The sequence below is a fragment of the Lepidochelys olivacea genome (genome assembly GCF_965140295.1).
Source record: "Lepidochelys olivacea isolate rLepOli2 genome assembly, chromosome: 24".
In the NCBI taxonomy this organism is placed as follows: Eukaryota; Metazoa; Chordata; order Testudines; family Cheloniidae; genus Lepidochelys; species Lepidochelys olivacea.
In genome coordinates this window covers 16,675,156-16,742,922 of record NC_140434.1, presented here as the reverse complement: position 1 = coordinate 16,742,922, position 67,767 = coordinate 16,675,156, and the positions used below count along the sequence as shown (strand labels likewise).

Below are 67,767 nucleotides of genomic sequence, written 5' to 3'. Positions count from 1 at the left end.
GGGGCTGAGCCCTGCACTGTGTGTGCATGCGCGTATCCCAGAGCCTGCAGCTCCACGCGACCCTGTGTCCGGCTGGCGTGTGATTGTGCGTCTGAGACAGCCTGTGTCTCCGGGCGTGTAGTTCTGCGTCCGGCGGCTCGGGGATGCACCGGCTCACACAGAGCGGGGACACCCGCCCCTCTGGCCAGCCCAGGCCCCCACAGATCGTTGTGCGGAAGGATACGGAATCGGGACAATTTACTGCACTGAATTAAAGAGAGAGTTTGCAAATCGTTGGCTGTGCATCGCCCCGGGTGGAATCACATCGGCACCACGAGGCCCTGACGGGTTCCCTGGGGGGCAACCTGGAACTGGGGTCCCGCTGTGCCCTCTGTCCCACCAGCCTGGGCTCCCTCTCGCACTGTGGTGCTGTGACAAGCTACAAACCTCTGGCAGGTCCTGCCCTGACACAGCCATCCCCAGGCAGGGACACACCCAGCTGAGACTCCCAGCCCCTCATGAACCAACAACAGAGGCTCCTGCCAATCCCCCCAGCTCTCCACCTCGGACCCCAGGGCTGTACCATCCTGCCCTGGTCCGAAGCCCGGGTACTGTAGGTCTATTGCCCAGTCCGCCCCTCCCTCAATGTGCAGAGGACAAGCAGCAGCTCTAGTTCCTGAGTGGATTTCCCAGGCATTTCAACCACACCGCAGTGTTTTAGGTAAAACATAAACCAGGTTTACTGACTACAGAGAGATGGAGTTTAAGGGATTATACGTGTTGGGCATAAAGGGGAGAGATGGTGACCAAAGAAAATAAAATAAACGCCCAATCTGAGCTCTCTAAATTAAACACGATTTGAATCAAGCCGTATCTCGCACGGATAGACAATAGGAGCAGGTCGCAGCTCTTCCACACACCGGCTGGGACTCCCCTTTACCTAGGGCCCCCTCCCCAGTTCAGTCTTTGTCCTCCAGACATGTCTCCAGGCGTTGGATTGTGGGGGGAGTGAGGCCAAGTGCTGACGTCACTTCCCCTCCTTTTCGTTTCCTCCAGCTTGCTGAAACCAACTTTTGCTATGACCTGAGTCAAGCAGCCTCCATTGTCTACGTGCGCCCTCGGAGAAGTCTCCATTGTCTACGGTCCCCGGGATAGTGCCTGGGAGTGTGGATTCCTTTAATGGGCCATCAGCCCGTCTGCCTGCTCCCTTGTTGTACCTGAAAGGCCGGTTGTGGGGGTTCCCGACCTAGTTCAGTGACACACACATAGCAAAACGCCACAGCTCCCCACGCAATGACAGCGCATCCAATCCAGCAGGGTATTAATGGTCAACAGATCAAGCCTTTTAAACGGATACCTCACAAGGCAGACTTTGTACACAACACGTCATCATTATAGGACAGTGGAGAAGATGGGGGCTTCAGGGGGCTGCTTTGAGGCACAGAGTGTCACAGCTGGACAGCGGAGAGAGAGAGGGGTGTCTATGGGGCTAGATAGATAGAGAGATAGATGTGTATGGGGGTGGATGGATGGATACAGAGATGGATGTGGATGGATACAGACACAGATTTGTATTTATGGGATGGATGGACGGACGGACAAGGCGCGGGAGGAGATATCTTTTACTGGACCAACTTCTTTGGTGAGCGACCCAAGCTGTCGGACCTCACAGAGCGTCCCAGCTGAGAACACGGGGGGACAGATTGTTCAGCATAAGGGTTAACATGTATTTCAAGAGATCATTCAAGGAGAAGTGACCTATTAACAGCTGTCCAGGCTACCGCCCTCTGCAGCCCAGCGCCCCCCTGCGTTATGGGGGCCAGCCCTGCCTGCCAGGGGAGAGCCCCCACCCCACCCCGGCCCCTGCAGCCCAGCGCCCCCTAGTGCCGCACTGGGTTATCAGGGCAGCCCTGCCTGCCAGAGGAGAGCACCTGGCCTGCTCCCAGAAGATGGCAGGTCACTAATATAGAGGGATCTGGGTCACTTGGTGGCCTGGGCACAAGCGAAAAACGTGTTTCTATATAGCCAAGTGTCCCTGTAGACAAAGCCCATCGGCCAGACTTCCAGGGTGGGGAGAGGAAATCTCTCCTGGGGGCGGGGACTGCAGAAGATCTGGGGGGCATGGAGGACAATCAGCTGATCACAAGCGCCCCAAGAAAACAGCTAAGGCCGTCCGGGGAGGCATCCAAAGGGGAATCTCCAGTGGAAGCAGGACTGTCCCCCTGGATTTGGCCCTGGTGCTGCTGGGATCCCTGTGCCCAGCTGCGGCAGGGCCTGTTCCAGAAGGACGGCGAGCCATCGGCAAGGATTGGAAAACCTGCCGCACGTCGACACCACAGCAGCCCTGCCTGTCCTGCCCCAGCGGGGATGCTTCCTGCAGCCGGGCTGGCTTCTCCCACGATGACGTTAATCCACCTCCCCAGAGAGTCGGTACCTAGAGCCCTTCCCTTGACTCAGCCGTGGCTACGCTGGGGACCCGGCGCCCTCACTCCGGGGATCAGGGCACGAAATTCTTTCACAATTTGGGGTGATCTCATTTTTGGACGAGGCCTTTCCAGGCTAGTTAGTTCATCTGATTGCCCATGTACCACTGTGCACGCCTGGGGAACGTACACACTGTTTCGTACACAACCAATGTACGCAAAATAGACGGAGCTTGTAGGATCCTAGATGTCCGGGACGGGCAAATGTTCCGGAGCGATGAGCTCTGGGGGCGTCAGGACTGGCCGGGAGTCTCCAGGACCGACAGATTCTGTCGTGTGATGAAACCTCCAGGAATACGTCCCACCGACCCTGGCCACCCTCTGTGTGAACTGGTAGATCCATAGAGCAGTGGTTTTCAAACTGTGGGTCACCACCCAGTACTGGGTCTCGGCATGTAAGGCGCTGGGTGGCACCGGTCAGCGCCGCCGACCGGGACGTTGGAAGTCCTGTCGGCAGTGCTGCCCGGCTAAGGCAGGCTGGTGCCGACCTGTTCCGACACCGGCCGATAGGAGCTGGGGGGGGGGCGGTGCCTCTGGGCGAGAGCTGCACGGACCCCCTTGTGCGTCTCCCCCTAGGAGCCAGACCGGCTGCTGGCTGCTTCTGGGGCGCAGCGTGATCCTCAGTGCCAGGACAGGCAGGAAGCCTGCCTTGCACACCGGCTGCGCTGCTGACTGGGAGCCACCCGAGGTAACCCCACACCCAACCCTGCACCCCAATCCCCTGCCCCAGCCCTGAGCCCCTCCCAAACCCAGAGCCCCCTCCTGCACGCCAACCCCCTCATCCAGAGCCTCCACCCCCAGCCCTCCTTGACCCCCTCCCATACCCCAACCCTGAGTCCTCCAAACCCAGAGCTCCCTCCTGCACCCTAAACCCTCCATGCATCTGAAGAAGTGGGGTTTTTTACTGTGACGAAGTGGGACTGTTCTTAAAGTTTCCTCTGAATAGTGTGGGGGTGCCTCAGTTTCCCCTGTGCAGTTCTTAAGTATCTAGATGGTGGGATAGGGGTGTATGATCGTTGCAGAGCCCTAGAGCCCAGGGCAGGTATGTGCAGGGGTCTGGACACAGAGAATGGGCGACACCCTGTTTCCTGGCACCTGATGGCCTGGGCCCTCCCCCGCAAGGTGAGAGCTAAAGGGTTGGAGAACAAAGGAATCCGGTGACCTCCTGGCCTGGGAAAGGGACAAATCCCAGGGGGGGTGGGGGGGCTGGAGGGAGTTTCAGTTTCGGGCTGGCTGGGGACATGGAGTGAAGGGCAGATGGGGTTGTCTGGCTCACTGCCCCCCAAAGTTTAACTCAGCGGGCCCTGGGGTGGTGAACGAGGAAAAGCCCCCCGCCAGCGAGGTCCCCAGCCTGCTGCCGAGGTCCTGCCGAGAGGAGAGGGTCCGGGGACAGGGACTGCGACGGACGGCACTGCATCGGCCCAGCCGCCCGGTGGGAACGTCTTCGCACGCCCGCCTGGCTGCCGGGCCCCTGTGGGGCTAATGAGGGGAAGGGGAACCGCAGCCAGCGGGAACCGTCTCCCCGGGGCTGATCGTCTCGCGTGGGGCCCCTCAAATGTCTTTCAGGATGGCCGGAGGGCGGCAGCGACCGTGAGGACATGGTGCCACGGGGCCCAGCCCCCGCTGTCCGGCCCCGCGTCAGCCCCCGCACGGCCCCCGCGCTGCTCACGGCGACCCCTGCTGGCAGTTCCCCTTCTCAGGCGGGTTTTCAGGGGCTCAGCCCCTCCGGCTGAGCGGCTGGTAGCCCGTGTGTGACCACGCCTGCGGAACGGGATCAGGCTCACCCCCGCGGCGCCTCCTGCTGGCTGCTCCGGGAATTAGCTCAGTCCAGCTCCGGAGCGCCCTCTGCGGGCGGTGTCTTGCCCGTTGTCTGCTCTACTCCGCTGTTTCGGACCTGTGTTGCTCTCCCGCTCGGCGGTGGCCCCTGCAGGATGCTGCCCTCCGGCAGCGCCCACCACTTCTTCCTCACCCCCCTTCCGGGGGTCACGGCCGTCCTGTGGCTTGCACCCGCCGCAGGCGCCAACCACAACCCAAAGTCTAGCCCCTCACGTCAGGGGCAAGTTGCAGTCTGTAAGGGCCACGCTCCTCCGTGGCCAGGCGCGGTACAAGGGGGGGACCCACCCCCTACTCTGGGTCCCGATCCAGGGACCCTCTAGCAGCAGCCTCTCTGCCCTCCTTCTCTCCCCTTGTCTGCCTATGATCCCTGGGCCACTCCCCCTTGGCCCTTGCACCTTCTTGGCCCTTTCTGGCGGGGGCCTGCAGCCTAGCAGGTAACGGGCCAGAGCTCACTCTGCGCTCCCCTGAGCCTGCCCTGTCCCCGGTGCTATCCCTGGGAGCCCGTCCTCCTCCCTCGCTCGTCAGGGAGAGACTCCCCACTGCTCGGCTGGGCTGCTCCTTCCAGCTGGGCTGCCCCCGGTCTGGCTCCTAACAAGCCTCGCCCCAAATAGCTGCAGGTTTCCGACAAGCCTCGCCCCCCCCCCGCCGCTTCCGCCCCACCCCCTGCCGGAGTGGGCGACCTGCCCCACTGCACCCGGAAAGACACCCCTTGCGGGGGGAAAGAGTCCAACAGGGCCTCGTCAGCACCCTGGTGACCACCCCTCCCGGGCTGGCTCTGATCCGGAGCAGCGCCCCCAGGGCTTCGGCCCCAGAGACTCGTGGCCCGGCTGAGTCGCTGTCTGGGGAGGAACAAAGTTCAGCAATTACCGACCCCCTTCCAGGTCTTCAGGCCAGTCTCTGGGCCACTCCGACTGTAGCTGGGGGGTAGAAGGGCCCCGGGCCCACGCACCCCCTACTCCAGGTCCAAACCCCAGCACCTGTCCTGCTCCTCCAGCTCCAGCCAGCGACTGACCAGCGCTGTCCCCTGCTCCTTTTTATATGAGCCTGCCGGTCTCTGATTGGCTGCTTTCCTGCAGCCTCTCTAGGCAGCCTGGAGGACCCACCTCTACTGCTCTTTCCAGGGGTGGGGTGTTGTAGGGCAGCGAGGCCTCCAGCCGGGGGCCTCAGGGCCTGGAATTCCTGGCGGCCCCGGGACCGTCCGGGAGGGTCGGGGACGCTACCCCCGAGGCGATTGCGCGCCGTGGAGCTCGAAACTGCAGCAAGCGGGGGTGTAAGCCAGCCGCGCTAAATTCACTGTAACCGAAACAACAGGCCGCAGAGGGTGTGTCTGCACCGCAAAAAACAACCCCCAAGCCCCCCGGCAGCATGTCTCGGAGCCGGGGCCTGCACCGAAAACTTGGGGCCGTAGGCACCACTTTCCTCTGTTCCCAGGGGGGTGCTCGACCCCCTCTCCACCCCAGGCCCCGCCTCTTCCCCCAAGGACCCATCTCCGCTGCACCCCAGACCCCGCCTCCACCCTGCCCCTGCTCCACCCCAACTCTGCCCCTTCCCCCAAGCCCCCACCCCACCTCTTCCTGCCCCCTGCCGCTCCTCTTCTCACCCCCGCTCCACCCCAGACCCTGCCTCCACTCCACCGCTGCACCCACCCCTGCCCTGCCCCTCCTCCACCCCAACTCCACCGTTTCCCCCTAGCTCCCGCCCCACCTCTTCCCGCCCCTCCCCTGCTTCTTCCCACCCCCTCTCCACCCCTTCCTCCAAGCCCCCACCCCGCCCCACCCCTTCCCCCAAGCCCCCACCCCCTCCCTCCTCTTTCTGCCCACCCCCCGCCCCCGTGCTCCAGCCCTGGAGCATCCACAGAGTCAGCTAGGGTGCTTTGGTTGACCTCCGGACGTGGAGTGGGGGGAAACATCTGGGCCCCTGGGAGACGGAGCCAAGCCAACCAAAGCCCCAACGGGCGAATTCTTCCCCGCGTGTCTGAGAGGTGGGTTTGCTACAGGCGTGGCAGAAGGCCCCGGACGTCCCTGTCCTAAGCGTCCCCTCCAGGGCCCCAGTTCGAGCGGCAACGTGCAGCCCTGCGGACCCCGGGTCTGCCGCCACGGACTCACATAACGGCACTAAAGCCACCCATGCAGCCGCTCCCGTCGGGGTCCCAGAGCCTGACCAGACAGGGCCACACGGCTGGTGTTAGCGAGGCCATGCGAGCCCCTCGCTCCGGCGTCTGGGCTGGGACGGGTGCTGCTGCGGGTTTGGGGCGCGGACGCAGCCCCAGCGAGAGGCGCCCAGCATGATCTGGCGTCACAGAGGGGGAGCCCAGTCGGTAAGAACCGCCAGCGGGAACCCCCACCTCCCGGCGCGTGGCGAAGGTCTGACAAGCTGGGACAGCGGGATGCGGAGTCAGGCCAGTTCGGACGGGAAGCAGGTGCCATTTCTCAGGCTCTGGTTGGAACAGGGGAGCCGGGGCCCCAGGCCGTGCGGCAGGAGGGGGCCGGATGACCCCAGGCCCCCTGTGCTGCGCAGTGGCTGGGTCGGTGCCGGGCGCCCGGGGCTGGCATGGGGGGGGCAGGTTCTACGGCAGTTGGAGGCGGGTGGGGCCCAGCGGGGGCTGCCGGGTCACAGGGAGGCTGCAGGGATCAGGGTTCAGGGCTGATCGGGGTGTAATCCCAGCCCCCCTCCACCCCACAGAGAATCGGGGTCGCCCCCTGCAGCAAGTATATGGCACAGGGATGGGATGGGGGAACCTTGGTTATGGGGGGATAGTGCGGGGCTGGGGGGTGGTTATGGGGGGATCTGGATAGTGGGGGGCTAGGGAGTGGTTATGGGGGGATCTGGATAGTGGGGTGCTGGGGAGTGGTTATGGGGGATCTGGATATTGGGAGGCTGGGGAGTGGTTATGGGGGGATCTGGATAGTGGGGGGCTGGGAAGTGGTTATGGGGGGATCTGGATAGTGGGGTGCTGGGGAGTGGTTATGGGGGATCTGGATATTGGGAGGCTGGGGAGTGGTTATGGGGGGATCTGGATAGTGAGGGAGGGCCAGAGGATGGTTGTGGGAAGATCTGGATAATGGGGCACCAGGGGGTCGTTATGGGTGTTCTTGATAATGGGGGCCAGAGGGTCATTATGGGAGCGCATAACAGGGAAAGGGGTCATTATGGGGAGATCTGGATAACTGAGGGGAGGGGGTCATTGCAGGGATCCAGCTAACGGGGATAGGGGGACATTATGGGGGATCCCTGCCCCCCATTAATGCATATCCGCCCCTCCCCCCAGTGGCTCCTGGGCTGGCTGAGAAGCTGAATTTCAAGCGGCTAACCAAGGTCCTGACCTGCCTGAGCCTCCTGACCGAGCTGCTGGCGCTGGTCTCCCCGTACTGGCTGGAAGTCGGCAGCTCCGGGTTCGAGACCAGCGTGGGGCTGTGGAACATTTGCATCAACTGGTTCTGCAAAACAATCCCTGTGGGGTCAAGTGGTGGACGCGCAGCAGCCCCTGGTATCCCCCAGCATAGACAGCGAGATGGTGCCCCTCACTGCCAACCCGCAGCCCCCCGCTAGCCCAGCCCTGACCCTACCCCCCTGCTCTGCCGGTGCCCCTCACTGCCGACCCGCAGCCCCCCGCTAGCCCAGCCCTGACCCTACCCCCCTGCTCTGCTGGTGCCCCTCACTGCCGACCCGCAGCCCCCCGCTAGCCCAGCCCTGACCCTACCCCCCTGCTCTGCCGGTGCCCCTCACTGCCGACCCGCAGCCCCCCGCTAGCCCAGCCCTGACCCTACCCCCCTGCTCTGCCGGTGCCCCTCACTGCCGACCCGCAGCCCCCCGCTAGCCCAGCCCTGACCCTACCCCCCTGCTCTGCCGGTGCCCCTCACTCCTGACCCACAGCCCCCTGCTAGCCCAGCCCTGGGATCCCCCCACAGCTCTGCTGGGGCCATTGAATCTCAGGCCAGTGGGGTTGGGGTGCTGGGGGGTGCAGGGAGATTCCCCTCATTAACCAGCCTGGCCCTTGATCCCTCAGTGGCATTCGAGGTGACCAAAGCGCTGATGACGCTGTCCACTCTGCTCGGGTTCATCGCTGTCTGCTCTGTCCTCACCTCCTTCCACACCTTCCGGAAATACAGACTGGCCGCTGTCACTAACCTCTTGACAGGTACCGCTCGCCCGGCGCCGGGACGCGGCCCCCTCTGGGGCAGGGCGCGGGGGCTGGTCATACAGGTACCGCTTGCCCGGCGCTGAGATGCAGCCACCTCTGGGGTGGGGCCTGGTTATACAGGGATCCCTCACCTGGTGGCCAGGTCTGGGGTGGGGCAACTGACTAACAGCTGAGTGGCGCTGGAGAAGGGAAGTTGCAGCTTGACCCTCCCCCCCGCCACAGGGCTCGTCCTGCTCATCAACATCCTGCTCTTCGGGTTGTCGTTCTCCAAGATCGCGGCCGCCTTCCACCCCGAGATGGCAGCCCGTCGCGGCTGGTCCTACTACGTGGCCTGCCTGGCCTTCTTCCTTTTCCTCCTGTCTGGTGAGGGACCTGGAGCACTGGCGGGGAGGGGATGGGAATGGATGCAGGGGGCCGGGGAATAGCTAGATACCCTGGTGAGAGGGGCTGTGGAGGTTGGGGGAGGGTCTGTGGGGTGGGGTGCCGGGGAGGGGGTTGGGGGTGTTGGGGCTGTCGGGGAGGAGGTTGTAGGGGGTCGGAGGGATGGGGAGCACAGGGAGCTATGGAGGTTGGGGGAGGGACTGGGGGTTTACCCCATAGAAGGATTGGGACTCCCTCCGAGCTCACCACTCCCCCCCGCTCTCCCACCCCCCCAACAGGGCTGCTGAGTCTCATCACCCACATGAAGTCCAGCGGGACGCCCACCGAGCACCTCAACCAAGTGGCCCCCAAATGGGGCAGGCCCTGGCCTGCTTCCATGGTCCAGATGCACCAGGACCAACCCCGGCAGGAACTGCCCTCGCCAGTGTAAGGGCAGGGACCAGGTCACTCTGTGTGTGTGTGTGTGTGAGTGTGTCCCCCTGCCGCCCCCTGCTGGAGGGGCTGAGCCCTGCGCTGTGTCTGTGTGTCCCCCTGCCGCCCCCTGCTGGAGGGGCTGAGCCCTGCGCTGTGTGTGCATGAGCATATCCCAGAGCCTGCAGCTCCACGCGACCCTGTGTCCGGCTGGCGTGTGATTGTGCGTCGGAGACAGCCTGTGTCTCCGGGCGTGTGGTTCTGCGTCCGGCGGCTCGGGGATACACCGGCTCACACAGAGCGGGGACACCCGCCCCTCTGGCCAGCCCAGGCCCCCAGAGATCCTTGTGCGGAAGGATACGGAAATCGGGCAATTTATTGCACTGAATTAAAGAGAGAGTTTGCCAATTGCTGGCTGTGTATCGCCCCAGGTGAAATCACATCGGCACCACAAGGCCCTGACGCTGGACAGTGGGGAGAGAGAGAGAGAGAGGTATCTGTGGGAATAGATAGATAGATAGATAGACAGAGGGGTGCATATGGGGATAGATAGATAGATACAGGGGAGCTTATGGGGATGGAGAGGTAAATACGAGGGTGCATATGGGGATGGAGAGCTAGATACAGGGGTGCGTATGGAGAGAGATAGATAGATAGATAGAGGGGTGCATATGGGGATAGATGGATAGATAGATAGATAGAAGGGTGCGTATGGGGATGGAGAGGTAAATATGGGGGTGCGTATGGGGATGGAGAGCTAGATACAGGGGTGCATATGGGGATAGATGGATAGATAGATAGATAGAAGGGTGCGTATGGGGATGGAGAGCTAGATACAGGGGTGCGTATGGAGAGAGAGAGAGATAGATAGAGGGGTGCATATGGGGATAGATGGATGGATAGATAGATAGAAGGGTGCGTATGGGGATGGAGAGCTAGATACAGGGGTGCGTATGGAGAGAGAGAGATAGATAGATAGAAGGGTGCATATGGGGATGGAGAGGTAAATATGGGGGTGCGTATGGGGATGGAGAGCTAGATACAGGGGTGCGTATGGAGATAGATAGATAGAGGGGTGCATATGGGGATAGATGGATAGATAGAAGGGTGCGTATGGGGATGGAGAGCTAGATACAGGGGTGCGTATGGAGAGAGAGAGAGAGATAGATAGAGGGGTGCATATGGGGATAGATGGATAGATAGAAGGGTGCGTATGGGGATGGAGAGCTAGATACAGGGGTGCGTATGGAGAGAGAGAGATAGATAGATAGAGGGGTGCATATGGGGATAGATAGATAGAAGGGTGCGTATGGGGATGGAGAGCTGGATACGGGGGTGCGTATGGAGAGAGAGAGCTAGATAGATGGAGGGGTGCATATGGGGATAGATAGATAGAAGGGTGCGTATGGGGATGGAGAGCTGGATACGGGGGTGCGTATGGGGATAGGTCGCTACCTAGTTAGCTAGCTGTCCCAGCACCTGGGCAGGTTACGCACTGACTGTCCCTGCTTTCAGAGACGCTGTGACTCGCGCTGGCTGGGAAAATGCAATTCAGGTCCGTGATAATTTCCCGTGTTTCGGCGGGCGGAAGCGGGGGGGGGATGAAACATCCAAGCTGAAGCAGGAGAAAAGGCCCCAAACACTCAAACACCTCCACAGACCCGAACTCCTGCAACAGATCGTTTCAGAAACACCGAGAAGGGGTGGCTTTTTTGATGGAAATGTTGCCAGGAGGCTCATGGGGTGAGGGGCACCGGCCTGGCCACTTTCACAGCAGAGTTGAAACCGACCAGGCCCTGTACAGTGGGGTCCATTTCACGCTGCTCCCCGGGCGCCCCGGAATCTTGCTAGATGTGAGGAGGCCACGAGACCCCGCCCCTCAGTGGCCCCGCCCATTGCTCCTCCTCTTTGCCCCGAGGCCCCGCCCCCGGCCTGGCTGGAAACCGGAGCCTGGCCATGCTGAGAGCCACCCAGGGAGCCCGGGCTGCAGTGGGGAACCCCGACCCCCCCACCTGCCCTGGGCGGCGCACCCCAAGGGCCAGGGACATGGGCTGGGGGCTGCTCTCAGCCGTCCCGGCCTTGCACCCAGGGCAGGTGGAGGGTCTGGGCTCCCCACAGCGGCCTGGACTCCCTGGGCAGCTCTTGACACGGAGCTGAGCCAGGGGGCAGAGCCTTGGGGGAAGAGAAGGGGCGGGGCCACGGAGAGAGGTGGGGTCTCGTAGCTTTCCCACATCTACCACGATCCCGGCGTTCTGGCCCAGGTTCTGGCAGTGGGTGGTTTAAGGACCCGCAAAGCACGGGGCTGCGTCCCTGCCCGTCTTGGCTAATAGCCATTGACAGGCCTATCCTCCAGGAATTGATCTCATTCTTTTTGAACCTGGGTCACAACATCCCCTGGCTGGAACCGTGCCTATGGGGCTGGAGGGAGGGGAGGTAGATGTGGGGAGGGATGGTGGATGCAGGGGGATGGATGTGTGGGCAGGGCTGGAGGGCGCACGGGGGATAGATGCGGGGGTACGGAGGCTCCCAGGAGTCTCGACTGGGCCCCTCTGGCTCGCGGGACCCCAGACACTCGGTGGGAGGCCGGGGTGGGTCAGGGAGACCCCAGAGAATGATGGGAGATGGGACTCCCCAGGGGCTCATGGGAATCCTGATGTCGGCCCTCTGGGGTGCCCCAGAGGCTCGTGGGAGTCTCGCTCCGGGCCCAGGACGGTGCTGTTAGGTTCCTTTTGCCCAGCGCCGGCTCTGAGCAGGGAGTCACCGAGCCGCAGGGCTGGGGACGTTCCTGCCAATTTGCTCCCGGCTGGGCCGCTCCCTGGGCTCAGCTCCGGCCAAGAGCTGCCTCTCGCTCAGCCTCATGCTGCCCCTAGCCAGGGCAGGAGACTTTACCCCTCTTCTAGCCAGCGTCACCTCCTCCCCTCCCGGAGCTGGGGAGAGAACCCAGCTGTCCTGACTTCCAGCCCCCGCCACTCTAGCCACTAGACCCCACTCCCATCCCAGAAGCACAGAGAGAACCCAGGAGTCCTGACTCCTCCCCCGCCCCCGAAACCACTAGACCCCACTCCCCTCCCAGAGCCGGGGAGAGAACCCAGGAGTCCCAGGGGCTGTGGGGGAAGTGTCTCTGAGGAGGAAGGGGTCACCAGGCTGGAGGATCTGAGAAGAGGCTCATCATTCGCCACAGAACAAGACTGGGATTGTCCACCATCCCTGGCGGATGGGCGTAGTTCTACCTACCCGAGTGAGGGGTCAGGGTCACTCTCGGTTTTCATTTTCTCTTTCCACCTCCCCCCTTCTCTTCCCTTTCCCCCTCGCTCTGTGGGGAGCAGAGGACACTCAGACCTGGCTGAGACACCCCCCCACCCGACACACACACACATCTGTGGATTGATAGGTAGATAGACAGAGGGTGCGTATGGGGCAGGAGGGATGGATGGTTGAACCCCTTCTGCTGGGTAAGCTCCCCGTAGACCAGGACCCACCAACTCAAAGCCCCAAGCCCTAAGCTAACCACTGCAACCAGTGTCTTGGAGACAGGCCCCTGGGGTCCTTGCATTGCTGCCGAATCAAGTCAATGCTAAAGCTAGTTCTGTGGGCCACAGACCCAATTCCCAGCAAGTGACAGTGATGTCAACAGAGTTACTGTCCCCACCGATATTCTGGGGGCCCCCGCGCACCTCCTATTGCCGGGGTTTCTGAAACCGAACCCTGACTGCAGAGGCCCTGGCAGAGGGAGGCTCAGTTCCACACTCAGCCGGGGCGGCATGGCTGCTGAACGGGCTCCTGGCGGATTGAAACCCCGTTGGCGATGCTTCCAGACCCACCCGAATGCTGGTGCTGTCTGCGTCACTGCGGCTTGCTGGGCTCACCACCACCTCTGTGCAACCGGAGCCGAGCCATTTCCCCCCGATGGACCTATGCCAGCGAGGGGCCCCTGCGCGGGTACCAGGAAGTGCCAGCTACCCTGCAGGAGCTGGTTACACCCAGGCAGTAGAAGTCAGGGATGCTTTGTGCCCCACATCCTCGACTTGCCTGGCCCAATGGAAGAGGGGGACTAATGCCCCTACGAATGTGCTTGTGGGCGGGAAGGAGCTAATTATTTTTGGGGGCCAGTGGTTCAGCGCTTGGCAGGGGTGTGGCCTTGATTGCCATGCAGCGTCCTTGTGAATGCCATGATGAATAGTGAATTGAGGGGCAGGGCTGGGTTTCTATATGGCCTTTAGTGACGTGTGAATTGCTGCACCCCCGGGAAGGGTTTTTCCTTAGTAAGGCATAATTGCTCCAGGTTGTGTTTTTAGGTTCATTATCTCAAATCCCGATTCCATCATCTGCAGCAGGGCAGCAATAAACTTCCTTGATGTAAACAGGTCTTAAAACAGTCCAACGGTCGCCCACAAATTCTGCCTAAAGATGCAGCTCGCTGAGGACTATGGAGGAGGTTTTGTCTGGAGGGGACAGAGCCAGGCTGCCTTGAATCACTCTCACCTGCGGGGTTTGATCGTCTGTTGAATGCGTTCTGCGTTCAGTGGGACAGTCGGGGAGAGGACAGGAAGGCGCATTACAAGTCTCACAGACGGCGAATGCTTGTTCGTGGGGTAATGACTCAGATGGGGAAACGAGGAGGAACAAGACAGCCGTAGATAGAAATCTAGCTTCCCCAGAAGCAGGGTGTTAAAAATCCAGGAGACTGAATTGAATGGTGCTATGAAGGGATGGTAGGATAAAAACTACCAAAGGAACGAGGGAAAAACCCTCCACTTCCTAGACGACCCCAAAAGCTCCGTTTACCCCACAGGGCATAGAGACCTTGTAATGATGCGGTTGGTAGCCCTGTGATCCAGTGGTTCCCAACCAGGGGTGCGCAGGGCCGGCCTTAGGAAAAATGCCATTCTGGACCAAGTTGTATGTTAGCGCCCCAGGCCCCCATGCGTGTGGTGCCCCCCCCCCATTGCTCCTGGCCCCTGTGGGCTACCCAGGATCTCCCCCTTAACCCCTAACCCCTGCACCCCCCCATCCTGTGCCCATGTGGGGAAACTGACCTGGCTGTAGATTGCAGCTGGCTTTGCTGCTGGCTTCCCCCCACCATTGAATGCTGCTCCTCTGCCCCCCCCCCCGCCAGGGGGGTGCACCACTCCCCCCCCCATTCTCCTCCACTAGGAGGAAGCAGGGAGAAATCCCCCCCCCCCCGTGGCACTCCGCTACCAGCCAGGAGCAATTCAGGCACCATCGCTACGCCCCTCTCTGCTGCCGCTCGGTGCCCCCTTGACCGTGGTGCCCCGGACGGGCGCCCGCGTGGCCCGCCCCCAAGGCCAGCCCTGGGGATGCGCCACAGCCTTCCAGAGGATGCCACACCTCATCTAGACGGGCCTCGTTCTAGGACAGGCGACGTAAGCGGCTCTCGCGAAGTCAGGACAAACTGCAGTTTCCTACGGACGACGACTCGCTCCGGCCGCCCACCCAAACGCAAGAGCGGTATTTACGTTCCAGTTGGTTCACGCCACAGTGATTAGTAATGACATGATAAGCCTACGGCAAAAAGGAGAAAGGCAGCAAGTTTCCGGTGCGTGGGCGCGTGACGCTTCTGGGGGCTGACGTCTGACTTTGTGAGCAAGTCGTTTTTCAGGGAGGGGGAACGTGGGGGTGCGCACGACAGAGCAGGCTCCTGAAAGGGGGGCAGGCGTCCGGAGCCGCTGCTGTAATCTTGTCACGGGGTCCCTGGGCGATGCTCTGGAACGGCTCCCCACAAAGCCAGGCAGGACTCTGGGGGAGTCTCCTCTCGGGGAGCAGCCTGTCTGCAGGACACACAGCTCACCCGGCTCCACCTTCCTGGGTCTGACCTCGGAGCATTCAGCCTCCTCTGCCCCTCCGTGCACTTCCCCCCAGCGAGTCCGCTCAGGCGGGGTCCTGGGGGGGCCAGAGCATCCTGCCCCCCAACTCCGCAGTCAACGTGACTCTCAGCCAGCCAGTAAAACAGAAGGTTTATTAGACGACAGGAACATGGTCTAAAACAGAGCTTGCAGGTGCAGAGAACGGGACCCCTCAGCTGGGTCCATTTTGGGGGGCAGTGAGTCAGACAACCACGTCTGCCCTTCACTCCATGTCCCAGCCAGGCCCCAAATGAAACTCCCCCCAGCCCCTCCTCCTCTGGGCTTTGTTCCTTTCCCGGGCCAGGAGGTCACCGGATTCCTTTGTTCTCCAACCCTTTAGCTCTCACCTTGCAGTGGGGAAGGGCCCAGGCCATCAGTGGCCAGGAAACAGGGTGTCGCCCATTGTCTGTGTCCAGACTCCTGCACACACCTGCCCTCTAGGGCTCTGCAATGATCATACACCCTTACCCCACCCCCTAGATACTTAAGAACTGCCTAGGGGAAACTGAGGCACCCCCACACTATTCAGAGGAAACATTAAGAACAGTCCCGCTTCGTCACAAATCTGCCAGGCCAAACTTTTCTGCGCCTTTCCCTTGCCATTTCTACGCGCTCTGCAGCAGCAAAAGCCAAGCGGGACCATGAAAGTCACCGAGGCTTTGACAGCAGCTAACAGGTTGCCGAAGGGGACGCGCTTCTGGGCGCTGTGTGCCTGGGGGGAAAGGGGAAGCCGGCAAAGCAAATTGCTTCAAACCAGAATCTGGCAGAATGAGATTAGCAGTCGAGACCCCGTAAAACATCTAATGGGGATGTAAAAATATTTAAATTAAGAGACAAGGCCCAGCATCCTTTTAGACAAGGCAAGGTCTGATGTACATGTACAAGGTAAAGCAAACCCCGCTTATGGGGCCTCTAACCTGTAAGCCAGGGGTCCCCCAAGTGTGGGGCGTGTCCCCCTGGGGGGGGTGGAGGAACGTCTGGAGGGCGCGGCAGAGCCCGGGCCAGCCCCCACGGTGGTGGGGAGGGAGCACCCCACAGCCCCTCCCTGCCCCCAGCTCTGCTCCAGTCCCTCCGCCTGGCCCCATCCCCAGCCTGAGCTGCTGGCCCTGGCTCCATTCCAGGCCCGGGGCCAAGGCTGGGGCCGGGAGCAGAGCCGGCCAGCACCACAGCCTGCCCCTGCCTCGGCCCCGACCCCACTCCCACTCCCAGACCCACCCCCAGCTCCGCCAGCCTGGCCCCCTTAGCCCTGCCTATGTCCCCCACCCCCTCGAGCTGCAGCCCCGCTCCCAGCCCTGGCTCCAGGGGCGGGGCACGGACAGGGGGAGGGGGGTGACCCTGAAAAGTTTGGGGGCCGCTGCTGGAAATGGTGGAGAAGGCAGTAGGAAACCAGCCTTAGGTGAAATTCAAACACAGTGTTTATATGGTTTTTTACATGCATGTCTGTGTTAGCCACATTCTGGCCCTAAAACTACCTGGGTTCACGTTTTCTGCTATGAATGTACATAGTCTTCATTTAACTACTCGGCTGCCGTGCATCATTATTCCAAAACCAGGCCACATGTTAGCTGTGATTCTGGATTTACCCAGCAGGGTAAAGGAAGGCGGCAGGATATAATTTTTCTGCTTTACCCGGGAATTTTTCTTCTACCAAGGTACTGAACCTAACAGCCTTTGCTACCCACAACACAAATCCGGCATAGTCAAGATCCATATTTCTTGGTCAAGGTATAGTCAAGGTCCAGACACCGGGGAAAATAATAAAAGAAAAATAACAAGAATCATGATAAGTAAATTAAAAGATTTTGGGGGTCCTTTCCAAAGCGTCTGGTGGTCCGGATTTGGCCCGCGGTCGCTCATTGACTACCCCTGACATAAATCATGGTTGTTGTTATAGGTCCTAATACATCAAAATACAATGTTCACTTATCTGGTCACTGATCCCTTATCACTTCATAACACAAGAACTAGGGGTCACCAAATGAAATTAACAGGCAGCAGGTTTAAATCAAAGAAAAGGAAGCATTCACACAATGCACAGTCAACCTGTGGAACTCCTTGCCAGAGGATGTTGTGAAGGCCAAGACTATAACAGGGTTAAAAAAAGAACTGGATAAATTCATGGAGGATAGGTTCATCAGTGGCTATTAGCCAGGTGTCCCTCGACAGCTGGGAATGTGCGGCAGGGGATGGATCACCTGATGATTCCCTATTCTGCTCACTCCCCCTGGGGCACCTGGCATTGGCCACTGTCAGAAGACAGGACACTGGGCTAGATGGACCTTTGCTCTGACCAGGTAGAGCCATTCTTATGTTCTTATCTCTTGCAATTTTCCCTTTATATTTCCTTAAAAAACACAGCGTGTGTTAAAAATTTTTCTCTTTAACCCACTTGTGTTTCAATCTAGACTCCAGAGACTCAAGAAAACACCTGACGAAATCCTATCACCTATTTTATAGGCAAACCAAGGTGTAAACCAAGGACAATTGATGATTTCAATCCTGGGGTTTCCTAGACCTGCTCCAAACAAGGTTTAATCTGTTGGTGGTATGGCTTGCTGGTTTGTTGGGATTTCTTGTTTCCTTGTTAATTATCGGTTTTGTGCCCCCTTCGGCCTGTGTGCGGGGCGGGTGGGGCCTCGAGGGGAAGAGGCTGAGCAGGGGCAGAGTCGGGGGGTGGGACCATAGTCCGGGCGCCAGAGCCCACAAACGGTTAATCCGGCCCTGATCCTCGGAGCAGTAGGATCTCGGCCCCAGGTGGCAGTATACCAAATTTGGGGAGGATTAACGAACACACCCGGGGTGCAGTATTAAGTTTATTCCCTGAACGAATGGTGTCAATTTATATCTATATGTCGGAAAAACTATGTACTTGTATTTGACCCATGTACTGGTCAAATTGGTTCCCCCCAGAATTCAGGGGGGCGCTTACAAGGGGTCGCCCCATTCATAGCAATTTCCCCAGGGAGCGGGGAACCTCCCCCATGCGAGAGCATCCTCTGCCATGTCTTTCACTACCCCCGGCATCCACGCGCCACACCTTAGGCTTGGCACCACAGACCTGCTCGTCCAATCGCCACCAAGAAATAAGGACGGGTTTCAGAGTAACAGCCGTGTTAGTCTGTGTTCGCAAAAAGAAAAGGAGGACTTGTGGCACCTTAGAGACTAACCGATTTATTTGAGCATGAGCTTTCGTGAGCTACAGCTCACTTCATCGGATGCATGCCGTGGAAAGTGTAGAAGATCTTTTTATATACACACAAAGCATGAAAAAATACCTCCCCCCACCCCACTCTCCTGCTGGTAATAGCTTATCTAAAGTGATCACTCTCCTTACAATGACAGGTTTCAGAGTAACAGCCGTGTTAGTCTGATGCATCCGATGAAGTGAGCTGTAGCTCACGGAAGCTCATGCTCTAATAAATTGGTTAGTCTCTAAGGTGCCAAAAGTCCTCCTTTTCTTTCTCCTTACAATGTGTATGATAATCAAGGTGGGCCATTTCCAACACAAATCCAGGTTTTCTCACCCCCCCCCCCCACCCCAAACTCACTCTCCTGCTGGTAATAGCTTATCCAAAGTGACCACTCTCCTTACATTGTGTATGATAATCAAGGTGGGCCATTTCCAGCACCAATCCAGGGTTTAACAAGAACGTCTGGGGGGGGGGTAGGAAAAAACAAGAGGAAATAGGCTACCTTGCATAATGACTAAGCCACTCCCAGTCTCTATTCAAGCCTAAGTTAATTGTATCCAATTTGCAAATGAATTCCAATTCAGCAGTTTCTCGCTGGAGTCTGGATTTGAAGTTTTTTTGTTGTAAAATAGCGACTTTCATGTCTGTAATTGCGTGACCAGAGAGATTGAAGTGTTCTCCGACTGGTTTATGAATGTTATAATTCTTGACATCTGATTTGTGTCCATTTATTCTTTTACGTAGAGACTGTCCAGTTTGACCAATGTATATGGCAGAGGGGCATTGCTGGCACAGGATGGCATAGATCACATTGGTGGATGTGCAAGTGAACGAGCCTCTGACAGTGTGGCTGATATTATTAGGCCCTGTGATGGTGTCCCCTGAATAGATATGTGGGCACAGTTGGCAACGGGCTTTGTTGCAAGGGTAGGTTCCTGGGTTAGTGGTTCTGTTGTGTGGTATGTGGTTGCTGGTGAGTATTTGCTTCAGGTTGGGGGGCTGTCTGTAAGCGAGGACTGGCCTGTCTCCCAAGATTTGTGAGAGTGTTGGGTCATCCTTCAGGATAGGTTGTAGATCCTTAATAATGCGTTGGAGGGGTTTTAATTGGGGGCTGAAGGTGATGGCTCGTGGCGTTCTGTTATTTTCTTTGTTGGGCCTGTCCTGTAGTAGGAGACTTCTGGGAACTCTTCTGGCTCTATCAATCTGTTTCTTCACTTCCGCAGGTGGGTATTGTAGTTGTGAGAACGCTTGATAGAGATCTTGTAGGTGTTTGTCTCTGTCTGAGGGGTTGGAGCAAATGCGGTTGTATCGCAGAGCTTGGCTGTAGACGATGGATCGTGTGGTGTGGTCAGGGTGAAAGCTGGAGGCATGTAGGTAGGAATAGCGGTCAGTAGGTTTCCGGTATAGGGTGGCATTTATGTGATCATTGTTTATTAGCACTGTAGTGTCCAGGAAGTGGATCTCTTGTGTGGACTGGACCAGGCTGAGGTTGGTGGTGGGATGGAAATTGTTGAAATCATGGTGGAATTCCTCAAGGGCTTCTTTTCCATGGGTCCAGATGATGAAGATGTCATCAATATAGCGCAAGTAGAGTAGGGGCTTTAGGGGATGAGAGCTGAGGAAGCGTTGTTCTAAATCAGCCATAAAAATGTTGGCATACTGTGGGGCCATGCGGGTACCCATAGCAGTGCCGCTGATCTGAAGGTATACATTGTCCCCAAATGTAAAATAGTTATGGGTAAGGACAAAGTCACCAAGTTCAGCCACCAGGTTTGCCGTGACATTATCGGGGATAGTGTTCCTGACGGCTTGTAGTCCATCTTTGTGCGTGATGTTGGTGTAGAGGGCTTCTACATCCATAGTGGCCAGGATGGTGTTTTCAGGAAGATCACCGATGGATTGTAGTTTCCTCAGGAAGTCAGTGGTGTCTCGAAGGTAGCTGGGAGAGCTGGTAGCATAGGGCCTGAGGAGGATCAGAGGGTAATGGCTTGTAGAAAGTGGTGTTGGAGAGCTGCCGAGCAGCCTCTTGTTCATATTCCAACCTATTCATGATGACGACAGCACCTCCTTTGTCAGCCTTTTTGATTATGATGTCAGAGTTGTTTCTGAGGCTGTGGATGGCATTGTGCTCCACACGGCTGAGGTTATGGGGCAAGTGATGCTGCTTTTCCACAATTTCAGCCCGTGCACATCGGTGGAAGCACTCTATGTAGAAGTCCAGTCTGCTGTTTCGACCTTCAGGAGGAGTCCACCTAGAATCCTTCTTTTTGTAATGTTGGTAGGGAGGCCTCTGTGGATTAGTATGTTGTTCAGAGGTATTTTGGAAATACTCCTTGAGTCGGAGACATCGAAAATAGGATTCTAGGTCACCACAGAACTGTATCGTGTTCGTGGGGGTGGAGGGGCAGAAGGAAAGGCCCCGAGATAGGACAGCTTCTTCTGCTGGGCTGAGAGTATAGTTGGACAGGTTAACAATATTGCTGGGTGGGTTGAGGGAACCATTGCTGTGGCCCCTTGTAGCATGTAGTAGTTTAGAAAGTTTAGTGTCCTTTTTCTTTTGTAGAGAAGCAAAGTGTGCGTTGTAAATGGCTTGTCTAGTTTTAGTAAAGTCCAGACGCGAGGAAGTTTGTGTGGAAGGTTGGTTTTTATGAGAGTATCCAGTTTTGAGAGCTCCTTCTTAATCTTTCCCTGTTTGCTGTAGAGGATGTTGATCAGGTGATTCCGCAGTTTCTTTGAGACCGTGTGACACGAGCTGTCAGCATAGTCTGTGTGGTATGTCGATTGTAATGGATTTTTTACCTTCAGTCCTTTTGGTACGATGTCCATCTGTTTGCATTTGGAAAGGAAGATGATGTCTGTCTGTCTGTATCTGTACGAGTTTTTTCATGCAGTTGATAGATTTCCACTCCATACGGCTAAATGCAGTGCCTTGCATGATGACAGGTTTCAGAGTAACAGCCGTGTTAGTCTGTATTCGCAAAAAGAAAAGGAGGACTTGTGGCACCTTAGAGCAATTATTAACTAACCAAATTATTTTGACTTCAAAAAAACTTCAAATCCAGACTCCAGCAAGAAACTGCTGAATTGGAATTCATTTGCAAATTGGATACAATTAACTTAGGCTTGAATAGAGACTGGGAGTGGCTTAGTCATTATGCAAGGTAGCCTATTTCCCCTTGTTTTTTCCTACCACCACCCCCCTAGGCATTCTTGTTAAACCCTGGATTGGTGCTGGAAATGGCCCACCTTGATTATCATACACAATGTAAGGAGAGTGGTCACTTTGGATAAGCTATTACCAGCAGGAGAGTGGGGTGGGAGGAGATATTTTTTCATGCTTTATGTGTATATAATAAGATCTTCTACACTTTCCACGGTATGCATCCGATGAAGTGAGCTGTAGCTCACAAAAGCTTATGCTCAAATAAATTGGTTAGTCTCTCAGGTGCTACAAGTCCTCCTTTTCTTTTTAAGAAATAAGGACTTCCAGGGGTATCCTACTGGCTCCCCCTACTACACCATGTGGAGAAACCAGCTCCAACCCCTGCCAGTGCACCCTAGTTACCAGTTAGCTTGGTGCCACTACCCCTTGCTCAGCCAGAAAGCTTAAAGTTACAGTGACCCCCCTTCATCGGAGCATTGCGCCCCGTTGTGCTGCCCCATTGAGTTAGACAATAAAGCAACAGTCGGCAACCAAGACCCAGGTGGATTTTAGCCCAAAACAGGCCAAATTGAGCACTCTGGAAAAGTGGGCGTGTCTATGCAAATATAGCCTGACCCTGAGCTGTTTCCCCCCCGCTCGTCAACAGGGGGCAGGAGAGGGCTTCTTCAGGCCAGCAGAGTCACTCTGACTCCCCCGGCTGGTCCAGGGCTAGTGGCCAGGAAGAAAAATGAAGCCACAAGTCGAACAACCCCCCCTCGCTCTCCGGCAGGGCTGTCCCTCAGCAGATCCCTGAGCATGCCACGAGCTTCTAACGGCATGATCATGGCAGGCAGGACAGGGCTATTATCCTCACAGTACATCAGGGGAAACCGAGGCACAGAGTGGCAAAGTGACTTGCCCAAGATCACCCTGGAAGTCAGTGGCAGAGCTGGGAGTACACCCAGGCGCCCACAAGTACTAACCAGCCCAGCAAGAGCACCAGCTATGGGAGAGAGGCCAGAGTCCTGGCTCCCAGCCCCACTCCCCACTCTAACCACTAGACCCCACTCCTCTCCCACAGCCAGAGAGAGAACCCAGGAGTCCTGGCTTCCAGCCCCACCTACTCTAACTGCTAGACCCCACTCCCCTCCCAAAGCCAGGGAGGGAACCCAGGAGTCCGGACCCCCTTTCAAAACATAAGAAAGACGGGAATAAATCACCAGACATGATGCTTTGGGGACGGATTCTTTACTGTTTGTACAAAAAACGTTTGCGGGGCCCCAAGGGATGGGGCAGGGATGTGTGGGGGGGTCACAGCCGGAGCAGTAGAAGTTGGGGGAGGAGGCGCTGCCTGGTTGAGAGAGAGAGAGAGACACACACACACACAGCGCAGGGCTCAGCCCCTCCAGCAGGGGGCAGCAGGGACACACACCCCTGCTCTGGGGTGCTGGGGGACTCTTCCCCACAACACTGCAGGCTCCACCTGGCCCCGGCGGCTCCCGGCGCCGTCCCCAGGGGGCAGCTCAGGCCCCGTGCTCAGATGGAGTTGGATTCCTGGGCCAACAACGTTACCCCACCTGAGGGAAAGATTTGAAAAATGAGCTTACGGCAGCAATGGGATTGACAGGATCAGCATCCACTAGAAACCAGCTGCCCCACCCCAGCGCTGGCTGCATCAGCACCGGGTGAGCTGTCCTTGTGTGGCGTTATGTGCGGCTGTTCCCCAGCTGCCCCGCCCCAGAGGTGGCTGCATCTCAGTGCCGGGCAAGCTGTCGCCAAGCAGCGTTGTGTGTGGCTGTTCTCCAGCTGTCCAGGAACAAGCTGCATAGTACGGGTGCCAAGAGCCATTTACATAAATTCTGTATATGATGGAAACCACCATTAGTTCCAGCACCCCTGCAGCTGCCCCTCCCCAGAGGTGGCTGCATCTCAGCGCCAGGTGAGCCGTCCCTGTGCGACGTTGTCTGCAGCCGTTCCCCAGCTGCCCCGCCCCAGAGGTGGCTGCATCTCACCGCTGGGTGAGCCATCCTCGTGTGTAAACCAGCCTCACCCCAGAGGTGGCTGCATTTTGAATTTCCCTTCCGGCACGCTCACCGGTCAGCAGGAAGAGGGGGATGGAGGCCCAGCCGAGGCCCCAGGACCAGCCAAAGGAGACATGGAGCCAAGTGACCTTCATGACTTCAGCAAACTCGCTGGTGAACACGGTCAGTGCAATCAGGATGCAGAAACCTAGGGCCAAAGGGAACAGAGCACAGACGCCCCTTAGCACCCCCCAGGCAAGTCCCAGGGCCCCTGCCCCACCCCACCACCAGGGAGGGCTGCCAGAGCCCAGAGCAGGGTCTCTGCAGGGGGAGGGGGGAGGTACCCGCGCTGAAGCTGCCCATGGCAGAGACCACGAAGGGGGACACGGTGTCAAAGCTGGAGCCTCTGAGCAAGGCGAGGAGGGAGAAGGCTGAGAGCAGCCCCGCAAGCAGGCCCAGCATCAGGAACATCTTGGTGGCCTCGATGTAATCTGAGGAATCAGAGAGACCGGGGGTAAATGGAGAATAACCCTGCAGTAAACTAAAATAGAACCCAGGAGTCCTACCCGTGCTGTTCTAACCACTAGACCCCACTCCCCTCCCAGAGCCAGAACCCAGGAGTCCTGGCTCTCAGCCCCTCCCCCACCGCTCTAACCAGTAGACCCCATGCCCCTCCCCGAGCTGGGGAGAGAATCCAGGAGCCCTGGCTCCCAGCCCCCGCCCCCCCCCGCGCGCTAACCACTAGACCCCATGTCCCTCCCCAAGCCAGGGATAGAACCCAGGAGTCCTGGCTCCCCACCCCCCTGGAGCTGGCTGGGGGCAGCGGTGGGTTGCCGGTGCCGGCTGCCCTCACCTGGTAGTTTCGAAGGCATGCCGCACACTGAATTCACACAGATCTTCCAGAGCCCGGAGTGGACAAAGACGCCGTTTCGTCTCGCCTCCAGCCAGTGGTCGGAGCTCAGGGCCACCACCAGGAGCAGGAGGCTGAGCAGGGCCAGGGCTGTGCTGGGGACCTGGAGTGGCAGCATTGTGGGGGCAGCGCGGGGGGCCGGGGAGCATCTGGGGCGGGGAAAGGGGGGGGGGAGAGTCAGACGGAAATCCCAGCCCAGAGCGGGATAGACAGACAGATCTGGGGGTGGTGGGTGGAAGGGGGGTGGGTGGAGGGGTTGGGGGGTGGCCCTTACCCAGACACCAGCCTCTCTGGGTCATCAACTGCCATGGAACCTTCCCCCCGGGACCCCAGCGCGGAGCCTGGGGAGACCCCAGCCCAGCCCAGGGCGTGGATGGGGGGAGTGGGGAGGGCGGGGTGGGTGTGTTTGGGGGTGGCTGGACAGGGCTGTGGGGCCAGATGGACCCTTGGGTTCCCTGTGCATGCCGGGCTGTCCGGGGGACTCTGCTGAAATCATAGAATACCAGGGCTGGAAGGGACCTCCGCAGGGATCTAGTTCAACCCCCTGCTCAAAGCAGGACCAATCCCCAATTTTTCCCCCAGATCCCTAAATGGCCCCCTCAAGGGCTGAACTCACAACCCTGGGTTTAGCAGGCCAATGCTCAAACCACTGAGCTATCCCAGCCACTGTGCCCTGGGTTGCCCAAGGTGGCTGTGATGAAGTGGGACTGTTCTTAATGTTTCCTCTGAATAGTGTGGGAGTGCCTCAGTTTCCCCTAGGCAGTTCTTAAGTGTCTAGGGGGTGGGATAAGGGTGTATGATCATTGCAGACCCCTACAGGGCAGGTGGGTGCGGGGGTCTGGACACAGACAATGGCTGACACCCTTTTTCCTGGCCACTGATGGGCCGGGCCCTGCCCCCCCTCCCCCCCTCCCCCCCCTCCCCCGCAAGGTGAGAGCTAAAGGGTTGGAGAACAAAGGAATCAGGTTTCAGAGTAACAGCCGTGTTTATCTGTATTCGCAAAAAGAAAAGGAGGACTTTGTGGCACCTTAGAGACTAACCAATTTATTTGACCATAAGCTTTCGTGAGTTACAGCTCACTTCATCAGATGCATAAAGTGGAAAGTACAGTGAGGAGATTTTATATATACATGAAAAAATATACATTGTAAGGAGAGCGATCACTTAAGATGAGCTATTACCAGCAGGAGAGTGGGGTGGGGGGAGAGAAAACCTTTTTTTTCAGGTGCCCTCCTGGCCCGGGAAAGGGACAAAGCCCGGAGGAGGAGGGGCTGGAGGGAGTTTCAGTTTGGGGCTGGCTGGGACATGGAGTGAAGGGCAGACGGGGTTGTCTGGCTCACTGCCCCCCAAAATGGACCCAGCTGAGGGGTCCTGTTCTCTGCACCTGCAAGCTCTGTTTTAGACCATGTTCCTGTCGTCTAATAAACCTCTGTTTTCCTGGCTGGCTGAGAGTCCCGTCTGACTGCAGAGTTGGGGGACAGGACCCTCTGGCTTCCCCAGGACCCCGCCTGGACGGACTCGCTGTGGGAAGCGCACGGAGGGGCAGAGGAGGCTGAATGCTCCGAGGTCAGACCCAGGAAGGTGGAGCCGGGGGAGCTGTGTGTCCTGCAGACAGGCTGCTCCCCGAGAGGAGACTCCCCCAGAGTCCTGCCTGGCTTTGTGGGGAGCCGTTCCAGAGCATCGCCCAGGGATGCCGTGACAGCAGCCCACATAGGGAAGGCCAAGGGCAGGGCAGGCTGCGAAAAGGGGGAGCAGATTTTCCCCAAACCAGTGGTTACCGTGGTCGTTAGATTCACCAGCCAGCCCCACGCTGTGCTCCTGACCCCCCACCCCACCGGTTACGGAGAAGCCGCTCCACAGCGAATCGAGCCATCCCTTCAACAAAACGCTCGGAAGCCTTTGCCCCCCAACTCCAAGGTCCGCACACCGTTCCTGCCCCGTCTCCAGGCAGGGCACATGATCCGATCGCCTTCAGCCTCTCGGGCTCGACAGGAACGGTCAATCTTTGCAAGACACTTTCTTTAAACTTTCCATAATTGAAAGCGTCGCCGAATGCCCCGCAGTCAGCCGAGAACACTGGCGGGGAACGGGCAGCTTCTCCCCGCCGGCCGTCGATGAATGTCCCCGAGTCTTTCCAACAGGGACAGAAATTCCTCAGTGTCTTCGCTGGCCCTTAAATCGGACACGCCTGTTCTGAGCTTGGCCCTTGAGAGGAGGAGACCTTCCAGGCGGTGGCAGATCTTTCTCCTCTGCTCTCCGGGAGGGCCTCCCAGCCCAGCCCCAACCCTGCTTAGCAAGAGAGCCCAGCGAGAGACAGAACCCAGGAGTCCTGGCTCCCCGCCCCGTTCTGACCACTAGACCCCACTCTCGTCCCAGAGCCAGGGAGAGAACCAGGAGTCTTGGCTCCCCGCCTCCCCAGCGCTAACCACTAGACCCCACTCCCCTGCTCTGCTCAGTCATTTCCCCTCCCTCTTTCCCACCAGCACCTCCTCATGCAGCGACCTGGGACCCACTGAGAGGAGCAAATCGGGAGCCAGGGAGCGGGAGGGTGTGGGTGCAAGGAGCCAGCCAGATGCCCCCTTCCACCAAGCTCTGCATTGAAATCATCCTCACACTGCTCTGCCAGGGTAAGAGAACAATAGCAGAGACAGCTGGGCTGGCAGGACTCCCCTAGAGCGGGGGATAGAACCCAGGAGTCCTGGCTCCCAGCCCCCCCCCCAACCCACTAGACTCCACTCCACTCCCCTCCCAGGGCGGGGGATAGAACCCAGGAGTCCTGGTCCCAGCCCCCCCCCCCCCCCAACCCACTAGACTCCACTCCACTCCCCTCCCAGAGCGGGGGATAGAACCCAGGAGTCCTGGTCCCAGCCCCCCATCCTCTAACCCTCTAGAGCCCACTCCCCTCCCAGTCTCCGAGGGGGAATAAGTCACCAGACAGGCGGCTCTGAGAACAGGCCCTTTAATCTCCAAGGAACAAGTGGGTCTATCAGCGGCTATGGGGAAAGGAAGGGAACAGAAAGGGGGGGACTCTGTCGTGGGGGTAATCACGGGTCTGTGGGAACCCGCAGGGACGCACAGGCACACACAGGGCGGCCGGGGGAATCGGCCCGGCGAGGCTGCAGGCTCCGTCCGGCCCCCGGCTCAGTCCCCCGGGGGGCAGCGCGGGCCCCACACTCAGCGCGATGAGGATCCTTGGGAACAATGTGTCACCACACCTGGGAGGAGAGGAGAAAACCAGACTCAGGGCAGTGATGGGACCCACGGGGACGTCTCAACGCCGGGCGAGCCAGCCCCATGCTGCGTCGCTGTGCGGCTGCTACCCCGCGGCCCCACCCCAGAGGCGGCTGCATCTCAGTGCTGGGTGAGCGGTCCCCATTTAAACGGTCCCCGCGGCCCCACCCCAGAGGCGGCTGCATCTCAGTGCTGGGTGAGGGGGTCCCCGTATAAACGGTCCCCGCGGCCCCACCCCAGAGGCGGCTGCATCTCAGTGCTGGGTGAGGGGTCCCCGTATAAACGGTCCCCGCGGCCCCACCCCAGAGGTGGCTGCATCTCAGTGCTGGGTGAGGGGTCCCCGTATAAACGGTCCCCGCGGCCCCACCCCAGAGACGGCTGCATCTCAGTGCTGGGTGAGGGGTCCCCGTATAAACGGTCTCCACAGCCCCACCCCAGAGGTGGCTGCATTTCAATACCCCTCCCCCCACACACTCGGCTGCACTCACTGGCTAGGAGGGAGAGTGGGCAGGCGGCCCAGCCGACGTAGAAGGACCAGCCGAAGCTGACCTGAGGCGAGGTGATCATTATGGTCTTCGTGCTCTGGGATGTGAACATGGCCATGGCGACGGTGGCACAGAGACCTGGGGCCAAAGGGAACAGCGCGGAGTCAGCCGGTCGCCGCGGCCGGAGCGAGGTCGGGTCCGGAGAGGCTGGCGACGGAGCGTCGGGGCGTGTGGGTGTGAACCCCGCGGGGGCAGCTCCGGCCACTCGGTCACATTGGGCGTTACGTGACCAGAGGAAGGGGGAGAAACCGGGTTTTCTCCCCGGAGGGTGGAAAGGCAGCGACCTCCCGGCCTCCGACACGCTCAAACAAGGCTGCGCCGATTCCGGAGTGACCGGGGCGGCCGCCGGCGGGGAAGGAGCGCGGGGCGTCGAAGCATGAGGTGGGGACGATCGGCACCACGCAAGGGGGTCAGCCGAGAGTCCAAGGGGGCCGAAGTCCCCGGGCACTGGATCTAGCTGAGAAACCTGGTGAGGCAAAGATCTGGGGCGGCAAAGGAAACCAGCCCCTTGGTCATCCGCGGCCGGTCGGGACGGAGAGAAAGCCCACCGCGGCTAGGGTGACCAGACAGCAAGTGTGAAAAATGAGGATGGGGGTGGGGGGTAATAGGAGCCTATGTAAGAAAAAGACCCCCAAATTGGGACTGTCCCTATAAAATCGGGACATCTGGTCACCCTAGCAGCGGCCGGGGAGAGGCAGCTGGCTAAGAAATCTCCCGGGCCCCGAGTGCGTAGCATAAATCTTAGCCACGAGGATGCGAATTTGCCTTTGTACCCGGGCCCCAGAACAGGCTTCAAACCTCCCACCAGCAAGGAGGACCCAAGGCTGCGGGGACCAGGACGTGGGGCCTTGGGCAGGCTGCTGGGGGTGACCCCGGGTGGCATGGCCCAGGGATGCTCGGGGGACACAGCCTTGCCCGCTGGCTGGGGGGGGCCCGGGCTGTGAGCAGAACATCTTAAGGCACCCGGGGTTATAGGGCAGGGGGAAACACTCCCCCCTCTGGGCTGGGGAGAGCCCCCAATGTGACAGCCAGGTCCCTGGTGTGGGAGGGACCACGTATCCCCGAGGGGGTGCTACCGGCGCTGAAGCTGCCCATGGCGGAGACCAGGGTCAGGGACACGGAGCCGAGGTGGGAGCAGAAGAACGAGGCGAGGAGAGCCAAGCAGGAGAGCAACCCGGCGATCACGGCCAGGATCAGGCAAGCCCTGCTGGCATTAATGAGATCTGAGGAGACAAAAGAGACCAGGGCTGAAATGGAGACTAACATGGCCACAAACCACCACAGAACCCAGGAGTCCCGGCTCCCAGCCACCCCCACCCCTGCTCTAACCCATAGGCCCCACTCCCCTCCCAGACCTGGGGCTACAACCCAGGAGTCCTGGCTCCCAGCCACCCCCACCCCTGCTCTAACCCATAGACCCCACTCCCCTCCCAGACCTGGGGCTACAACCCAGGAGTCCCGGCTCCCAGCCACCCCCACCCCTGCTCTAACCCATAGACTCCACTCCCCTCCCAGACCTGGGGCTACAACCCAGGAGTCCCGGCTCCCAGCCACCCCCACCCCTGCTCTAACCCATAGACCCCACTCCCCTCCCAGACCTGGGGCTACAACCCAGGAGTCCTGGCTCCCAGCCACCCCCACCCCTGCTCTAACCCATAGACCCCACTCCCCTCCCAGACCTGGGGCTACAACCCGAGAGTCCTGGAGGTGGCTGGTGGGAGCAGTGGGATCCCTGGCAGAGCCGGGCTGCCCTAACCTGGTACATTCAAAGGTATCAGACACCCCAGATTCATGCAGAGCTTCCACAGGCCCGAATGCATCACGACCTGGTTTTCCTTTAACAGCAGCCAGTGGTCAGAGCCCAGAGCCACCAGCAGCAACAAGAGGCTGAGCAGGGCCAGGGTGGGGCTGGCGACTTGGAGATGCAGCATCGTGGGGTGGGGGCTCGGGGGCAGGCTGGGATCTGGGGAGCACCTGCAGGAGGGGCAGGGAGGGACGAGAGTTAGATGGAAACCCCAGCCTAGACCAGCTGATCTGAGCCAAGCCCTCGGTTGTCTGGATGGGTGGATGGATGGAGGCGGGTGGATGGGGGGAGGGATAGGGGGGTGCATGGAGGGGTGGGGATGGGGGGAGGGATATAGGGGAATGGGGGGATGGAGGGGTGTGTATGGGGGACAGGTATTGGGAGATGGAGGGATGGCTACGGGGATGGATGGATGGATGGAGGTGTGTATGGGGGGAGGGATATGGGTGGATGGAGGGGTGAATATGGGGGGAGGGATATGGGGGGTTGGGGGAGATGGAGGGGTGTGTATGGGGGAGGGATATGGGGGGACGGGGATGGGGGGATGGAGGGGTGGGTGTGGGGAAGGAAGGATGGATGGAGGTGTGTGGCGGGGGGTATGGGGGGAAGGGAGGGGGGACAGAGGGATGGATTGATGGGTGCAGGAACAGATGGATGGGGCGTGGGGACGATAGAGGGATGGAAGGGAGTGGATGGAGGGCAGGGGAAGGGGGAGGGATATGGGGGGATGGAGGGGTATCTATGGGGGAGGGATATGGGGGGATGGGGATGGGGGGTGGTGTGGGGAGGGATGGATGGATGGATGGAGGTGTGTGTATGGGGGGATGGAGGGGTGTCTATGGGGGAGGGATATGGGGGGACGGGGATGGAGGGGTGGGTGTGGGGAGGGATGGATGGAGGTCTGTGAATGGGGTATGGAGGGAATGGGGGGGATGAAGGGGGGCAGAGGGATGGATTGATGGGTGCAGGAACAGATGGGTGGGGCATGGGAGGGACATTGGGATGGAGGTGGGTGGACGGAGGGGTGGGGATGGGGGGATATGGGGGATGGAGGGGTGCATATGGGGGAGGGATACTGGGGATGGGGTGGGTGGAGGAGTGGGGATGGGCCGATGGGTGCAGGAACAGACGAGTGGGGCGTGGGGGGGCAGAGGGATGGAGGGGGGTGGATGGAGGGAGGGATCCATGTGTGGGCACAGGGGTGGGTGGAGGTGGGGATGGAAGGACGGGAGGTGGGATGAGGATGGACAGAGGGGAAGGGGGAGGGGTTGGTGGGGGACGGAGGGCTGGGGAATGGGTGGGGTGGGGGTGGGAACGGACGAAGACGAAGGGATGGGGGGATGGGGGGATGGGTAAGGCGGGATGGAGGGATGGGGACGGACGAAGATGGGGGGATGGGGGGGATGGGTAAGGCGGGATGGAGGGATGGGGACGGACGAAGATGGGGGGATGGGGGGAATTGGGGGGATGGGTAAGGCGGGATGGAGGGATGGGGACGGACGAAGATGGGGGGAATGGGGGGATGGGTAAGGCGGGATGGAGGGTTGGGGACGGACGAAGATGGGGGGATGGGGGGAATTGGGGGGATGGGTAAGGCGGGATGGAGGGATGGGGACGGACGAAGATGGGGGGATGGGGGGAATTGGGGGGATGGGTAAGGAGGGATGGGGACGGACGAAGATGGGGGGATGGGGGGATGGGGGGATGGGTAAGGCGGGATGGAGGGATGGGGACGGACGAAGATGGGGGGAATGGGGGGATGGGTAAGGCGGGATGGAGGGTTGGGGACGGACGAAGATGCGGGGATGGGGGGAATTGGGGGGATGGGTAAGGCGGGATGGAGGGTTGGGGACGGACGAAGATGGGAGGATGGGGGGAATTGGGGGGATGGGTAAGGCGGGATGGAGGGATGGGGACGGACGAAGATGGGGGGAATGGGGGGATGGGGGGGTGGCCCTTATCCCGACACCAGCCTCTCTGCGTTGCCAACTGCCATGGAACCTTCCCCCCCCCGCCCCGGGACCCCAGCCCAGCCCCCGCCGGGGCAGCTCCCAGGCTGGCTGGGGGCGGCTGGGCCTGCGGATGGAGCGAGGCGTGGCCGTGTTTGGGGCTGGGGGCTGTCGAGGCGGATTCCCCACTCCGGCACTTCGGGTGCAGGAAGTGGGGGCCCCGCAAGGATTTTAAACGCTAAGAGTGGCCACCCCCCAGGCTGGCATTAAACCCCCGGGCTTGCAGCTTCTCTCTGACCTTGGCTCGCTGAACGCTGCCAGCACCCAAATGCAAGAAACCCCCCTTGGACCCAGGAAGGCGCCCTGGGGAATCCCTCCCCGTGGGGCGCCCTCGAGCCCTTTCACCCCCCTCCGGGGAAGAGCTGAGACAGAAAACAAAGGCGATGAGCAGGGGCTATCAGTTAATTAAGCAACATGGGCCCAAACCTCTTAGCCGCCAAAATCCAACTCCTGTTCTTATAAAAAGCTTCATGTTACGGGTTCGAGAAGATGCACCTGAGAACTCGGGCGCCTGCTAGATCTGAAAAGAGCAGCTAGGAGGGTCCCGCGCCAAGAAGCGCTCTCTCGAGGGCCCGCTTCAAGGTGGCGAGCAAGGCAGAAGCCCCCGGGGGGAGCGCAGGGGAGGCCCCGGGCCGTCCCGAACTCAGAGGGCCAACCCTCATCGCGTCTCCCTGGACGGTCCCCGGCCGACCGGCGTCGCGGGGGGTTCACACGAGCGGCTTCCGGGTATGATCCTGAGGAGCTTCTCAGACCCGGCCCCGGGCTTCTCGCAGGATCGCGCTGCCCTGGCCCCTCTCCCGGCAGATCGACACAGTCAGACAATGGGGGGGGGGTCCTTTGGTCAATTTTTAAAAGCTTGAACCTTCCCGTGGGCTCTCTTGGCCAGGTGCCCACTCCCTTTCCTTTACCTGGGGGACTTTTGAAGCCTTTACAGGGAGAGCAAGTGGAGAACAGCTACTAAGAGGGATTTTATAGCTAGGGGCTGGCTGGGTGTCCATCAAAGGGAGCTCCCCCCCCGCCCCCATTTATCACAGGGTGTCTGGGGACGGACGGATGGACGGGGTCAGGACTGCGTTCCCCAGACAGCCAGGGCTGCGCTGGGGACTCTGCTTAATTTAACCTTCTCAATCCCCTCCCCCCATCTCTGCATCAGGTCCCCCCTCGAAGGGTTAATGCCGCTCCAAACAAGTATCAGCTTCAGGGCTACCCCCACCCCCCAGGGTGCCTCTCGTACCCACACTGGAGGTGGGGTCCCGTCCCCCGACCCCCGCATGACCTTCCCCTCCTGGGTGAGACCCCTGCTCCCCCCCTTCTCTGTTCCCCGGGGGGTCTCCCATCCAAGCACCAGCCAGCCGCACCCATGCTTAGCAAAGAGCCAACGGGAGGATGGAACCCAGGAGTCCTGGCTCCCAGACCCAACCCCCTTGCTGTAACCACTAGACCCCACTCCCCTCCCAGAGCCAGGGAGAGAACCCAGGAGTCCTGATTCCCTCCAGCCCCCTCCCCCAGCTCTAATCCACTGGACCCCACTCCCCTCCCAAAGCTGGGGATAGAACCCAGGAGTCCTGGCCGTCTTCAATACACATCCGTCTCCGAGGGGGAATAAATCACCAGACAGGAGGCTCTGAGAACAGGCCCTTTAATCTCCATGGAACAAGTGGGTCTAGCAGCAGTTGTGGGGAAAGGAAGGGAACAGAAAGGGGAGCTTGTGGGGAGGGGGGAAATCATGGGTCTGTGGGATCCCAGGGTAACACACACACACACCGCCCCCTGCTCGGGGGTGCTGGGGCAATCAGTCCCAGGATCCCGCAGGCTCGGTCCGGCTCCTATGGGGCAGTGCGGGCCCCACACTCGGCTCTAGGAGACTCTCAGGATACGAAGCGTCACCACACCTGGGGGGGAGAGAAGAGAAATGGGCTCAGAGCAGCAATGGGAGCATCATCTACTGGTACACAGCCCCCCACCCCAGAGGTGGCTGCATCTCAGCGCCGGGCGAGGGGTCCCTGTATCACCAGCCCCTGCGCCCCACCCCAGAGGCAGCTGCCTTTCGACACTCCCCTATGTTGCACTCACCGGTGATGAGGAAGAGGGGGAAGGAGGCCCAGCCGAGGCCGAAGGACCAGCCGAAGGTGACTTGGCCCGGGGCGACATTCACGGCCCCAGCGAACTCCCCTGTGTACACGGCCAGCGCGATCATGGCACAGAGCCCTGGGGCAAAGGGAACAGGACGGACACCCCTTAGGGCGGCCCACGCACAGCCCCAGCCCCTGCCCCGTCCCACCACCGGGGGGAGCTGCCAGAGCCCAGGGCAGGGTCCCTGGATGGGGGGCTCCCCAGGGCTGGCTGGGGGGGGGTGCATGGTTTGGGGGGCTGGGAGTAGCCGGGGGCAGGAGGCCCCCAGGGGGCGGTACCTGCGCTGAAGCTGCCCACAGCAGAGATCAGGGTCAGAGACATGGAGCCGAGGTGGGAGCGGAAGAACGAAGCGAGGAGGGCGAAGAAGGAGAGAAACCCGGCGATCATGGCCAGGAACAGGAAAGCCCTGGTGGATTCAATGTAACCTGAGGAGCCAAGAGAGACCAGAGGCTAAATGGAGAATAACCCTGCAGCAGACTAAAATAGAACCCAGGAGTCCTGGCTCCCAACCCTCTCTGCTCTAGCCACTCGACCCCGCTCCCCTCCCAGAGCCAGAACCCAGGCGTCCTGGCTCCCAACCTCCCCTGCTGTAACCACTCGACCCCGCTGCCCTCTCAGGGCTAGAACCCAGACGTCCTGGCCCCCAGCAGCAGTAGGGTTTGCTGGCGGAGCCGGGCTGCCCCCACCTGGCACTGAAGCAAACGCCCAACACCCCGAATTCACGCAGACTTTCCACAGCCCCGAGTAGGATGTGACGAGGTGGCCATCGGCCACCAGCCAGCGGTCGGAGCCCAGGGCGGCCAGCAGCAGCAGGAGGCTGAGCAGGGCCAGGGCGGTGCTGGGGATCCGGAGCGACGCCATCGCGGGGGGAGCTCGGGGCCACGGAAGGCAGGATCCGGGGTGCACCTGGGGGTGGGGAATGAATCAGAGGCAAATCCTGGCCCAGAGCAGCTGGGCTGAGCCAGAGCCCTGGGGCCTGGACCTCAGGCACCTCCCGAGCTGGGGGGGGGGCTGGAGGGATGGGGGGTGGGGATCGGGGGTGGATGGAGGGCAGAGGGATGGGTGTGAGGAGGGACGGGGAAGGGTGGGGGTGGATGGAGGGGTCGGGGAGGTTGGTGAGGTGGGGGGTGAGGACGGATGGAGGGGAAGTGCGGGGGACGGAGGGGTGGGAGGATGGGTAAGGCGGGACGTTGGGGAGGTGGGGGTGGAGGGATGGGGACGGACGAAGATGGGGGGATGGATGAAGATGGGGGGTGGGGGGGATGGGGGGTGGCCCTTACCCCGACACCAGCCTCTCTGCGTTGCCAACTGCCATGGAACCTTCCCCCCCCCACCCCGGCCTGGGGTGACCCCGGCCCAGCCCCCGGCGGGGCAGCTCCCGGGACGGGTGGAGGATTGGGGGGATGGAGGGAGGGAGGGAGGGAGAGATGGATGAGTTTATATGGGGCTGAATGGAGGGAGGGGTGTAGGGGTGTGTAGAGGGGTGGATGGAGGGAGGGAGGGAGGGAGGTGTAGAGGGAAGGATGGATGGAAGGAGGTGTAGGGGGATGGAGGGAAGGGCGTGTAGAGGGAGGGATGGAGGGAGGTATAGGGGGAGGGATGGAGGGATGGATGGATGAAGGGAGGAATGGATGGATGGAGGGGTGTGTAGAGGGAGGGATGGAAGGAGGTGTAGGGGGATGGAGGGAGGGAGGGATGGATGGAGGGGCGTGTAGAGGGAGGGATGGAGGGAGGTGTAGGGGGACGGATGAATGGAGGGATGGATGGAGGGGGAGGGAGGGATGGATGGAGGGAGGTGTAAGGGGATGGAGGGAGGGAGGGAGGGATGGATGGAGGGGCGTGTAGAGGGATGGATGGAGGGAGGCGTAGGGGGATGGAGGGAGGTGTAGGGGGACAGATGGATGGAGGGATGGAGGGAGGGATGGAGGGAGGTTTAGGGGGACAGATGGATGGAGGGGCGTGTAGAGGGAGGGATGGAGGGAGGCGTAGGGGGATGGAGGGAGGTGTAGGGGGACAGATGGATGGAGGGAGGGATGGAGGGGCGTGTAGAGGGAGGGATGGAGGGAGGCGTAGGGGGATGGAGGGAGCTGTAGGGGGACAGATGGATGGAGGGATGGACGGAGGGAGGGAGGGAGGAGTGGGTAGAACGAGGGAGGGGGCCGTGCCCAGGCCTGCAGGGACAGCACCGCGGCGGCCCAGGCCCAGGGTGGCAGAGAAGCCGAGGAGAAGCGCCAGAGCGGGGATCCGGCCGCAGCAGAGGGCTGCCCACAGCGCTAGCCATGCCAAGGCCAGGCCCACGCCGCCCTCCAGACAGCTGCCCCCCGGGAAAGGCTCGTACCCCACGGGGCAGGACCTGCCCTCCAGCCATCGGCCCCACAGCTCGGCCGGTCCCTCAGCCTCTGGCCCGCCCCGGGGCCGATGGCTCATCTCCAGGGCGGGGGGCGGACACATGACCTCCCACCCCGCCCCCCAGTCTGGATTTACGAGGGGGTGCGGCCCAGAGTGGGGGTGGGGAGGGACCATCAGCATGGGCCAGGGCGGCCGGGTTTCTATTAGCCTCTCCCCCAGGCCCCGCCAGATCCCCCCCGACACCTGTTCTCTGCGCCACCCCCTCCCTTGAAGGGTTAACCCCTCCCAGGCCCAGACAGTGCCTCTTCTTCTGGGGTGGCGCCACGTGGGGGTAGGAGGAGGAAAGGTCCCATTGCATCCCCCCGCCCCGCACATCTCCACCCAACGGGTCTGCCCCACTGGCAGACCCAATTCCACAGCCCCTGAGCCAGCCAGTCCCCCACCCTGGGGCCGGATTAGAGCCGGTGCCTCTTACAGGGGATAGGCCCCATGTCCCATTCCCCACCGCCTCTTGAGATTTGCATGTAATTTAACTATAATAATCACCCTGCAGCAGTGAGTTCCCTGGGTTAACACTGATACGACAACCCCCCCACATGAGATAAACCCACTAATCCCCTGTAGCAGGCAGTCCTGCAGGCTAACCCTACTAATATCAAGATGCAGGGAGTCCCACGGGTTAACCCCACTACTTCCCAGAGGCAGGGAGGAATGCAGGTTAGCCCTATTAGTACCTAATGGTAGGAAGTCCCACAGGTTAACTCTATTAATAGCCAGTGACAGGGAGTTCCAGGGGTTAACCCTGCTAACACCCAGTAGCAGGCGGTCCTGCAGGCTTACCCCGCTAAGACCTAGTGGCAGGGAGTCCCACTGGTTAGCCCACTAATATCCAGTGGCAAGGAGTCCCGCAGGTTAACCTCAGTATTATAATCAAACCACTGTGGACACATTGAAAGTACAAAAATAGAGACGTATATTTTGAAAATCTTACAGTAAAATCCACCACTGGTTTGGGGCAAAGCAGCAGGGGTGGATCTCAGAATTAGAAAAGAACAGTGGGGTGAAATATAGCCTTTCAAAGCTCTATAACCGTGATTTGCAGGGCTTAACTAATATCCAGTGGCAGGGAGTCCCAGGGGTTAATAATATTAAACCCAGCAGTAAAATTGCACCCAGTGGCAGATGTGATCAGTTCCTTCACAATCAACAGGGTTTCAAGTCACCCCCTTTCACCCTGCCCCATGGGGTCTTTGAACCTTTCAAGACCCTGAGATTCTCCCCTTCCAGGATTTTAGGGGGATTTTTTTAACCCCTAGGAAATCGGAGAAGGTAGAAAAATCCCCTCTTCTTAACCTTGCACGATCCTACATGCATTTCACTCCGCTCCAGCCCCTAGGGGGTTAATGGGACTTGGCACAGGGACCAGGTGATACAGGGGGCATCATCCCATTGGATGACTTATGTCATCAAGGGGTACCAAATCTGATTGGGCATCTCTGGGGGACGGGGGGGGGCATGTGGACATCAGCGTATGCCTGGGAAAGCTGGCATGTGGCCCGGGACTGGTGGGCGCGTGGGGGTCTTTTACAGGTTCACGTGGTGACTAAACCATCCCTGGCAGGGGCAGATGGCTACAGGCAGGGATGGGTGGTTTGGTTAGTTTTCCAGCAATCCCGCGTCTAGCACCAGTTCACTCTAGCTAAATCCCACCGCTCACACCAGTTTTCCCCTCTCTCTATCACACCTCTAGCATCATGTTGCTCTCAGTGATTCAACTTACTACCTCAGTCCCCGACATGGGTTGGCTCTAGGCGTATCCCACTGCCCCCACCAGGTCGTCACCAGCCGTCCCACCACTCACCCCCACGGATCTAGCTATTATTACTCCTAGCTATACAAGCACTTGTTTAAATAGAAGAGATATTTAGAAGCATTTGCGGCCCGTCCGCTCCCACTCCAGGGTTAGACATTGGAGTAGATCTGCTCAGACAGCAAATGCGGCTGCCAAGCGCCAACGTTCCCGTAATGTCCGGCTCCTCCTGCTGCTAAATTCTCATAGTCTTCCACTCTCTCCATGGCCTCGTAGTCATCAATGCCCGGCTCCTGAGGATGCAAAGAGGAAGGATTGACTCACACAGAGATCGCCGAGATGCAGCCACCTCTGGGGCGGGGCAGCTGGGGAACAGCCGCACACAACGCTGCATGGGGACGGCTTGCCAGGCGCCAAGATGCAGCCACCTCTGGGGCGGGACAGCTGGGGAACAGCTGCACACAACGCCGCATGGGGACGGCTCGCCCGGCACCGAGACGCAGCCAAGGGCAGTTAACAAAGACTAATGTATCTACGGCGACAGAATGGATTTTAGGGACGCCAATGTAATTAACTATCTGGGAATCTGGCCAGGATGCCGGGGGCCACATCCCGCCCTCCTTGGTCTCACACACAGCGGAGAGGTCTGGTTACTCGGCACTCGGGCGCACTGACCAATGCCTCATTGCTAATCACTGCAGCACGGCGCCCCCTCGGGGCATTGGGGCCAGCCCTGATTGCCAAGGGAGAGCCCCCACCCTGCAGGTCTCCCATCCTGGGAAGAACCAGGCCCCTCCCAGCTTAGCTGGCGGGGGGAGCGTGTGACCCTGGCCTTTCCCACCTCTCCCCCGGCCTTTGCCTTGCTGTATAGGTTGAACTGCTCCTCTTTCTTCGCCTTGCTCGGCTTCCCCGCCTTGAGGGACTGCCTCTGCTCCCCGTTGCCTTCGTTGTCGAAGATCGAGGGACCCTCTTCTTCGTCTTTCCTGCAGGAGAGAGCAGGCTTTAGCTTGGTTCCCGCAGCCCTGGAGCTGCTGATGAGCCCACCCTGCAGCAGCCAGTCCCAGGGATTAATACAGCTAATCCCCAGTGGCAGGGAGTCCCATGGGTTAAACCGTCCAATATTTAGTGACTGGGATTCCTCTGGGTTAACCCTGACAATATCTAGTGGCAGGGAGTCCCACAGGTTAACTCTGCGAATATCCAGTGGCAAGGGAGCCCTGTGGGTTAACCATGCTAATCCCCAGTGACAGGGAGTCCCATGGGTTAACCCTGCAACTATCCAGTGGCAGGGAGTCCCACGGGTTAATTATTTCTTAGAGACGCCTCATACCAAGGAGACCAGCCAGGTTCTGTCCAATCCCCTCCTACTTGCCTGCTTTTCATAGGTGTCTCCCTTTGTCCTAATGAACCCACCCCCCTCAATCCTCCTGGTCCAGTTCTCTGGGCCTCTCTGTATCTGACCTCCGCTCATGCCCCTTCCTCTTCTGTGCCTGCTGCCATGCCCCCTGGCGTTGAGTGGGGCCTGCTGACCTTGCAGCTCCTTTGTGGCTAAGCCACCAGACCTCCAAGCTCGTGGCCTGGTGCCCTCACCTGGCTCTGGCTACCTTGTGGACCACGATCGCCAGCACCGAGAGGAGCAGAACGCCGCCAATCGCTCCACTGGAGACCATGAGCAGCAAATTATCGTCCCCTGCAGAGAGACAGGCAGACACAGCTGGTGTGAGCAGTGGGATTAATGGTGTCAAGCAGTGCGTAAAGGGGGGGCAGCATCTATACATGGGTAATTACAGTAACAGCATGCCCATGCATGGGTGGGAGGGTGCTATCGTCCCCCTCTCCTGAGCTGAATTAGGCAGGCAGCTTGTACTCATCGTGCGTATATATAAGCAAATATGGGAAGGCTCAGCGGTTCCTAGGTTACTCTGGCCCGGGGGTAAATTAGAGGGGTGGCTTATATTTGGGTGTGAGTATATACAGTAACCCCCTACCCACACTCAGGCTATATTCAATAAACGGCAGATTTATACGAGGGACAACCCGTGTAAAAGGGTAATTATGGTAATACCAGGCCTGGAGGTGTACGTGAGTAATTACAGCAGCAGGCCACCCTATGCCCAGCCCCCCGAGCTACCCAGACATGGGGCAGATACTCGGGTCAGGGTGTATACGTGAGTAATTAAGGTAACAGAGAGCCCCAAGCCCAGCCCCCCCAAAGCTACCCGAGACATGCGGCTCGGGTTGCCAACTGTCTAATCACACAAACCCAAACCCCCTTGCCCTGCCCCCTGCCCCGCCCCTTTGTGAGGCCCCGCCCTTGCCCTGCCCCTTCTCCGAGGCCCCGCCTTGCTCACTCCATCCCCCCGCCCACCGTCGCTTGCTCTCCCCAACCCTCACTCACTTTCGAGGGGCTGGGGCAGGGGGGTGGGGTGTGGGCTCTGGGCTGGGGCCGAGGGGTTCGGAGTGTGGGAGGGGGCTCTGGGCTGAGCTTTGGGAGGGGGTTGGGCTGCAGGAAGGGGTGCAGGGTGCAAGCTCTGGGAGGGAGTTTGGGTGCAGGAGGGGGTTTAGGGCTGGGGCAGGGGACTGGGGTGCGGGACAGGGTGAGGGATGTGGGATGTGGGGGGGGGGAGTTTGGAGGGAGGAGGGGGCTCCAGGTTGGAGGAGGGGGTTGGGGTGCAGGGTGCAGGCTCTGGGAGGGATTTTGGGTGCGGGAGGGGGCTCAGGACTGGGGCAGGAGGTTGGGGTGCGGGAGGGGGTGAGGGGTGTAGGAGGGGGCTCAGGGCTGGGGAAGGGGTCCAGGTGCAGGAGGGGAGTGAGGGCTCGACCGGGAGGCGCTTACCCCGGGTGGCACCCAGACAGTGGTGCACCGGGGCTAAGGCAGGGCTGGCTCCATGCCGCTCCTGGAAGTGGCCGGCACGTCCCAGCAGCCCCTGGGGGGCAGGTGGGGGGCTCCATGCGCTTCCTGGGCTCGCAAGCACTGCCCCCGCAGCTCCCATTGGCCCCAGTTCCCGGCCAATGGGAGCTGTGTAGTCGGCGCTTGGGGAGGGAGCAGTGCACAGAGACACCCCCCCGGCCAGGAGCCGCAGGGGCGTGTGGGCCACCACTGGGAGCGGCGTGGGGCCAGGGCCGGCAAGGAGCCTGCCTTAGCCCTGCTGCACCGCCGGACTTTTAGTGCCTAAACTCTCCCGGTTTGGCTGCAGCAGCCTCCGGGAGATGGAGCCTGATTCCGGGAGACGCCCGGCCAAAGCGGGACGGTTGGCAATAACAAGGTTCCCTCTCGTTTTCCCCACCCGCGTGCAGAGTGAATGTTGTGACGTGCACCAATATGGAGGAGACGTGCGACACGACCCTGTGTGCCCCGTCACCTCCTTATCGGGGCCAAAGTCATCTGGCGGGGGTGGGGCTGAGGGGTTCGGCGTGTGGGAGGGGCTCAGGGCTGGGGCAGAGGGTTGGGGGGTGAGGGCTCTGGGGTGGGGCCAGGGATGAGGGGCTTGGGGGGCATGCTGCCCCGAGTCTACAGCGGCCCTCAGCACCTGCCCGGCGCGCAGCTTAGAGGGAACTCCGGCTGGCAACCCGAGGTGCGGCCGGCACCCAGGTCGGGGCGTGTACATGAGCAGTTACGGTACCAGGGGGCCCCATGCCCAGCCCCCCGCCAGCCCCTGGTACCTGCGGGCACAACGGGCAGCGCGGCCTGGCTCTGCCCATGGGCGTTTTTGGCAGCGCAGGACACGTTGGCCAGGGCCCCGGCCGGGCCCCGCAGCTCCCCGCTCACGACGGGGCCCCGCGCCCACGAAGTCGCCTGCAGCTCTGGGCCCTCGAAGTCCCCGGGGAGGGTGCGGTTGGGCAGACGCCACTCGAGGCGGGGCGGGGGGTTCCCCTCGGCCGTGCAGTGACACGTGGCCGCCCCCCCAGGCCCACTGCCCCGCACCGTGCAGTTCCCCCACGGCAGCAGCTCCGGCGGGTCTGCAACGGGACACAGGACGTGTGGGGCACCGAGCCCAGATCCCCCGGCCGCCCTTGAGCCAGCCAGTGCCCCGCCCAGGGGCCGGATCGGGGCCAGCGCCCCCTAGAGGGGAACAGCCCTGTGCCCCATTCCCTGCCACCCAAGCCTTGGGGTTGATTGGGGGCCAGCACCTTCCAGAGGGGAAAAGCCCCATGCCCCATTTCCTGCAACCCTTAGCCAGCCCCCCAACCTGGGGCCGGCACCGGCTAGAGGGGAAAGACCCCGTCCCAGGAATGGATCGGGTCCTGTGCCCCCTAGAATGGAAAGGACCCGTGCCTCATTCCCCACCCCACTGAGCCCACCCCCGCCCTGTGCCCGGATCGGGGCCGGGGGTGGGCAGGGCCCCGCGTCCCGCTGCCCCCTCACACTCCACGTCGAGGTGCGCGGCGGGCGAGTCCTCCCCCAGGCCAATCTCGTTCTCGGCGGCGCAGCGGTAGGGCCCCGAGTGGCGCCCCACGGCCGGCACCGTCACCTCGGGGCCCCGGCCCAGCCCGGGCAGCAGGGCCCGGCGCGGCCCCTGGAACCAGCGGTACTCGGTGGCCGGAGGGTGGCTCTGGCTGGTGCATCGCAGGGTGACGCTGTCGCCTTCCTTCAGCCGGGCCGGCCCCACCACAGCCACGGCCGCGCCCCGCGGGCGATCTGGGGGGAGGGGGCACATTGGGGGGAGCCTGCCCCCACCGGCCACCCCGAGAGCCCAGAGCTCCTCCCGCCGCCGGCCTTCCCCGCAGCACCCCACCAGTCCTCGGGGCCCGCCCCGCCCCCTCTGGGGCCAGCCCCCACCGCGAGGGGAGAGCCCCCACCCCGCCCCCTGCAGCACGGCGCCCCCTGCTGACCCCCCGCCCTGCCCCCTGCACCACAGCGCCCCCTGCTGACCCCCTGCCCTGCACCACAGCGCCCCCTGCTGACCCCCCACCCTGCCCCCTGCACCACAGCGCCCCCTGCTGATCCCCCGCCCTGCCCCCTGCACCACAGCGCCCCCTGCTGACCCCCTGCCCTGCACCACAGCGCCCCCTGCTGACCCCCCACCCTGCGCCCTGCCCCCTGCACCACTGCGCCCCCTGCTGATCCCCTGCCCTGCACCACAGCGCCCCCTACTAACCCCCCCGCCCCCTGCACCACAGCGCCCCCTGCTGACCCCCCGCCCTGCCCCCTGCACCACAGCGCCCCCTACTAACCCCCCACCCTGCCCCCTGCACCACAGAACCCCCTGCTGATCCCCTGCCCTGCACCACAGCGCCCCCTGCTGACCCCCCACCCTGCCCCCTGCACCACAGCGCCCCCAGTGGCTCCCCGCCCGCACCGCCCTCTGCAGCACGGCGCCCCCTAGCGCCTCTCACTCACACTTGACCTGCAGGTACAGCCCGTTGCGGGCCTGCTGCTGGTTGGGGAAGGTGGCCGTGCACTGCAGGAGCCGCCCGTGGTCCTTGTACGAGGGGGTGTAGCTCAGCTCCGACTCCGCCCGCCAGCCGCCCCCCGCCAGCCGCTCGTGCCTGGTCGTGGCTTTGCCCCCGCCGGGGCTCCAGCCCAGGCTGGGAGGGGCCGAGGGGCAGGTGTGGCGGACGGAGCAGGTGATGGTGGCTTGGTCGCCCTCGATCAGCACCCCGGGGTCGCTCAGCATCAGCGGGTCTGGAGTGTCTGGGGGAGACAGACGGGGAGGGTGTTACAGACGGCAGCGAGCGATCGCCCTCAGATTCAGCCACCTCTGGGGTGGGTCACAGGGGCTGTTTCTACAGGGGCGCCTCGCCCGGCACCAAGATGCAGCCGTCTCTGGGGTGGGGCAGCTGTTTATACAAGGATCCCCCACCAGTGCTGAGATGCAGCTGCCTCTGGGGTGGGGGTGCAGGGACTGGGTTCTCCCCCTGGCTCTGGGAGGGGAGTGGGGTCTAGTGGTTAGAGCAGGGAGCATTTCTGAGGTCTGTGCTTTTAATGGCTGGTAACGGAGGAAGCAGTTTGAGGGGGAAGGGCTGGGCCCAGCCTGGGGCAGGGGGAGGAAGTGGGACTCTGGAGGGCTGTGCAGGGAGCTCTGTGTTTTTCCTTGGTGTGGCGTCTGCTCTGGTCCCCACTAGCCACCTGGCAACGAGCCCTCCCCCAGCTCTGCCGGTGCCCCTCGCCCAGCATTGAGATATAGGGAGGGGCGGCTCTTTATACAGGCATCCTGCAATGCGACTGTCTCTGGGGTGGAACCCTCTGCTGCCAGCCTCCCTTTGGCTGCATCTTTGTGCCCCGGGGGGCTGCCCTGTGCGAGGTGGGGGGTGTCCAGTTACCTGCCACCTCCACCCGGACTGTGACGTCGTAGAAGCGATGCCTGATGGAGTCGGGGTTGATCCAGACGTAGTAGCTCATAGCGTCCTCACTCTGCACAGGGCTTATGCTCAGGGTGCAGTTCCCCATCTCCGGATCCCCCAGCAGCTGAGTCCGGGCCTGGTACTCGGCCAGCACGCTGGCCATATCCTGGCTGTTATAGATCTCGGGGTAGCCCCGGCTCCGATACTGGTACCAGACCACGCTGAATGGACCGCCCAGGGACTCACGGGAGCCGGGGTAGGTGAACGAGCAGGGGATGACCACACAGGAACCCTTCAGAGCCCGGATGGTCCCAGGGAGTGAGGATCTCCAAGAGCCAGAGACATGGCTGTAATACAAAGCTGGAAAGACAGAATGTAGCGCTGATGTGCAGCCACCTCTGGGGCGGGGCAGCTGGGGAACAGCCACACATAACGCCACGCAGGTATGGCTCTCCTGGGGCCGAGAGGCAGCCACCTCTGGGGCGGGGCAGCTGGGGAACAGCCACACATAACGCCACGCAGGTATGGCTCTCCTGGGGCCGAGAGGCAGCCACCTCTGGGGCGGGGCAGCTGGGGAACAGCCACACATAACGCCACGCAGGTATGGCTCTCCTGGGGCCGAGAGGCAGCCACCTCTGGGGCGGGGCAGCTGGGGAACAGCCACACATAACGCCACGCAGGTATGGCTCTCCTGGGGCCGAGAGGCAGCCACCTCTGGGGCGGGGCAGCTGGGGAACAGCCACACATAACGCCACGCAGGTATGGCTCTCCTGGGGCCGAGAGGCAGCCACCTCTGGGGCGGGGCAGCTGGGGAACAGCCACACATAACGCCACGCAGGTATGGCTCTCCTGGGGCCGAGAGGCAGCCACCTCTGGGGCGGGGCAGCTGGGGAACAGCCACACATAACGCCACGCAGGTATGGCTCTCCTGGGGCCGAGAGGCAGCCACCTCTGGGGCGGGGCAGCTGGGGAACAGCCACACATAACGCCACGCAGGTATGGCTCTCTTGGGGCCGAGAGGCAGCCACCTCTGGGGCGGGGCAGCTGGGGAACAGCCACACATAACGCCACGCAGGTATGGCTCTCCTGGGGCCGAGAGGCAGCCACCTCTGGGGCGGGGCAGCTGGGGAACAGCCACACATAACGCCACGCAGGTATGGTTCTCCTGGGGCCGAGAGGCAGCCACCTCTGGGGCGGGGCAGCTGGGGAACAGCCACACATAACGCCACGCAGGTATGGCTCTCCTGGGGCCGAGAGGCAGCCACCTCTGGGGCGGGGCAGCTGGGGAACAGCCACACATAACACCACGCAGGTATGGCTCTCTTGGGGCCGAGAGGCAGCCACCTCTGGGGCGGGGCAGCTGGGGAACAGCCACACATAACGCCACGCAGGTATGGCTCTCCTGGGGCCGAGAGGCAGCCACCTCTGGGGCAGGGCAGCTGGGGAACAGCCACACATAACGCCACGCAGGTATGGCTCTCTTGGGGCCGAGAGGCAGCCACCTCTGGGGCGGGGCAGCTGGGGAACAGCCACACATAACGCCACGCAGGTATGGCTCTCCTGGGGCCGAGAGGCAGCCACCTCTGGGGCGGGGCAGCTGGGGAACAGGGATGGCTGCGACTTACCTTCCAGCAGGGCCAGCAGGAGGTGCTGCCACGTGAGGCTCACAGCGTGACGGGCCTGGGGGGATCCAGCCATGTCGGGGGGATTCAATTGGGACCCCAAGTGTCCGTCCCCTCCCCCTCTCTGCTCTGCAATGCGAGGTCAGTTGTGAAAGCTGGGGCTGGAGAGAGCCGTGGGTTATAAGTGGAACTGATCTAGCCTGCATCGAGGCCCCCCAACTGGGAAAGGCCCCAGGCCCCATTCTCCACCCCCGAACCAGCCAGTCCCCACCCTGGGGCCAGATTGGGGCTGTGCCGCCTACGCGGGGCCCCGTATCTCACTCACCCCAGGACTCGCTCTCCCTTTGCTGTCTCTCCGCCCGGGGCAGTCGCAGCCCAAAGCCCTTTGGCTTCCTTAGGAAAACCCGCAGCTCATGTTGCTGGAGCCAGTCCTGGCTGGGAAACTGGGGTAGGGGGTCACCCCGCCCCGCACCACCCGTCCAGCTCCTCCCCTAGGAGAGACCCCGCCCCCACCCCAGGGAGCTGCTCACTCCCCTCCATCCCTTGCCCCCCCCATCTACAGCAGGGAAACTGAGGCAGCAGCAGAGCTCAAAATAGAGCCAGGACTCCTGGGTTCTCTCCCTGGCTTTAGGAGGGGAGTGGGGTCTAGTGGTTAGAGCAGGGGCGGGGGGGTCATCAGCAGCTGGGCACGGGCTGAGCAGACACAGACGGAGGTCACATGACCCAGCACAGTCCCCGTCCCCCACCACCCAGCTGCTGGCCGCTTGCCCAGGCCTGGCTCGGGGGAACTCCCGGCCTCTGCATGGACCCAGGCCTCCCTCCCCCATGCACCGCATCTCCCTCCCATATCTCCCCATCCAGTCGCAGCCCATCTCCCTCCACCCACCCATCTATCCCCACCCACTCCCTCTCCCTACCCCAACCCACCCTATCTATTCCTCCATCCCCCATATACCCCTCTATCTATCCATCCCAATACACCCCCACATGTATCCCCATACATCCCTCTGTCTATCCATCCACACCTCTAATTATCTACCACTATCCATCCCCACCACCCCCATCTAGCTATCTATCCTCCCCGCCCCCCCTCACCCAGCTCTGGACTCCCATACCTCTCTCAGGGCCCAGTCACAGGCTCCTGGTCAGTTTCACTTTCCTGTAGCAATTTCTGGTCAGTTTCACTCTCCCCCCTTGGCCTCCCCTTACTCCATCTGGGCCCGATTTCCCGCCCCCCGCCCCCTGCCCCCCCGGCTCAGGGTGGCTGATGCTGTGAAGGGGAGTGATGGCGGGGGTCAGTCCTTCAGGGTCTCAGCCAAACCCAGGGGAGGGGGATAGCCAGGACTCCTGGGTTCTTGCCCTGGTTCTGGGGGAGGGAAGAGGGTCCAGGGGTTAGCGCAGGGAGGCTGGGACCCAGGACTCCTGGGTTCTACCCCTGGCTCTGGGCGAGGGGGTTCTGTGGGACACACCCCACCTTTCCTTCCATTTCTCCTCCCTTCACCCCCATATCCCCCCTTCCCCCCCAACTTGCTGAGCTGGGAATTCCCGAGACCCCCTCACCAGGCAGGGACGGCGTCCGGCCGGACCCCAGCGCCCCTAGAGCTGGCCCAAGCCTGGCTCTCGCTGTCTTCCTCTTGCCCTCGTTTTCTCTCCGTCCGCTCTGCGCTCCGGCCAACTATAAATAATTGCTTCTCTGTCGCCCTGGGGCCCGGCTGAATCTGTGAAGCTGCAGCTTCCACTCCCGCCCCTTCCCCACATCTGCCCTGGCACATGCCATGGAGGGGCATCGGGGGGGGCACTCAGGGGCACCCACCCCATACACAGCCCACTAGCCCCTGGGTGACCTTTGGGCTGGCATTGCTGGAATGGAGCAGGAGAGAGACAGAGTGTGAGTGTGTGTCCATGTCTGTGTCCCCTTCCCTGCCCCAGCAGGCCAGGCAGAGCGTGTGTGTGTGTAAGAGAGAGACATGCTGCGGGTGTGTTTGTGACACTGGGCTGGTGTGACACCGTGGGGGGGGGGGGTCACACAAGGACACATTCATAGGGCAATGGCCTCCACTTGGAAGGACCCCAGGCACCGATAAGGCGACAGATTAACACACACGCAAATTGGAACAGAGAGCGGGAAGAGGTCAGGAGTGAGGGGCACCGGCGGAGCTGGGGGGAGCCCAGGGCTGGGCTGGCAGGGGGCTGCGGGTCGGGAGTGAGGGGCACCGGCGGAGCTGGGGGGAGCCCAGGGCTGGGCTGGCAGGGGGCTGCGGGTCGGGAGTGAGGGGCACCGGCGGAGCTGGGGGGAGCCCAGGGCTGGGCTGGCAGGGGGCTGCGGGTCGGGAGTGAGGGGCACCGGCGGAGCTGGGGGAGGGCTCGTTGCCAGGTGGCTAGTGGGGACCAGAGCAGACACCACACCAAGGAAAAACACAGAGCTCCCTGCACAGCCCCCCAGAACCCCACTTCCTCCCCCTGCCCCAGGCTGGGCCCAGCCCTTCCCCCTCAAACTGCTTCCCCTGTTACCAGCTATTAAAAGCACAGACCTCAGCAACACTTCCTGCTCTAACGACTAGACCCCACTCCCCTCCCAGAGCCAGGGGGAGAACCCAGGAGTCCTGGCTCCGAGACCCTCCCCCCCACCACTAGACCCCACTCCCCTCCCAGAGCTGGGGAGAGAACCCAGGAGTCCTGGCTCCCAGCCCCCTGCTCTCACCCAGGGAGGGAGGGGCTATTACCCAGCAAGGCCTTTGCTGATTGTGGTTAATGATTGAGTCAAAGGTTGCTCAGGAGAGAGGTGACATCCCTGCCGGGCCGGGAACAGCAGGGCTCAGGGACTGTGCAGACCCAGCTAGGGAACAGCTGGACCCAGGTAGGACCCACACCACTGCCCGGATGTGGGATGGGGTCTAGTGGTTAGAGCAGAGGGGGTTGGGAGGGGGCCTGGACTCCTGGGTTCTATCCCAGCTCAGGGGAAAGTGGGGGTCTAGTGGGTTAGAACGGGGGTGGGGCTGGGAGTTCAGGCCCCATGGCCCAGATCCAGCCCCCACCTTGTCTGCTGGCAAGGGGGCGGTTAGCTCCCGTGTGTGTGTGTGGTGGGGGGGTCCCTCTCCCTGGGACAGGGCTGAGACTGGACACACTCAGTTCACAGGCAGGGCCATGACACTGAAGGAGCCCAGAGAGAATCCCCCACTGGGGCTGGATCAGAGCTGGCGCCCCTGAGAGGCGAAAGGCCCCGTGCCCCATTCCCTGCCCCCCCACCCAGCAGCCACGCCACCCCCATCTCAGTTACTGGAGGGCTGTATTAGTGGAATGAAGGTCAAGTTGTCAGCTCCTTGGAGGAGTGGAGATAAGACGCCCCGCCCTCCCCACATCACCATCCCCCGCCCCCCCCCCATCCACCCCTTCACTGCCCCATTCCCTGCTCACTCAATAAGGGTCACAGGCCACCTGAGCTGCCAAGCCGGGATCAGCTGGGTGGGTGACTGGATGGGAGACCAGCTGCAGGGTTGGGGGCTCTCCCCCAGCAGTCAGGGCTGGCCCCAATGGTGCTAGGGGGCACTGTGCTGCAGGGTGGGGCTCAGGACGGGGCACTCGCCCCTCCAATTTAGACTATGAATAGCATTTTCCTGGCTCTGGGAGGGGAGTGGGGGCTAGTGGTCAGAGCAGGGGGGCTGGGAGCCAGGAATCCTGGGTTCTACCCCTGGCTCTGGGAGGGGAGTGGGGGCTAGTGGTCAGAGCAGGGGAGCTGGGAGCCAGGAGTCCTGGGTTCTCTCCCTGGCTCTGGGAGGGGAGTGGGGGCTAGTGGTCAGAGCAGGGGGGCTGGGAGCCAGGAGTCCTGGGTTCTACCCCTGGCTCTGGGAGGGGAGTGGGGGCTAGTGGTTAGAGCAGGGGGGCTGGGAGCCAGGAGTCCTGGGTTCTCTCCCTGGCTCTGGGAGGGGAGTGGGGGCTAATGGTCAGAGCAGGGGGGCTGGGAGCCAGGAATCCTGGGTTCTACCCCTGGCTCTGAGAGGGGACTGGGGGCTAATGGTCAGAGCAGGGGGGGCTGGGAGCCAGGAATCCTGGGTTCTACCCCTGGCTCTGGGAGGGGAGTGGGGGCTAGTGGTCAGAGCAGGGGGGCTGGGAGCCAGGAGTCCTGGGTTCTCTCCCTGGCTCTGAGAGGGGAGTGGGGGCTAATGGTCAGAGCAGGGGGGCTGGGAGCCAGGAGTCCTGGGTTCTCTCCCTGGCTCTGGGAGGGGAGTGGGGGCTAGTGGTCAGAGCAGGGGCGGCTGGGAGCCACGACCCCTGGGTTCTCTCTCCATCTCTCCCCAGCAGATGCCTGCCCCCCAGCATTTCCCCCAGCTGATCCAGCAGCACCGGGAGCCCCTGCTCCGCTGGCTCCAGGGGAGCCCCCAGCCCCTGCTGCGTCGGCTCCACGACAGGGAGGCGCTGAGCCAGGCGGAGTACTTCGCCTTGCTGGAGACGGCCCCTCAGGCCAACCAGGTCATTGCGCTGCTCGAGTGGGTCAGCCAGGGGGCCGAGCGGAGCCGGTGCTTCCTGGAGGCGCTGCGGGAGCTGCAGGAGGAATATGGTGCCGAGCTTCAGCAATGGCTGGAGGAGAAGTACCCTGAGAAAAGGAGACCGTGGCCTCCACTGCAGCCAGGTACGGGGCGCCCCCTCCCAGGGGGTGCCAGATCCCACCCAGCCCGGGGCGGGGCACTGCCTGGCTTGCGGGGGGACACACGGGGCCTGTCCCCCCCAGGGGGCGCCAGATCCCACCCAGCCCGGGGCAGGGCACTGCCTGGCTTGCGGGGGGAGAGGCACGGGGGGCTGGATCTGAAATTTGGGGGAAATCACAGGAACGCCGAAACGTTCCGCCTCACGTCAGCCTTGACGGGGCATGGACTCCATCGCTGTGTCCTGGTGTCTTTCCCGTCCCTTCCTCCAGCTTCCGCCTTCAACCATCCCTCCGTCTACCCGGCTTTCTTTGATAGCCATCCACCTGGCCAGCTGTGTTTTTATGTCCCTCCAACCTGCCGTCCCTACAGCCTGTTTGATATCCATCATTCTTCCATCCTTCTGTGCCCAGCCAGCCTTGCCATCCACCCAGCCCTTCTCTTTTTCCATCCACCCATCTGTCTCTATTTCCACCCACCCACCCACCCATCCAACTTTCCATCCATCCTTCTTTTACAGCTACCCAGACATACATCCAATTATCCATCTCTATATCCATCCATCCACCCACCCATGCAACCTTGCACCCAGCTATCCATCCGTCACCGCCCCTTCTCAGCCTCTCTACTCACCCCTGGAGCGCCTCCTCCTGGCCGCTTGGAGGATTAGCGCTTTCCAGGTCCGATGCCCCTTCTGCCGTGGGTAGCGCACCCTGCTGTCTCTCTCTCTCTCAGACTCCAGGTGCTCTCCCTGAATGGCTCGGCCCTCTGGCCAGGGCACTCGGGGGTTTCCCCCTTCCAGGGCATCAAACTCTTTCCACAGTAGCTGTCTCCAGCTGTCTTCTCAGTCCCTGCCCAGGTGGCACCACTTCCCCGGGCCCGGCCTCTATTCCCGTTCCAGCCCAGCAACCTCCTGATCCACAGCCAAGGTCTGCCCCATCTCAAACCTCGCTGCCCTTTCCCTGCCCCTCTCTCCGGCTTCCTTCCTTCCCTCGCTAATGTCCAGACAGCGGCTGCAGGTGCCTTCCCTGCAGCCCCCTTTGTTAGGGGGCTTATTCCTTCACCCGCTTACTTCCCTGGTCCTTCTCACATGAACAGAGAACAACAGTACCCAAAGTCCAAAGGTGCAAACAATTTGATGTTTATTGGGGTGAACTTCCAGCAGGCCTGATTCCAGTTTCCTTCCTTAGTATCCTCCTTCCCAGCTCTGACACCACAGAGCCTTACACCTGTGTCCCTGTTCCCATTCCCCCCGCCCTTAGCAAAACCTGATTCCAATTTCCTCACCCCCATTCCCTGTTCCCATTTCCCCCTTTAGCAAAACATGATTCCAATTTTCTTACCCCCATTCCCTGTTCCCATCTCCCCCACCCACACACCCCTCCACTTCCTGATTGACTGCAGACTATATAGTAAAACTTGAGTTTGGCTTAGCTATACCTTAACCAGTCATTTTCCTGAAATTTAAGGAACCAATCCTAACGTATTGTAACATGATTATGTAACCGATGATATCCCACCACCTTAATTAGTTTACACCCAGCAAAATTAATTATACAGCAGACAGGAACAATCACAGAACCAGACAGAGATTATACAGACAAACAATGGGGAAATGGGGCCGACAGTGACAAAACACCGAAATGAGGATTTCACACCCCAGCTATTGAGAAGTGAGTTCTTGCCAGACAGGATGCTACCAAACTAAGTTGCCTTTTACATCTTCTAGGCACTTCCCTTTCTCTGGAGGCGATCGGCACTATCAGGACAGGATTGTATCCTAACAGCCCAATGGCACCTTCTTTCAATGGGACTAGTTTGGAATGCGAGGAGGTGACCGGTCGCTTCCCAGCTTATGGCTGCCTCTGCTGCTTAGCCAAAGGCCTTAGCCTAAGAACAGGGCCTCAGACTGTCACAGGAAGCAAAGGCCCTTACACCGGCAGCCAGCGATTTTGAGTCTTTCTTTTATACCTCTAGAACTAGCTAAGTGATAAGAATACACCTCAATTCTTAGAGTATCGGCCTTTACAGACAGGCCTGAATATCTATATCCTAACACCCTTCTGCTGCCAGCTTCCTGGCTTTATCCCACCCCACCTGTTCCCGCTCACCAGGCTCCATTACCAGTCAGGGGTTACTTTGGCACCCAGTTCCCCTCAGCTGTGGCCTACCCGGTTACCTGGCCCCTTCTCAGCCTCATCCCATCTCCTTTATAGCTATCCCTCCACACATCCAACCTTTCTCCCAGCTAACCACCCTTTTTATATCCATCCATCCCTTTTATATCCCTCCAGCCATGCATCCAACCTTCCATCCATCTACCCATCCAGCCTTCCACCCATGCAACCTTCCACCCATCCATCCATCTTCTTTATAGCCATCCCTCCACACATCCAACCTTCCATCCATCTACCCATCCAGTCTTCCATTCATCCTACCTTCCACCCATCCATCCGTCTTCTTTACGTCCATCCACCCGCACCTCCAGCCTTCCATCTGTCCATCTTTCTCTTGTATCTATTCATCCATTTGACTCTCCTTTTGATATCCATCCAGCCACCTTTCTTTAATATTCATACAGCCAACTCTCTCTTTTTATAGGCATCCACCCAACCAACCACTATTTTGATCCCCATCCATCTCTTTCGCAGACAATCCCAAACCTCCAAAATCCAACCACACATTCCTGAGGAAAATCCTGCGGAAAAACACCAAGAAATATGAACCAACCCCAGAGCCGCCAGGTGAGACTCCCCCACCACCCCCACCCCACCAACCAACCTCAGGAACAACACCTTATCAGTGAGGGATCATCAGCCCAAGACATAGGCTGGGAGGGGAGTGGGGTCTAGTGGATTAGAGCAGGGGGGGCCGGGAGCCAGAACTCCTGGGGTCTCTCCCCAGTTCTGAGGCCACAGCAGGATGTCATGGAGGAGGTGTGGGCAGGGAGAGGCTTGGCACAGCCCAGCTCTGGGGCCCGGATCTGGTTCCTCCCCCCAAGCAAGAAGTACACTTGTCCCTTGTCCGACAGGTGGGGAGTGCACCGGGAACCTGAACTTCCGAAAGGCTCCGAGCGCCCCGCTGAAAGGTATGGAGTGAGGGCACTGGGGAGGGAGGTCAGGGTGTTGGGAGGAGGGGAGAGAGTTGGGGTGACAGAGGGGCCAGGGGAAGGGAGGGAAAGTTGGGGGGGAAGGGACAGAGAGGTTGGAGAGAGGGTTGGGGGCCAGGGCTGGTGGGTCGGGTTAGGGGAGTTGGGAGAGGATCTTGGGGTTGGGGGCAAGGCAGGGGCAGAGATGGGGGTTGAGGGGAGGATTTGGGGGCAGAGATGGGGGAGTTGCAGAGGGATTGGGGGCAAAGATGGGGGTTGAGGGGAGCCTGGGGGAGCGGGGATTGGGGGGGAGAGATGGGGGAGTTGCAGAAGGACCAGGGGCTGGGAGGGCTGGAGGAGATGGGGGGCAGATTGAGGTGTGAGGGGCAGGTCCGGGGGGCAGGAGTGCAGACACATGACCCCGTCCCCCGCTTCTTCCCAGCTGTCCTGCAGCGCCACCGGGCCTCCCTGCTGCTGCACACCCAGCAGCTGTGCACTAACACCTGTGACGCCCGCTCCTGCAGCCCCCTCGAGATCCGCTACACGCCACTGCTGCTGCTGGACCCCTCCGGCCCCACCGTGCCCCCCGGGCACGAGCACCTGGCCCTGGCCGCCCGCCGCACCCGCCTCCTCCCGCTCCATGCCCCCCGCCGGCTCCCCCTGCGCCACCTCCTGGCCCCGCTGCCCACCGAGACCCAGGCCCCCCGCCGGGTGGCCCTGAGCGGCGCCGCCGGCATTGGCAAGAGCGTGACCGTGCAGAAGATCCTGCACGACTGGGCTCTGGGCGCGGCTTTCCAGGGCCCCCTCTGTGCCTTGGATTTCTCCTGCCAGGAGCTCAGCCTGGTGCCCAGCCCTGTCACCCTGGAGGGGCTGATCTGCGCCAAGCGCCCCCACCTCCAGGAGGTGCTACCCGAGCTGCTGGCGCGGCCCGGGGACCTCCTCGTCCTCGTGGACGGCTTGGATGAATTCCGGCACCCGTTGGACGGCGGAACTGCCCGCCACCGGCCCGGCCACCCGGCCCACGTCAAGGAGCTGGTGCGGGGACTCATCGACGGGACCCTGCTGCCCGGGGCAGCCGTCGTGGTGACGTCCCGGCCGTGCCCGGCCCTCTCCGGCATCCCCTTTGATCGCCACTTGCTGATCCTCGGCTTTGACGAGGACCAGGTGGAGGACTACTTCCGCCGGTTCTTCCGGGATGCCGAGCGAGCCGCTGCCGTGCAGGGCTACATCTCCGGCCACCAAGGCTTAGCCGGGCTGTGTTTCATCCCCCTCTATTGCTTCATTTTGTGCACCGCCCTGGGGGAGTTCTTCCCTGCTCGCCAGGCGGCTGACCCCTCTCCACCCACCACCATCACTGAGGTCTATTGCTGCTATTTGACCACCATCCTGGGGCACAGCTGGTCTCCGGAGCCGGGCACCGGGCAGCTGGTCCTGCGTCTGGGGCACCTGGCATACGCCACCCTGTTGGCCGGGAAGATCCTCTTCACCCCGGCTGAGCTGCGGGAATTCGGATTCGACCCCCAAGACCTTCCGGGCACTTTCTTCAACCCCATCTTCTCTGGGGAAGACCAGCAGGTCTATTGCTTCTTCCACCTGACAGTGCAGGAGTTCCTGGCCGCGCTGTACTGCGTGGCTGCCCTGGATCCTGGTGCTGAGGACCTCATGCCCTGCCTGGATCTCTGGTGGGAGGGATCAGCTCAGCGGGACGGGGACCCGGAGCCCTCCTGGACGTCACCAGGCGAATCCAGTCTCCTCAACTCCACCTGGCAGCTCCTGAGGGGCCACCAGTCTCGGTGGGACAATCTCCAGATGTTCGCCAGGTTCTTCATGGGGCTGCTGACCTCCAGGCTGGAGGGGAGGCTGGAGGGGTTGGCCGGAGGCTTCTCCGGAGACGTGCTGGGGCCCGTGGCCGACTGGCTGGGGAGGAAGCTCAGAGGAGACACCGAGCGACGCCTTCTCTCGCTCCTGCACTGCGTGGCTGAGCTGCGCCAGGAGCGGGTGACGGGCCGGGTGGCCCGCGAGCTGGAGGACGTCAACCTCTTCAAGGTGACCCTCAACCCAGCCGACTGCGCCGCCCTGGCCTACGTGCTGGGGGCCTCGGAGCCCGGGCGGGTGAAGAACCTCAACCTGAGCTACAGCAACATGGGCATGGCCGGGCTGCGCAGGATCCGGGGGCTGCTGCACCGCTGCGAGACGCTGCAGTGAGTGTGGGGGTGGGTGTGCGTGTGACACCCAGGACTCCTGGGTTCTATCCCCAGCTCTGGGAGGGGGCCTAGTGGTTAGAGCGGGGGGGGCTGGGAGTCAGGACTCCTGGGTTCTCTCCCTGGCTGTGGGAGGGGTGTGGGGCCTAGTGGTTAGAGCGGGGGGGGGCTGGGAGTCAGGACTCCTGGGTTCTCTCCCTGGCTGTGGGAGGGGTGTGGGGCCTAGTGGTTAGAGCGGGGGGGGCTGGGAGTCAGGACTCCTGGGTTCTCTCCCTGGCTGTGGGAGGGGTGTGGGGGTCTAATGGTTAGAACGGGGGGTGGCTGGAAGCCAGGATGCCTGGGTTCTATCCTTGGCTCTGGGAGTGGAGTGGGGTCTAGTGGTTAGAACAAGGGGCTGGGAGTCAGGACTCCTGGGTTCTATCCCCAGCCCTGGGAGGGGAGGGGGCCTAGTGGTTAGAGCAGGGAGGCTGGGAGTCAGGACTCCTGGGTTCTGCCCCAGACTCCGGGAGCAGGGGTTACCCGGTGCTCTGGTCCCCTCTCACGCTGTCCACTCCTCCGCAGGCTGCGCTATAATTCTCTGGACAAGGAGGCAGCCGTCATCGAGGCCGAGGTGCTGAGATCCCCACAGTGCCAAGTGAAACGGCTGCTGTGAGTGACCCAGGGCGGAGGGCGGGCTGGCTCGGGGGCAATGGGGCATGGGACCTTTCCCCCCTAGGGGGTGCCAGCTCTGAACCAGCCCCAGCGTGGGGACTGGCTGGCTCAGGGGGGCAGGAAATGGGCTTTGGCCCCTCTAGCTCCATATGGGAATTGAGTTTGCCAGGTCTCAGCCCATTTCCCAGCAGGAACAGGGACCATCTTCCCACCTCCGATACTAACCGACCCCTTTGCTGGCAGCCCAAAAGAGATGCCAAGGGCTGGCTGGGCTACGGGGAGCGAGCCCCCATCTCTGGGGCAGGGGGGCGGGACGCACCCAGAGTCATCGGGCTGGGGGGGATTTCTGAGCCCTCAGGTGGATCCTGTCACTCTGCTTCCCCGCAGCCTGTGCGGGAACTGTCTGGGCTCGGAGGGGGCGAGGCGGCTGTGGGAGGCCCTGAGGGAGAATCGCACCCTGGAGGAGCTGTACCTGGACATCACCAGCATCACTGACAGCGGCCTGGACAACATGCTACCCTGCCTCCTGGCCAACAGCACCCTCCGGCTCCTGACGTGAGTGCCTGCTGCTGCCCTGCAGGGGGCGCTGTGCTGTGCTCTCCCCTCGTGGTCCGGACTGGCCCCGATGCCCCTGGGCGGCACTAGGGGGCGCTGTGCTGCAGGGGGTGGGATGGGGAATCTCCCCTGGCAGTCAGGGCTGGGCCCAATGCCCCAGGGCGGCGCTAGGGGGCGCTGTGTTGCAGGGGGAGGATAGCTCAGTGGTTTGAGCATTGGCCTGTTAAACCTGGGGTTGTGAGTTCAATCCTTGAGGGGGCCAATTAGGGATCTGGGGCAAAGATTGGGGATTGGTCCTGCTTTGAGCAGGGGGTTGGACTAGATGACCTCCTGAGGTCCCTTCCAACCCTGATATTCTATGATTTCAGGGGGTGGGCTGGGGAATCGCCCCTGGCCGTCAGTTCTGACCTTAATATTGCATCTCAGCCCCGGGTGAGGGTCCTTGTATAAACAGCCTGCACGCCCCACCCCAGAGGTGGCCGCATTTCAGAGTTGAGTGAGGGATCCCTGTACAACCAGCCCTCGTGCCCCACCCCAGCAGCAGCCGAATCTCAGCGCCCAGTATATACAACGGCTCCATCCCTGCCAGCCCCTGGCGAGCAACCCCAATAAAAATCGGCCACTGCACCCCAGATGCAGCTGCATCTCTGCGATCCCCTGACTATTGTCCCCCACCCCTGGGCAGCGTCGTGGGGAACCGGCTGAGCGAGGCTGGGCAGCAGACGCTGTCGGAGCTGAGCCGTCGCAAGCCAGGCCTGAAGGTGATCAGCACGTTTGAGAGCGACATGGGCCTGCTCCAGGCCTACCTGGACTGGGTGGAAGAGATCAAGGCCGACCCCGACCAGATGGACGCCGTGAAGAACGCCGATGCCTTGCGCTGCATCGTCTCCGTCCTCCGGAACTTGGACGAAGCCAGGGCCAGCCCCGAGGCCCAGGCCCGAATCCGAGAGCTGAGGAGAGAGATCAGCGCCCTCCTGGGGGAGAAGGAGTGAAAGGTGCTAGGAGCTGCAAGTCTCACTGCTAGGCTCCTTCCCGCCACCGTGGGGAGACACCCACTGAGATCCCCCGTGATGCCATCTGGGTAAAGCTGTAGGGTAACTAAGGTGTTTGGGGGAGCTGGAAACAGGACACGGGGTGTTTCCTCTCTAGGGGGTGCCGGCGCCCATCCAGCCCCACGTCAGGGGACGGGCTGGCTCAGGAGGGTGGGGAACGGGACTTTCCCCTCTCGGGGGCGCCGGCTCCCATCCGAACCCAGATTATTCCCATCTGAATGGCTGTGTGTAATGAACGGCGAGGTTCTCAGCTCTGTTCCCAGTAGGGCAGGCAGCCCCATCACACTCCTCACCCCACGGACATTAAGCATCCCCATTGCCGCTAGCCCCAGCAGAGAGGCTGAGGGGTAGATACACCGTGGAGTCTGAACCCCCTTCTCCCTCATCTGCAGGGCATGGAGATAAACTGGCAGAGGGTGTGGGGCGGGATAGGAAGGGTCTGCCTGGGAATTTCACAGCAAGAACTGGGACAGAACCCAGCTGCCAGCGCCTGGGAGTTACGGAGAATCCCTCTCATTCTGAGCACTATAGGGGACATGACACACACTAGAACATACCTACTTCCCTGCCAAAGGGAGCAGTAGTGAGTACATCATCAGATCCACGGCTCCTCTGCTAATTTCAGTATAAACTGGCTCCAGGATGGGAATGTTTTTATATAAATCCCCCTTAAAAAAGGGGGATATTGGTAAATATTGGAAATAAATAAATTTGTATTACTAGTCATTGTATGTACTGCTGTTGCCCCTCAGAGCTCGAGGCCTGGGGGCTGACGCCGATGCCCCAGCATGGCGCTAGGGGGTGCTGTGCTGCAGGGAGCAGGGCGGGATGGGGGCTCTCCCCTGGCAGTCAGGGCTGGCTCCGATGCCCCTCGGCGGCTTATTAGGTGGTGCTATGGTGAAATATCGTCCCAGTTAGCTTAGGGAGTCTCTGGATGGATGGGGTAGAGGGTGACAGATCATCCCACCCCTAAATCCTGGGGTTGACCCAGTCTAGCCTGGCCCCCCTACTGCCCCCCATATTCCCTAGGAAGACCCTTCAAACTCCCCCAATGCCCTCTTCCCTACTCTGATACCCCACATCCTCTTGAACCATTCTCCCCACCCCATTCCCCATATTTGGGGAGTCCAATCCCAGTTCACCCCCAAACACCTGGCACCCCCTTCCCGGACAGCCTGGCGCCCCCTCCCTCTCTGCTGACCCAGAGACCTCAGGCTGGGGGTGTGTGGATGGAAAGGGGGTTCCGGGTGAGATTCCCATGTGGGGAACTGCCCCCACTTTTTGCTGCACGCTGGACCCTCCCTCCCCCTATTGCTGTGTATTAAGGGCCTAACCCCTGACCAGAGCTTGATCCTCTCCTCGGGGGTCCTGATCCTTTTCTCCACATGCTGGGGGCCTGATCCTGGCCTTTCCCTCCCCCACAGTGGGCTGCCCCCCCACAAACCAGATTAGCCCAGCCCCCCACTAATCCTGATAGGCAGCAACTGGCTGCTGGGCCAGCTCCCCCAGCCCAGGGTGGCCAGGCCAGGAGCAGCTGCCGGTGGGGCAGAGCCCACCCCCCATCTCCTATGCGCGGGGGGGGGTCTGAGCTACCCTGGGGGGCCCAGCTGGCAGGAGAAGCTGCAGAGCTAGGAGCCTCTCGCCCCATCTCGCTAAGCCCCGCCCCAAATAGGCATAGGCCCCACCCACATCCCAATAAGCCCCTCCCCAGGGAACTATGGTTCCCTACCATCTATGTCACCGCCCCCCCCCACCCACAGTTATTTTCAGGTCCCGCCCTTCGCGCTCCAAGGCCACGCCCCTCTCCTAAGAAGCTCCGCCCTGGCTCCTGCAGCCTTTCTCCAGGCCCCGCCCCATCTCGTCACAAGCTCCGCCCTTCCCCCTTCTAGGCCACGCCCCACCGCGTGGCGCTGCGCGGTTCGTGCCGCCCACGGAGCTGGGACCATGGAGGGGCCGAGCGGGGCCGCCCAGAACGCACGGTGAGGGGCGGGGCCCTGCCCTCTCCCCATAGCCCCCCCCGGAACCCCCCTCCACTGCATAGCCCCCTGCAGCCAGGGACCCCTCCTCCCCACCATTGACTCCCCAGGAACCCCCTCCACCCTATAGATCCCCCCAAACCCTCCACAGGACCCTCAGCTAGGGAACCCCCCCCAGCCTCCCCCTCTGCTCCATAGGCCCCAGCCAGGAACCCCCACCCCCCATGCGATGCCTGACCTCACCAGCCCACCATGGGACCCCCCCTCTGCCCATAGACTCCCCATGGGACCCCTCCAGCCAGGACCCCCCCTCCACCCCATAGATCCTTCCCAGCCCCTCCATGGACCCCTGCAGCCCCCCATGACTCCGCAGCCAGGGAACCCTCCAGAGGGACCCCTCCACCCCATAGGCTCCCAGTCCCCCAGGGGACCCCCCTTTGCTCCACAGCCTCCCAGCCTCCCACAGGACGCCCCAGCCAGGAACCCCCACAAGATACCTAACCTCAGCCCTGCACAGGATACCCTAGTCCTCAATGGGACCCCCCTGCCCCATAGTCTCTCCATGGGGCCCCCCACGCAAGGACCTCCAGCTCCCCACGGGATCCCCCAGCCAGGGACCTCCCCTCCAACCCACAGCCTCCCATGAGACCCCCCCAAACAGTAACGCCCACCCCCCATGGGTGCCTGACCCCACAGGACCCTCAGCTTTCCATGGGATCCCTCTCTGCCCCATAGACTTCCAATGGGGCCCTCCAGCCAAGGATCCACAGCCTTCCATCCCATAACCTGCCCCCAACCACAGACCACCTGTCTCCCATGGGAACCCCCATCCAGCCCCAGAGACTCCATCCATGGGAACCCCCACTTCAGCCCCATAGATCCCCCCCAACCAAAGACCTCCATGCCTCCCATCCAACCCCCTTACAGCCCCCAACCAGGGCATACTGCCCCACGTGAGAACCCACCTTCCAGTTTAAGAGTCTCCCTTCCTCCAGCCCCACCCAGCCAGGGCACCTCCTCCCACAAACACCCCATCCACTGCCCCCCATGAGAAACCCCCCTCCATCCCCACAGGGAACCCCCATCCCCACAGGGATTCCATCAGCCCCCCCAAATCCTACACACACCCAGGGTCACCCCACAAACACGGCCCCCCAAATTCACATGCCTACAACTCCCCACGGGCCACCACCCCCCCTTCACAGAATTCCCATCTCCTGTTGGAGCAAGTGGGGTCTCTCTGTCTCTGACCCCCTTTTCCGTTCGCCCCGCAGCTCCCCCAGGCCCACCGAGCCCAGCCCCACGGAGCCGCCCACCTTGGACCAAACCGCGCTGGAGAAGATGCCCTCCTGCCCTACCCCCGTCTCTGCCATGCCTTGGGTCTTGGGTCGCCCCTCGGCCGGGGCCCTCTCCTCCATCACCGTGCCCGTCCGGCTGGACGCCCTCGCCTACCTGCTCAACAGCGCCCTCCTGGGGGCCTACTCGGCCTTGCCACAGGCGCCCCTTTCCAGCGGTCACGGGGCGTTGGCCACGGGCCAGGGAGGGCCTCCCCAGCATGCCCCGGGCTGCGGGTGTCAGCCACGTTACTGCTGCGGCCCCCATCCGGCTCATGTGGGGTGCTGTGGGTCTGGTGCCATGGGGCAGAGCAGTGCCGGCTGCTCCCAAGAGATACCCGGGGGCCAGGGCGATTGGCAGGACTCCTCTGCGAGACGGGACCGGCGAGAGCCCCCGTTGCCGAGGGGCTGGGGGGAGAACTGGCGAGCAAGGAGGCAGAAAGATTTCATTCGCCCCTGGGGGGGGCAGAGGCCGTGGGGCGAGGTGGACTCCGCCCCACGGAAGGCGGGGCAGTGGGGCCCAGGGAGAGCCCAGGGCTCGGATTATGCAGCCAGGAAGCGGAGCCAAGATGGCTGCTCGTGGGATGCCGCTGGGGCGAAGAGATGGTCTGATGGGGGGGTGAAGAGATGGGGGTCCGGCGCAGGGGAAACCGAGGCAGCCAAAGCCACCAGGGAAGACTGGGAGGCAGATTACGGGGGATCCGGCGCCCGAGGGGGCATCTTGGAGAAAGCCAGGTCTTCCCAGCCCAATCTCCCAGCTTCCCAGGAAGGAGAAGACTGGGAAAAGGAGTATGAGGAGTCCCCCAAATCAGCCCCAGGGGTTTCCCCTTGTCCACAAGTGGCTTCGAAGGTTCAACCATCCTCCCTCCAGAAGAGGACAACGCCCCGCCCAGCGAGCAAGGATGGCTTCTTCTCCAGCTATCTCCAGAACCTCTTCTCCGACCTGCGGGAGGGGTCCAGCGCCGTCTCGGAGCCGCGCCGGGGGAGAGGGCCCCCTGGAGGCGCCGCCGAACGTGGGACACGGCCCCCGGAAGGAGGAGGAGGCCCGAGTGGCCAGAGGCCTGCTGAGCTCGGCGATTTCGTGGCCGGATGCGTTGACGTCTCCAGAGCCGCCCCGGAGAACAAGGACAGTGCGTGAGCCCGGTGCCACGGAAAGACCCCCCTGCAGGGGCTGGGGCCTCACGGGTCTCCCATGAAACTGGCCACCCATTGCTGACTCCACTAGCCCACCGGGCTCAGCCCGAAGGCCGCAGCCCTGGGCAGGGCAAGTTCTGCCAAGGGTTGGTTTGTTAATAACCCCGTTCTTTTTCATCCTCCAGCGGTCTACCCGTCCTCCTCCATTCCTAGCCCTCTACCCAAGATCCTCCATTCCTAACCTGCCCCAACAAGCCTTCTAACCAAGATCCTCCATTCCAAAGCTCCTGTCTTTCTCTGTCCAAAGGTTTTGATGTTGATTTAGGTTTAAATATGATCAGAAATGGGGGTTTGCCTAAAAAGCAACAGATGGAGCCAGATTTCTGTTGCGTTTGTCTCTTTGAATTTGTTACTTTCCAAGGTTTGGTTATGAAACAAACCCAAATCCCCTATCTTCTACCCCAGAGTGCCAGGTCACGGGGGTTTGGTGTCATTTTGTAACTAACTTGAACCTTTGCTTGTATGTCCGGGTTAGAAACCGAAGCTCAAAATTAGCCCCCCCGCCCCCGTATTCTGCAAATTAACGCTGTGGTTTGTGTCAAGTGCTTAGCATTGAGTGGATGCGTACGCGCAGGGATCTGCCGTGACCTGCCTCGCTTCACAAGGTCGGGGCCTAAATTTGTGATGTCAAAGGTCCGGAGATTAGTCCTGGGTTTAAAAATATATCTATATTCCATGCATTTTTACACACACGCCCCCGAGCTCTTACTTTGTATCATCACGTTTGGAATTTCTCAAGATTTGTGGTTTTCTTTCTAGGTTTAAAGCCACCCCAAGAGCCAGGCTGTTTGGAAGTCTCGTTAGAGTTGACCCCCCCACTGACAGCGTTAAATTGTGTTTGCAAAGAGAGTTGGATTGTGAATTGTTTGAACACGTTGAAGTGTTTCTCTGGGGAGATTGAGTTTGAACTCAGCTCTCTGTGGAAGTCTGTATTGATTACATGGGTGAGCCAGTCGCTGGCCTGACTACACCAGAACTCGGAGTACAGTCGATTGATTGCTAAAATCTAGATGTTAGACATGCAATCGAATTTCTCTCGGCTGTGTAGAGATTGAAAAAGTGAATTTCACTTGTTGCATATGTTGTGTGTGTCATATCTGTCGTATAACTTCTGTGCAATACAAAGGAAAAAATGGTGAATTTGACTTCCCGCACTGATGATCGAGCAATCATTCGAATCCCCCATTTTCACCGCTGTGTATCCCAGAGGAATTGTATTGCACCTAGAATTCTGTCTTTGTGCTAGAGATTTATACACGGGTTTATACAAAATTTCAATCTGATTTGTTGCATCTAAGACATATACATGCAATCATAGACATTTGTCTGTTTAATGTATATAGCCCATGCATATATGATAGAGAGAGAGCCCCCCCAAAATTATATTGTCATGATCTACATGCAAAATACTTCTCCCCAAAATAATGTGTCTGCCATGTGTAGAGATTAAAATAGTGATTTGGGATGATTGCATCGGTATCCCAGAGAAATTATAGTGCCCAGAGAACTCTATCTTGTGCTATCGAGAGGTTTAATTTCCAGGCGACTTGTTGCACATGTGACATAGAGGTGCATTAATAGAAATTCAGCGCTTTAATCTATATTGCATGTCCATTGTATCGCGTATCTGATGTATGTTGCACAGAAATGATGCTGTTGTGATCTCTGACAGGCTCTGTACTTTGTGTGCTGTGGAGAGGTTAAAAAGGGGAATTTGGCTGATCGCACGTATTTGTTGCATGGTCTATGGGAGTGCAGATACGCAATCGGGCAACTTTGCCATTTTACTATAAAGCACAGAGAAATTACACTGTATTAGCAAGAAGACAAGGGCGCTCTGTATCTCCGTATCATGGAGAGAAATGATATCGTGTATGTGACGTCTATTCCAGCAGCGGCTTCTGACCCTGACAGATGATGCATGAGACAGGCCTGTGTCTGAACACCAGGGAGCGTTATTGTGGGATGATCACATGGTGTGTGTGTGTGTGGGGGGGATATTTTTTACAAAGGCCCTGAGACGTTAAGAGCAGAAGATGCTTTCACATTCGTCCTTAGAATCCGAGGGGCAAAGTGTTCTCCTTTGGTTATGGGGCTTGGGGGTCGTTAAGTCCCTGGTTTATTTATTTTTTTTTAAGGGATCATTAGCATGGTCTGTGAGTTTTACCTCAAGAAATAGCCACCGATCTTCTGGGGTGTTGTGTCTTGAAAGGGGACCGAAATGGGATCCCTCAGGATGGGAGTCTAGGACCGGAAGCCAGGGTCCCCCAGCGGGTGCGGTGGCCGGGACCCGAATTGGACCCCGGAGAGTGGCCCCCCGGGCGGCTTCAGAATAACTGTCATTTAATGCAGCCTAGGACACGCTGGCGTCGGCTGAGTTCTCTGCGGTTGTGAATAAAGGTGTTGTTTGTGTTTGGGCTGTGTTGGGTTTTCAGTGAGTCGATATTGCTGAACTTTGCTTGGAAAGTTAGAGGATCAGGGAATGGGACACGGGGCCTTTCCCTTCTAGGGGGTGCCGGCTCTCATCTGGCCCCAGGCCGGGGGACTGGCTTCAGAGGTGCCAGGAATGAAAGGAAAATCTGCCCCTGTTTTCAGGGGGCCAGTTTCTCTAGATGCAGCAGTGGGCTTCCTTTTGCCGCTGGCTCCCTCCTTTGGGGGACAGGAGGAACGCAGCCCGTCCCTGGGCTGGTGTCTCCACACTGCAGGGAGAGGAATGGGGGGATGGGTGTCCAGTTAGCCCTGTAGGGAGAAAATTGAGGGGTATCAGGAGGGGCCTCACCCCAGAGGTGGCTGCATTTGAGCCCTGGGCGAGGGATCCCTGGATCTCAGCACCTGGCGAGGGGACCCTGTGTGAAACCGGGTCACCCGCATCCCTTCTCCCCCACGCTGCCCTGGGAGGCCCCTGCGTGGCCGCTGCAGGCTCAATGGAACTGACCGACTCATCAGGTTGTATTGAGCCTCCCCGAGGGCGGGCGTGCTGGGCCTGCAGATCCCGGCCTTCTGGAACCACCTGTCGCTGCCGTGGGCCCCCCCCCGGCTCGTCATTGGCATTAAGGGATTTGCCGGCCTCTGCAAAATCGCTGCCGGCGGCTGGGTGCGGAGAGGGGTGAGTGCCTCTGGGCTGTGCAGAGCAGAGAGCCGGGCGCTGGGGTCGGCACAGGTAGGGGGCACCAATGGGGGGGGGGTGGAGAGGGAGCACAGGGACCCACCGAGGGGCTCCCCCTCTGACCTGCACACCCAGTGACCTGGGAGCAGAGAGACACTGATACACAGGGACACAAACCAACTGACCACCCCACACCACGCGCACACGCTGGCCTGGCTACGCTAATACACAAACGTGCCCACACAGGCCCTGAAAAACTCCCCCTGCCACTCACCCATGCAGTTATGCTGCTACGATACTTATCGATCCACTCCCCTCACAGAGCCGGGGACAGAACCCAGGCGTCCTGGCTGCCAGCCCCCACTGCTCTAACCCACGAGACTCCACTCCCCTCCCAGAGCCGGGGACAGAACCCAGGCGTCCTGGCTGCCAGCCCCCACTGCGCTAACCCACGAGACCCCACTCCCCTCCCAGAGCCGGGGACAGAACCCAGGCGTCCTGGCTCCCAGCCCCCACTGCTCTAACCCACGAGACTCCACTCCCCTCCCAGAGCCGGGGACAGAACCCAGGCGTCCTGGCTGCCAGCCCCCACTGCTCTAACCCACGAGACCCCACTCCCCTCCCAGAGCCGGGGACAGAACCCAGGCGTCCTGGCTCCCAGCCCCCACAGCTCTAACCCACGAGACCCCACTCCCCTCCCAGAGCCGGGGACAGAACCCAGGCGTCCTGGCTGCCAGCCCCCACAGCTCTAACCCACGAGACCCCACTCCCCTCCCAGAGCCGGGGACAGAACCCAGGAGTCCTGGCTCCCAGCCCCCGCCCCCAACTCTAACCGGCTTCGTGCTGTCTGCAGGCTCAGGCAGGATGTACAGCTTCATGGCAGGGGGTCTTTTCTGCGCCTCGGTCGGGAACATCCTGCTGGTGGTTTGCACGGCCACTGACTACTGGGTGCAGTACCGGCTCCAGGGGGCCTTGGCCCACCAGGGCCTCTGGCGCTACTGTCTGGTGGGCAAGTGCTACATGCAGACGGAGAACATTGGTAAGGACCCCTAGGGGGCGCTGTGCTGCAGAGAGCGGGGTGGGGGCTCTCCCCTGGCAGGCAGGGCTGGCCCCGATGCCCCAGGGTGGCACTAGGGGGCACTCCCAGAGGTCCTAGCATTTCCTCCAAGAGGCAGGGTTTGAACCGTGGATCTGGGCCAAACCCCAGCTGGGGCGATTCCATTCAGCTTCCCTAAATCCTCCCTCCAGCTGAGACTTTCATTTCCTTCCCCTCAATTGTACTGAATTGTTGTGAATTAACCAGCCACTGTGCCCTGCCCCAGAGGTGGCTGCATCTCAGCACCCGGCGAACCAGCCCCGTGTGGTGTTATGTGCGGCTGTTCCACACTGCCCTGCCCCAGAGGTGGCTGCATCTCAGCACCCGGCGAACCAGCCCCGTGTGGTGTTATGTGCGGCTGTTCCACACTGCCCTGCCCCAGAGGTGGCTGCATCTCAGCACCCGGCGAACCAGCCCTGTGCAGTGTTATGTGTGGCTGTTACCCAGCTGTCCCGCCCCAGGGGCAGCTGCATCTCTGTGCCAGGAGAGCCAGCCCCATGCAGAGTTACATGTGCCTGTTGCCCAGCTGCCCTGCCCAGAGATGGCTGCATCTGTGTGCCGGGCGAGCCGTCCCCTTCTAAACAGGAGCAGTTTTGAGTGTTTTCTCCTCGCCACTCTAGCCTACTGGAACGCCACCCGGGCCTTCATGATCCTCTCTGCCCTGTCGTGTTTCGCTGGCATCATCACGGGGATCTTGTCCTTCGCCCACCCGTCCACCTTCGAGAGA

The 67,767-nt window shown here is 60.9% G+C and overlaps 5 protein-coding genes across 5 annotated transcripts in view; 3 read left to right on the top strand and 2 right to left on the bottom strand.

Moving 5' to 3' along the window:
* Positions 1 to 33,805: 33,805 nt before the first annotated feature.
* On the bottom strand, positions 33,806 to 34,942 carry LOC311512469 (protein NKG7-like; the record flags this gene model as incomplete). The annotated part of the gene is made up of 4 exons (XM_084613686.1): positions 33,806 to 33,840; positions 34,022 to 34,156; positions 34,360 to 34,506; positions 34,768 to 34,942. 4 exons carry the CDS (start codon positions 34,940 to 34,942, stop codon positions 33,806 to 33,808), a joined length of 492 nt encoding a protein of 163 aa, XP_084469812.1.
* A 2,437-nt stretch (positions 34,943 to 37,379) lies between these two features.
* Positions 37,380 to 46,555, bottom strand: LOC311512084 (B-cell receptor CD22-like). Its single transcript, XM_084613111.1, has 9 exons — positions 46,473 to 46,555; positions 46,151 to 46,308; positions 44,505 to 44,885; positions 43,582 to 43,875; positions 42,607 to 42,879; positions 41,904 to 42,200; positions 39,831 to 39,930; positions 39,082 to 39,223; positions 37,380 to 38,533 (listed from the first exon to the last, which is right to left on the bottom strand). Exons 2-9 carry the CDS (start codon positions 46,221 to 46,223, stop codon positions 38,393 to 38,395), a joined length of 1,701 nt encoding a protein of 566 aa, XP_084469237.1. The 5' UTR covers positions 46,224 to 46,308; positions 46,473 to 46,555; the 3' UTR covers positions 37,380 to 38,392.
* Positions 46,556 to 48,934: 2,379 nt separating this feature from the next.
* Positions 48,935 to 59,060, top strand: LOC311512812 (NACHT, LRR and PYD domains-containing protein 12-like). Its single transcript, XM_084614172.1, has 8 exons — positions 48,935 to 49,004; positions 50,447 to 50,774; positions 53,439 to 53,531; positions 53,819 to 53,875; positions 54,318 to 56,076; positions 56,638 to 56,724; positions 57,115 to 57,282; positions 57,968 to 59,060. Exons 2-8 carry the CDS (start codon positions 50,447 to 50,449, stop codon positions 58,272 to 58,274), a joined length of 2,799 nt encoding a protein of 932 aa, XP_084470298.1. The 5' UTR covers positions 48,935 to 49,004; the 3' UTR covers positions 58,275 to 59,060.
* Positions 59,061 to 60,244: 1,184 nt separating this feature from the next.
* LOC311512743 (piRNA-mediated silencing protein C19orf84 homolog) lies at positions 60,245 to 63,327 on the top strand. The gene is made up of 2 exons (XM_084614082.1): positions 60,245 to 60,313; positions 61,585 to 63,327. Exons 1-2 carry the CDS (start codon positions 60,279 to 60,281, stop codon positions 62,780 to 62,782), a joined length of 1,233 nt encoding a protein of 410 aa, XP_084470208.1. The 5' UTR covers positions 60,245 to 60,278; the 3' UTR covers positions 62,783 to 63,327.
* Positions 63,328 to 66,808: 3,481 nt separating this feature from the next.
* The window catches only part of LOC311512670 (lens fiber membrane intrinsic protein-like), a gene marked incomplete at its 5' end in the record, with an annotated part of 2,008 nt that continues 1,049 nt past the window's right edge, over positions 66,809 to 67,767 (top strand). The window contains 2 exons of the mRNA XM_084614016.1: positions 66,809 to 66,983; positions 67,661 to 67,767. The exon at positions 67,661 to 67,767 is cut by the window's right edge and continues 43 nt beyond it. Of these exons, the coding sequence (XP_084470142.1) occupies positions 66,809 to 66,983; positions 67,661 to 67,767 (282 nt within the window). The remainder of the gene's footprint in view (positions 66,984 to 67,660) is intronic.

What these genes read in the sequence shown, in the direction of transcription:
- LOC311512084 (XM_084613111.1), bottom strand. Translation starts at nt 46,223, where the DNA reads ATGGCTGGATCCCCCCAGGCCCGTCACGCTGTGAGCCTCACGTGGCAG. An exon ending in AGTCCGGGTGGAGGTGGCAG is followed by an intron (nt 43,876 to 44,504) that starts GTAACTGGACAC and finishes TGTCTCCCCCAG; the next exon opens with ACACTCCAGACCCGCTGATG. An exon ending in GCTGTACCTGCAGGTCAAGT is followed by an intron (nt 42,880 to 43,581) that starts GTGAGTGAGAGG and finishes CCCTCCCCCCAG; the next exon opens with ATCGCCCGCGGGGCGCGGCC.
- LOC311512812 (XM_084614172.1), top strand. Translation starts at nt 50,447, where the DNA reads ATGCCTGCCCCCCAGCATTTCCCCCAGCTGATCCAGCAGCACCGGGAG. An exon ending in GTGGCCTCCACTGCAGCCAG is followed by an intron (nt 50,775 to 53,438) that starts GTACGGGGCGCC and finishes TCTCTTTCGCAG; the next exon opens with ACAATCCCAAACCTCCAAAA. An exon ending in TGCCAAGTGAAACGGCTGCT is followed by an intron (nt 56,725 to 57,114) that starts GTGAGTGACCCA and finishes GCTTCCCCGCAG; the next exon opens with CCTGTGCGGGAACTGTCTGG.
- LOC311512743 (XM_084614082.1), top strand. Translation starts at nt 60,279, where the DNA reads ATGGAGGGGCCGAGCGGGGCCGCCCAGAACGCACG. An exon ending in GGGGCCGCCCAGAACGCACG is followed by an intron (nt 60,314 to 61,584) that starts GTGAGGGGCGGG and finishes TTCGCCCCGCAG; the next exon opens with CTCCCCCAGGCCCACCGAGC.